Genomic DNA, 72,089 nt, shown 5'->3' on the forward strand with positions numbered 1-72,089 from the left:
TAAACAGGCACCTTTCCATCCACTGAGCCCACATGGAGATAAAATTATACCCCATCATTTAATTTTATCATGAAATTCCTGCACGCTTTGTGTCTTGTGTATATGGCTTGGGAGTTAGAACATGTTGGCACACTTTGACATACAGAATTGTGTTTAAAGGGTTAGTTCACCCAAAAATAAAAATTCTGTCAGTAATTACTCACCCTCATGTTGTTCCAACCATGTAAGTCAGGTCGCCAGGACGCATGCGCGAGAACTGAGCTTAAATACCATCTATGTTAAATACTCCCAAGGAGTGAGCAGTCAGTAACAAGTAGTAGTAGAAGAAGAACGCCGTAAGCTCAGTTCTCGCGCATGCGTCCTGGCGCTCCCGTGAACTCTCGTCAGAGGCCCACATTGAGGAACACTAATAGTTGGATAAAGTCGTTATTTTTGTTGTTTTTCCGCACAAAAAGTATTGTCGTCGCATGATAAACTTAATGTAGTGCCACTGTAGTTACTTGGACTATTTTAACGATGTTTTAATAACTATTCTGGGCCGGTGAGTTTCGGTCACACTGGAAGCCTATGGAGGAGTCAAAATTCTGTCAGATTTCATCAAAAATATCTTAATTTGTGTTCCGAAGATGAACGAAAGACTTACATGGTTGGAACAACATGAGGGTGAGTAATTACTGACAGAATTTTCATTTTTGGGTGAACTAACCCTTTAAAATAGTTACAATCTAACTAAAATTAACACAAACAGTTTAGACAGATCTGGATAAATGTTGTGTCCCTCAGAGAACCCAGAGTTCATTTCAGGGTTAACATACTCAGAGTTTTCCCTTAGCCTCCTTTCTGAAACGCACCTGAGCCAGCTAATAAAGTAATTCAGGCTTTTTTGGAAACTACAGGTATGTGTGTTGGAGCAGGGTTGGAACAAAACTGTGCAGAAGACAAATGCTCTGTGTACCTAAGAACAATCTTTGAAGATCTGCTGACTGAACTTTGGCTGGCCTTTGTACATGGGAACAATTAACATGCTTGAAGGACATGCCGAAGTTGTGCTGTTGAGTCTGCTGCAGTTCTAAAGAACTTTGAGGCAAAACTATGACGGCAAATCAATGCCAATAATAAACGAGCGCACAACTGATGCGGGCGCGCGCGGTAAATGACTTCCGCGAGAGGATAACAGATCTACACGCGAAGAAACGGGAACTCGCGAGCTCATTCAAACCCTGCGCGCGCGCATAACATCATCTCTGCACGCAATACAAGCCCTCGCGCGCGCATGATCATTCCCCACGCGCTCGCGCTTGATCTGCTCTCGCCTGCTGCTTTTGCTCGCTCGAACAATTTTATTTTTGGCAGTCGAGGGGCGGGACTTACTGTTTTAATAACCTCAAATGTCATTGGTTACTTTTCCCCTTTTCCAGAAGTCAGTTGCGATTGGACGCCTGTCCAATGACTCGTAATTCACTTGACTTGAGACATGAGACATCACTTCATTTGTTTTATTTATTGTGGTTTATTGATGTGTAATGTGATTTAATGCATTGTTAATACAGAATAGATTCTTACCAGATACTTTATTAACAGAAAGTCTTATTGCATTGTGTTGTTAAGAGATATTTAGGCTACATACTATGACGCATTTCCATGGTTATTAGCATTGCAAATTGACCCAAATTTGTATACATTTTTACATTTTATATTTATAACACTGTGATTTGTGATATTGGCATTAAAATATCTTAAAGAAATTGGAGAAAAACGGGAATGTAAAGTCATACAAGTGAAACTCGAAAAATTAGAATAAGTTAATGTGCAAAAGTTCATTTATTTCAGCTTACAAGGTGAAACTAATTCAACCTACAAGGTGAAACTAATATATTATATAGACTCATTACATGCAAAGTGAGATATTTCAAGCCTTTATTTGTTATAATTTTGATGATTATGTCTTACAGTTTATGAAAACCTTTTCACAATATTCTAATTTTGAATTTGTTTCTAATTTTGAACTTTTGCACGATGTTCTAACTTTTCGAGTTTCATCTGTATTTGCTGTATATCACCACTACATTACCACTACTCTCATTCACCACTATTTACATTTACCCAACCAAAATTATATTAGTTCTGTGAACCTCAGAAATGTAAAACGTGACCATTAAATAGTTGCAAATATAACAAGGGCTTTGGATGAAAGATACATTACTTGTTTATATCAATATTCAAGAGTTGTTGTGTAAGCTTTTTGTTATCATCTTGTGTATTACTTTTATGTCAATTTTGAGTGGTTTATTATATTTTCTATTAAATGTAAAAGGGATTCTGGCTTCTCAAGATACAGTACAAGGCATAAATAATTACACCCCTCTGAAACCCAAACAAATTCAGAATTTTTTTCTTTATAGGTCTAGGACATTTTTTTTTTTTTTAAAGATATGTTATGTTCAGATGGGGTGTAATCATTTATATGGTGTACTGTACTTGCCTCATACTTTCTCTTATTAGGGTTATTAGTTAGATGGTTAAGATCACTTTATAATATTTTAATATCTAATTTGCTGGGTTTAATTTTGTTCCTCTATATTTTGTAGCAAATTCTGAAAAGGCATATGTAAGCTAATTCATGCTGTGTAGGCTACTGTATCTTAACTTGAGAAGCCAGAACCCCTTTTGCATTTAATAGAAAACATAATTAACCACTTATATTACCTAAAATGTATGTGTCATTAGTCTAGCCTAAATATTTCTTAACGACACAATGCAATAAGACTTTCTGTTAATAAAGTATCTGGTAAGAATCTATTCTGTATTAACAATGCATTAAATCACATTACACATCAATAAACCACAATAAATAAAACAAATGAAGTGATGTCTCATGTCTCAAGTCAAGTGAATTACGAGTCATTGGACAGGCGTCCAATCGCAACTGACTTCTGGAAAAGGGGAAAAGTAACCAATGACATTTGAGGTTATTAAAACAGTAAGTCCCGCCCCTCGACTGCCAAAAATAAAATTGTTCGAGCGAGCAAAAGCAGCAGGCGAGAGCAGATCAAGCGCGAGCGCGTGGGGAATGATCATGCGCGCGCGCGAGGGCTTGTATTGCGTGCAGAGATGATGTTATGCGCGCGCGCAGGGTTTGAATGAGCTCGCGAGTTCCCGTTTCTTCGCGTGTAGATCTGTTATCCTCTCGCGGAAGTCATTTACCGCGCGCGCCCGCATCAGTTGTGCGCTCGTTTTTTATTGGCATTGATTTGCCGTCATACAAAACTGTCAGCAAGATTTTATGAGAGGACTACCCAGAGAGCTTGTGGAAAACTGAGCAATTTCAAAGAGCCTTTTCTCGAAACATTTAAATCATTCTTCACAACTGCAGTAATCTACATAAAAGCAAGGGGCAAGCACACAGACAATCTCAAACACCTGCAATGTCTCCTTTTGAAAAAGCAAATTCAACATGGAGAAATTCAGAAAGCAGCAGCCACACTTCAGGAGAAATGCCCTAATGTGACCGTTAATGAGAATGCACTGTTTGATGAGGTCACTAGCCTGCAAGAGTTCTTAAAGTGGGATCGCTTGAAAAATGTAAGAAACAAAATGAAACAACACTGTCAGAGATGGAGCACAGTGTTCATCTTCTTTCAAGACAATGCCATCCAGCATACTAACCTGTCTAAATTATCATCAGTTGCCATGTGTTTGCCTGGAAGTAATGCACCAGTTTAGGGGGTGTTCTCTCAGATGAATGATACATGGACAGCATCAAGAAATAGATTCACTGTTTATACTATCAAAGCCATGCTTATTGTGAGGACAAATTTTATCCTCCCCTGCCTGGTGTAGACAGAGCAATCCTGAGGAAAATACATTCATCTGAGAAATATGCAGACTAGGTTTCCTTATTAGGGCCCAAGCCCTGAAAGGGCGAAGGCCCTATTGTTTTCGTAAGGATTTTTTTATTTTTTTTTTACTTTCGGACACTTTTGGGGCCCTTAACATGCTCAAAAACTCTTGAAACTTTGCACACAGGTCAGAACTCGCGGCCATCAGGGCCGGGCTGAAGCTGGTAACTGGGCGTGGCAGGGGGGCTTGACAGCGCCCCCTAGAACGGGGTCTGAAAACTTGGTCCATAGATCAAACACGCTTGCCTGAATTAATATGAAAGTTTTACGCCAGCCCAACAGGAAGCCGGCTATTATGGGTTGTTTGAAAAACGTACGCTCTGGAATTTGAAATACTCCTCCAAGAGAATTCATCCAATCGCCACCAAACTCGGTGTGCATGAAGTCAAGACACTGAGGATGATAAATTGTGGACGGATTTTTGATATCTTGAACGGTTTGCCCGTGGCGAGGAAACGAATTTATAGCAAGAAAAGAGAAACAGGAAGTGTATTATAACTTCTGCACACATTAACTGATCTTGATGAAACTTCAGCAGTGTGTTCGTTGTAAGAGGCCGATCACATTGATGTGACTATTGTGAGTCAAAGTTATAGCGCCACCAACTGGCAGCAGGAAGTGTCACTTTCAAAATGCTTTGAAATCACCCTCTTATTTTTACCCGATTTGCTTCAAACTTCATGTGTATAATGTAAACACACGGCAGATGTAGACCTGTGAAAGGATTATTGATTTCTTAGATACTGTTGCCGAGGCAACACATCAAACTTTAATATTCTTTTCGGATGCTTTTGAGACTCTTAGCATGCTTGAAATTGGATGAAACTCGACAGACACATCACATTTATTATCCAGTAGACATGTGAAAAGTTTCAGAAATGGGCGTGGCAGGGGGGCTCAACAGCGCCCCCTTGAACGGGGTCTGAAAACTTGGTCCATATATCAAACACGCTTGCATGAATTAATATGAAACTCGGTACACATATAAATCTCATCGGGCCGAACAACTTTCCCTCGGTCAAGTTTTACGCCAGCCCAACAGGAAGTTGGCTATTATGGGTTGTTTGGAAAACGCTTGCTGTGGAATTTGAAACACTTCTCCTAGAGAATTCATCCAATCGCCACCAAACTCGGTGTGCATGAAGTCAAGACATTGAGGATGCTAAATTTCGGACGGATTTTTGATATCTCGAACGGTTTGGTCGTGGCGAGGAAACAAATTTTCCTCGAGAAAAGAGAAACACAGTGGTATCATTTCTGCATACATTAACAGATCTTGATGAAACTTCAGCAGTGTGTTCGTTGTAAGAGGCCGATCAGATGGATGTAACTATTGTGAGTCAAAGTTATAACGCCACCAACTGGCAGCAGGAAGTGTGTCACTTTCAAAATGCTTTTGAAAAAAGTGTGTGGGGGGGGGGTAGTTTTACCCACAGTTACAAAAATCAGTACGTATATTGGTCTCATCGAGCCGGACAACTTTCTAATTTACAGTCATTAGCTCTGACCAACAGGAAGTCAGATATTTTGGTTTGTATGTGGATTTTTTGGATATTTCAGACTGAGTTTTTAGCTACTCCTCCTAAGTGGTTTATTTTATTCACACCAAACTTTTTCAACATGATGAAAATACATTAAAGATGCTAAATTGTGAACAGATATTAAATATCTCAACGGTTTTGCTATGGCGAGGGATTAAAGTAATGTCAAAAAAGGAAACACTAAAAGCCTCATATCTTCTAAAAATGTAATTGTACGCCATTTATTTCTATATAAAAGTATACAAATATCACAACTAAACCCATTTTATTCTTATTTTAAAAATAATTTTATTCTAATTTTATTCTAAGTTTAAAAACAGTAATAGTAAAAAAAAAAATAATCAAGTCATACATAGGGCTATACTGCCCTCTTGTGTTCAAAATCAGGTAGGCCTATTGTATCTATATGAAAATATACTAGGTATGTGACGGTGAGAATATTTTACCACCGGTTAATCAACGTGTGACACCGCTGGGGGCTTTTGAATCGCTAACTTAAAAACGAAAGTAAAATATGTTCATCCCACACAGACATTGATAATGATGCGGAGCAGAGCAAGCGTTTTCAATGAATTCCTATGGAAGTAGGAATGAAATAAAAAAACGTTGACTCTGTTCTGCTCGTTCCTTGCCAAACCTGCCACCGTTATAAATGCCCATGCAGCCGTGAGCATTTAAGTTTAATTTTAAAATTAGCGCCTTTCGGGGGACGGATTGCTTGAATTTATTTTACAAAAGCACAATGTTGTGTTTTATTGTGAGTGTACACAAATATAAGTTAACACTTTGCAGTTTGAATGTCGTCCTGTATGAACAAAATGACGGAGTATGTTTTTTTTGTGTCCACTGTTCAATCGCGTCCGTGCCACACACACACACACGCGCACACACACGCGCACACACACACACACACGCACACACATTTCAGCATTGTAATCTTGACATCACAGCCTGTTCATTATAGCCTTAATAAAATATAATAATAAAATAGTCAACCTAACATATAAAAATTACACTGCCTTGTTTAAATAGTCAGTAGTACAATTCGTATATATAGCTGCGAGCAGCGATGAAGGGCCAAACCCGGCGGCACCGGGTTGCGGTGCCACCGGCTAGGGTCCGTAATCGTTGCTCGCAGCTATATTCTTACAATTACTTCTTGTTTAGTAGGGCAAAAGTCAACTAGTGAAGTGAACTGATCAAAACATGATACTGAGCATATTGTTGTGCTTTTTTCAAACCTTTCATTGTAAATATGTTTACATGTTCAAGCCATATTGAAGCCTTGATGGCTGCTCTGTCAAGCCTTCGACGTTGGTTAGGAACCTGGGTGTGCTCTTTGATACCAATCTTTCATTTGAAAGTCACGTGTCTAGTATCTGTAAAACTGCGTTTTTTCCATCTTAAAAATATATCTAAATTACGCCATATGCTCTCATTGACAAATGCGGAACAATTAGTCCATGCGTTCATGACCTCAAGGCTAGATTATTGCAATGCTCTACTGGGTGGTTGCCCTGCACTCTTAACCCTCTGGGGTCTGAGGTTTTTTCTGGGCATTGGAGGTGTTCTGACATGCTCTGACATTTGTGCTTATTTCTGTTACTTGTGACATTTTCATGGCTAAAGTCTAATTACACTGTATTCAGCACAAACTCTGCTACAATAATATATCAGCAGCATCTGTGTAAAAGTTTGTAGTTTTGAGATAATGACATTTATGCGTGGTTTGTGAAAATACAAAAAAAAATTCTCACTGAAATAAGGCCATGAAACCCCTACTGATTATTTCTTCACAAGACTTTTGAACTTTTTGACTATTCTATTTAATGTTTTTAAAATAAGTATTTTATGCTCATCAAGCCTGCATTTATTTGATCAAAATCAAATTACAATTTAAAATAATGGTTTTCTAGTTTAACATGCTTTAAAATATAATTTATTTCTGTGACGCAAAATGACTCTGCTAAATGTAAAGATGTAAATGATGCAAAGCTGAATTATGCCTGGATCTGGCTAACTACATCATGCGTTGTGGTCGTGTCTAGGCGCAGGTCCTCCATCTGATCTGGATACGGCCCGGATCCGGCTGACTACATCATGCGTTGTGGTCGTGTCTAGGCGCAGGTCCTCCATCTGATCTGGATACGGCACGGATCCGGCTGACTACATCATGCGTTGTGGTCGTGCCTAGGCGCAGGTCCACCGTCTGATCTGGATACGGCCCGGATCCGGCTGACTACATCATGAGTTGTGGTCATGTCTAGGCGCAGGTCCACCATCTGATCTGGATACGGCCCGGATCCGGCTGACTACATCATGAGTTGTGCTCGTGTCTAGGCGCAGGTCCTCCATCTGATCTGGATACGGCCCGGATCTGGCTGACTACATCATGAGTTGTGGTCGTGTCTAGGCGCAGGTCCTCCATCTGATCTGGATACGGCCCGGATCTGGCTGACTACATCATGAGTTGTGCTCGTGTCTAGGCGCAGGTCCTCCATCTGATCTGGATACGGCCCGGATCCGGCTGACTACAGTAAAGCTTGGAATAAACAGAGAGACTAATATTAGTGCGTGTGTTGTTTTTGTTTCTTTTTATAATATTTGAGAAGAAAGTCTGTCTAGCTTTGCCTAGTTCCACACTGAAAGCATGAAGGCTGTCTTTGTAGATGTTATAATGGACTACAAGTTTTGTCTTCCGCCACATGCGCTCTGCTTTTCTGCATTGTCTTTTCATATTTTGCACAGCTGTTGAGTTTCTCCAAGGTGCTTTTTGTCTGCCACTCTTCTTCCTGACTTTCACAGGAGCAATATCATCCATTACACTTTGTACTTCTGAGTTAAATGACTCAAGGAGGGAATCAACAGAGTCGGCGATATGCTTGGTGTTAAAGATACGGCCTTCATAAATAGTACACTGGTGTTCTCATTTAAGCATCTTCTTGACAGACACAGATCTAGCTTCAATGGCAGGAGAGATCAATAAATCAAAGAAGATACAGAAAAGATCAGACAGCGCTACTATTTTAGAGAAAGCACCACAGATGCTTAGGAGGCTATAGTTCTCGCCCTGGAGCGTCACTCTGGACAGGAGGCAGGAATCAGTTTGAACACTTTACTTAACCCTCTGAGGTCTGAGCTGTTTTCTGGGCCCTGGAGGTTTTCTGACATGCTCTGACATTTCTGGTTATTTCTGTTACTTGTGACATTTTCATGGCTAAAGTCTAATTACACTGTATTCAGCACAAACTCTGCTACAATAATATATCAGCAGCATGTATGTAAAAGTTTGTAGTTTTGAGATAATGACATTTATGCGTGGTTTGTGAAAATACAAAAAAAAATAAGGAATAAGGCCATGAAACCCATACTGATTATTTCTTCACAAGACTTTTGAAAATTGTATGATATAGCCTAGAATATTTGCTGCAAAACTATGTGAAAATCACCCTGACTGCTCATTCAGAGAAGACAATATGTTGATTTAAAATTTTTACGACGTGTTTTGTGTGAATAAGCCTTATGCGAGAGCTCATTAATATGTATGGCTTTTCTCACCTGAGAAAGACAAAGACCCTCCCCTAACAGCCCTATTAGGAGCTATCAAGCCCCTGTCATTCTGAGCAACCTTGCACAATACTTTAAATGAGGAGATTTAAAAAAGAATGGCTTTTAGATTGTTTGGATTTATTTACACAACATAATCCAAATAGACACAACAAATGGCAAAAAAACACTTATTGAAAGACAGAGACCTTTGTGCCATTCCTAAAAACATTGTACATACCTTTCATTTCCAAGGTGTTTGATTTTCACTTTACCATGTTCATGTTCCAGAGACTCATGTGAATGTTGAAGTCGGCAGGACTCAGTGGCATCTGGGCCCTGAAAAATAAGTGAACATACTGATATCAAGAGAAAGGCCTGCACGATTTTGGAAATAAATATTAGATTTTTCTGGTTAAAATTGCTTTTTAAAATTCACAAAATACACACAAACACACATACACACAAATGTTTCAAACAATTCATTATATATAATGAACACCAGTTCTGTTGTGCCTTGTAGGCATAGGCTATGCGCAGTGCTGGGTAAAATAATAATAACAATAGATAGCAGTATAAATCTTCCAAAATATTTCAGTAACAACCAAGCTAGAGAAAAATATATTGATTATTATGTTACTGCAAATGTTTCCATTCGTTATGATGATATGAAATGAGATAATAGTAAAAACATGAAGCCGTTTGGTGTGTTTTGCTTTTCAAATTTTCAAATGATACATTCAAACGTGATCGCGCTGCAAAATCTGATACATTCAAACGCGATCGCGCTCAAATATAAAACATTATGGTTACCATATACATATCTACGTTTGACCAGATATCCACAAACACAGTAGGCCTAACAGTAAACACGGGTCTAAATATTATAATATTCCCCATATATCTAGCAACAGTTCAACTGCAATGTGACATTTATGCAACAATAACAAACATGTAAGAATTTCTTACCTTATCTTTCTTGTCTTCAAATCGCGTTCTTCTTCTTCTGAGGTAGCCTAAATCCAATGTAAGCTCAGCTTTCAAACTCGACGAAAAGTGAAGTGAAGTGTTTTGGTGTTTTGTTGTTGAGGTAACGAGCGCGTTCGCGTTCCATGTGGGGATTTGCATGTGAATGTCTTTTGCGCGAGTGGGCGTGGCCAAATTAACTGTAATGAGGAAGCGTTTGAGAAGCTGGACATCTTGTTGGTTTTATACAAATTACTTAAACAGAGAATATTTTTTTTTTCGTTTTGAATCCGATCATTTAAAAGTACACACTTAAATGTTTATAAAGGTGTATGGCTCATAAATGTGTGACAAGTATTCGCTGAGTTTTGTTTCAGTTTATAGACGTGCTCAAGAAAAAAAAGTTCACCGCGACGGAGAGGCAGAACGCACACCCTGTTTATTTTCTTTATTTTACAAAAGCACAATGTTTTGATTTGATTGTAAGTGGACACATACAAAAGTAGAAATATCACAGATTCTTTTTCTATATTTATTTTTTCTGTATGACCATAAATGACGGAGTAATTTAAGTTTATAGTGCTACAATGTGGAGAAAATCCAGCAAAATGCACCCGCGCGTTTGCCGACCTCAGAGGGTTAATCTTTCTTCGGCAGCACAGACATTCATTAGACAGCAGGTTTGAATGTAGTAGTTGCCCCTCAGAAAAATGTTTCCTGTCTTCCTGTCTTCTGACTGCTCTTTCTAAGTATCAATCTTCCCCACATGAATGATAAGTCGATTTGCAGTCTTATGTTTCATCAGAATTTTATGAAGTTCCCTGTTTACATCAGAAGTTGTTGCTTGTGGAGTCCTGTTCTACATATATTTTCTGTTAATGTAATCTGTATGAAAAGAGAGAGCTGTCAGTCGTTCTCATTACAGCTCATTATCTGCTAATGTGAACACGCCTACTGAGAGCGCGCGCTATTCAAACACAAATGATCTGAGGCAATCCATGCAAACCTGTGAGTGCCCACATCAGGTCGATAAAACACACCAAGTTTAGTCTGATTCATGTACTTTACATCGTCTTGTGACACTGTGAGGAATAATACTATATCAATAATAATCCTGGATAATTTACCTCAGAAGTGCTGGTTTAGTTTCACTTTGAGGAGCAACAGGTCCAGCTGAGGATTATGAATAGTAAGTTTTTTATTCTTAAGGGCTTTGTTCTAATCACAATGTGGAATAGTGTCTGTAAACCGCAAAAAGACTGTTTAAATATGAATCGCATGTCTGTGTGTGAATGAATGAACTGCACAGATGCGCCCTGTTGTTTACTATAGCTGTGATTTGCACTTAGTGCCCCCTAACATTACTTGAACAAGAATGTGCCCCCTTCTCAAATTTTAATTAAATCGAGATATGTGATAGGCCGGCAGCCAGGTCCACTCCTCGGGATGTTTTTTGCTACCTTTTTTTCACTATTATTTCCTATTATCTTATACCTTGGGCCATCACAAGTTGATAACGACCACCCCCAACTCGGCCCCGTTTGGTCTCAGGGGCCAAAAAACACCCTTTTTTGGGAAAAGATTTTGGTGGAATGATGTAATTGTGAATATTAAGGCACTGCAGCTACACAAATGGTCATATAACCCTAATATTTTGCATTGTGTATCCTGACACATAGGGTAAACTAGCAGAAAACGATTATGGGGATTGCTGCCTTTTTGCTGTCAAATATCACCCTCAACATACCCCAAAAGACACAAAAATGTCTGTCCGCCTGACAAATTGTCATCAAAAGTGATCATTTTCAAGCATTTTATTATACATATCACTGCCTCAAATGTACATGAAAAACTTCCCAAGTTCATAAGCTTCAATTTAAGTGCAAGATGACCTTTCTATCTAGAGGATTACAGCTGGTATAACCAAAGATCTCCACTGTACCTAAAATCGGAGAAAACAGAACTTTCAAGCATTACAATTCACCCTTCGCAAAGTCCCGCCCCCCTTAGTTACTGTCGCTATGCCCGACAAGCTACCGGTTCCAGCCATGGCGCTCCCGCTGTCAATTTGTACACTCCCTGGGGAAATTGTAAATAATTTCTGGAAAAATTACTTGATTTCAGACAGAAGCAGACAGAAAGGTCTGCAATTTGCTTTCGAGGGATATATTCAGGACGTGAACGTGACTCGAAATGAAAACAAAATAAATATTAAAGCTATAGCCTACAGGTCACAGGGAAAAAGTGAACCACCGCATCACCTGGCGATTGAGACTGAGGATAATAACATTAAAGAACAACACTGTTCCTGTAAAGCTGGGTATATAACTATCTATTCACTATTAAAATCATTAAAAAGCAAAAGCAGTATACATTTATAACGTTACATTCAGTAAGACATTCTAGCAAAGTGTTAACTACCGTAACATTAGTAGTGTGCTGTAACGACACAACGTGTGGTTAGCTCCACAGGTTTCTGCGCCCATGTCGTTGGTCTTATCTATACCCTGGATCTATGTAAAGCCCAAAATATTAACAGTGTGTCAGCCCAGTCCTCCACAAGCCTGCCACAACAGTGGCATAAACCAAGAGGCAAAAAAATAACACTGCTGCCCGTAACAGCTGTTGTGGTGGCGAAGGCGAAGACGGACCGAAAACGGAAACCCATCTTCTGTCACTACAGCAAAGACAGGTGAGTAGTTTTTTATGCTTTCTAAATACGAATAGAAATACCAAATTTGATAAACTAATAACTTACTGCGGCGTTAGAGTAGCCTACCAGTAATCTGGACTTTTATGATACAAGTAGACATGAATTTTGTATATTGCAGAGCCTTGTCTGAGGTGACAGATGAGGATTTGGAGTTACTCAGAGGACTGACAGGGACACCTATGAGCTACATAGCAAACAGGCCACCAATAGATGTAGCAGTAGGTCAGGAAATGTACCCCCTTGGAAGTGGTTTGAGCTACCAGGTAAAGCAGTGACAGATTAAAACTTGATACAGATTAAGATTAATTTATTATCATTTGCAGGCAGCCACAGTTCATTACAAAATAAAAACATTCACAATGTAACAAAAATTCAAACTAAGAATGAACAATACTTCTACAGCATTTATTAATCTTACTGTTAATTTAAACATTTACTTATAGATTATTCAAAATCAAGATTTGTATTAGTTAATGCACTATGAACTAACATGAAAAACAATGAATAGCTTGCATTTTTATTAACTAACATTAACAAAGACATACAGTAACAAATGTATTGCTAATTGTTTGTTCATGTTAGTTAATACATTATACATAGTATTCATTCTAATAACTTGTGTAACAGGCAGACAGAAATCATGGCCACATGAGTTAACTGCAGCACTTTGCTGTCCCTATGCGGTTTCTTTAGCAGCCTATGCCCGAATAATGTGCTGCTGGAAATTAGACAACATACACACCACAAACCATATCTGGTTTATATTTCCTAACATGGAATTAGGGATCCTACCAGATACGATCTTAAATTTTTTGACTTTGGCTATTGCTCTTTCGACATGCACTCGGTGTTTGGCTATTTTCTTTGTCATCTCAACATCTGGGACTGGCATTTGAAGATTTGACTTTGCAAATGGTGGAATGTTTAGATTAAGGTCAAGCTCCTTCACATCTTTCTCAATGAGAAACCCCTTATCCACCATGAGCCCATCACCTTTCTTAAGGTAGCCACACTGAAGAAGACCTTTCAGTAAATCTTTGATTTTGCACTGTCTGAATAGCTCTTGGTCAGAAATGGATCCCGTGTAAAGTGTAGATGTAAACATAATGGAGCCACGAGGATCACAGACTATCAGAGACTTAAGTGTGTTAGTAGACTTGTAGTTAGAATAAGTCTGACTTTGCACTAACAGTGAGCTGGGTTTCTCAATCTTTATCTCTGTGCAATCAAGAATGGCAAAAGTTGTTGGAAACTCTGATTTGTAGTTGGCTGGCATGTTTTCTGTGATTATGTCCCTGTGTGGCCAAACAGACACATTACCTAGCCTACCATACATGAAGTCAATCCATGAACTAAATAAAGTGCTAACACTTTGCATATCGATTTGAAATTTGAAAGCTAGCTCTTTGAGGTTGAAGTTTTGTCTTAGTCTCATAAGTACAAGTATAAATTGTTGACGTAAAGGCATATGCCGGATGTGCCTGTTCAATTTCTCATATGTTAAGGGGATGTGTGTTTGTGGAACTGTGTCGTTATCTGGTAGTCTGAAAAATGTACACAGTTTGTTAAACTCATCGTAAGTGAACCCAGTGCAGTATCGGAAGTAGTTAGGGACACTGCTGTTATTTATCACCTCGGCTGTTAGTGGGTAAGGAGCAGAGATGTATAGTAACGAAGTAGAACTACTTCACTACTGCACTTAAGTACTAAAAGGCTGTATCTGTACTTTTCTAGAGTATTATTTTTTTCTCCTACTTCCACTTTTACTTAAGTACATATTTTCGGCGAGTGTAATACTTTTACTCCGATACTTTTTTTATGTGCTGCATCGTTACTCGTTACAATTATAAAAATGTTACGAATCATTCCAAACCCACATTATCACTGCCAGAGCGGTAGATGGCTCTGTCACCAGGTTTGATGAAGCTAGCCCAGTGAATCATACGATCAAGAAGACCGCGCATGCTCCCGTTCTGCCTTTCGCTCTGCGCCTGCCTCCAGTGAGAACACTTGAGCTTTGTTCATTTGTTTCGAGATGGAAGAACCAGAACTTCGAGTGATCGTGGCGGTGAGGGTGAGGGTGAGGAAGGAGACCACTCCTGGCCCTACTAGTCCATGTTTTCATTTGTCGGAGTGAAAGACAATTCAAATAGATTGAAGTGCGTAACTGTTAGCTGTCATGAGGACGCCGATGAACTGAATCGTTCGTTACTTGTTTAAATAGTTTAAAGTTAGGCTACTATTATATGTAATGTTATTACCTTGACAAACCTATACATCATTAAAATGATATAAGACTCAAGTTTCAGTATTTGAGCACTATTTTATTCTGAGAAACTTATAGGGACAGTTATGTCTTAATTTATGTCAGTTATATATATCAGGAAAATATAGTCGATACCTTTAATATGAATTATGAGCGTCAGCCGCACCCATTCAGAAAAAGAAAAAAAAAACTCATGTGCGGTCGTCATGAAAGCGCTTGACCAAACAACGTCCCTCAGGGCTTTTAGCTCAAAAATGTGCAGATTTTGATAGATTGATAGATTTCATAGGTTTACGTTAGATTTCTATAGAGAGGAATAATATTTATTTAAATTATTATAACCAAAATGGGTCGATGTAATCATTATGAGCGCTGGATACTCTGATGTAGCCTACTGTGTTTTCAGTCCATACTGGCAGCCAGAGGGCGCCCTATGCACATGTAGTCCATATATGGAACACATGAAGAAGAGCCAGCCCAGAAACTCCCTGACATAAACAAAGCTTCCAGAGATCGCAGTTACATGCTGGTAAATACACAATAAGCTGTAGAGAAAAAGGCACAAGCAGGGAAGAGAAGAGAGGGATGCTTTAGAGGGGAAAGGGACATATTTGATCTGTTTTTCTCAGTGTGTTAAGGTGTTCTTGAACATTCATGTCCTTGTACTGCTGCTTCAGCCAAATTAATTGTGTGTCCTAAACATTTGAAATAATATAAACAATATGATGTTCAAACTTTTGACTCTTTTCTTTAATAACTTCATAACACAATACTTGTACTTTTACTTTCAGTAATTGAGTAGTAAATTTTTAAATAAACTACTTGCAATACTTAAGTACAAAAAATGTTGAATACTTCAGTACTTCTACTTAAGTATTTTGCTTAAAGAGCACTTCAACTTCTACTCAAGTCACTTTTTTGATAGAGCACTTGTACTTTTACTCAAGTCTGGGTCTCTAGTACTTTATACATCTCTGGTAAGGAGACTGACAAGTTTGTATTTTCGCCCTTAGCAAGTCATTTTCTTTTTCTTTTTGAGCAAGAATAGTCTTCAGTCGTTCCAGCTCCTCCTGTTTTTCTTTCATCTGGGGTTGGTCATCTGTGCACTCTGTAAACATAAGAATGAAATGATTAGAACTAGTGTTTTATTAACACAGGACATAAACAAAGTGTAAATAACTAAAAAACATTGCAATATACTTTTTTCTTCTTTCTTGTGTGTGTAGCTCCCATTATTGGACAACACTTTGCCAAGATCCTCCCTATCAAACCCTACTGATGATTTTCCAGTATTCCCTTTACCACCACAGCCAAGCACTTTCTGCACAGTCCTAACAAAAGATCAGATGAAATGCTATAATACCATGATGGTCTCAAGGTCTGAATCTGAGGCACTGGAGAAACAAATCAGACAACAGAGCACCAACAACATCTGGCATTGTGTCCGCTCTCACTGTCTTACTTCATCCTCTTTCAAGAGAGTATACTCCAGGAAAGCAGACTACGAGCAGCTTGCCACCAGCATGCTGAGGAAGAAGACACTGCAAACCTCAGCAATGAAGAGAGGCCTGGAGCTTGAGCCAGTTGCTGCAGCCCAATACACAGGGGTCACAGGAAATCAAGTGTACATGTGTGGCTTTGTCGTCAATCCCAACACCCGCCATTTAGGTACATCTCCTGACAGGAAAGTCCTTCAGCGTGGTTGTGGCAAAAGCTATGGACTTTTAGAAATAAAGTGCCCAGACCATCACTAACAAAAAACAAAACACATACCCATTTCAGTGACCAGAGAGCTCTCCCCTGTAGTGGTATCCTCCATTAATGATGTTGCCATCTCTCCTGTACCCATGTCTTGTAGATCACACCCGACGCTGTTAATATGATATATACACATTTGATATTTCCAAAATAATATGCTTAGCAGGCTATATAACATCTGATGTGATTGTAATTTGTAATGTAATATGTACAAAATTAAAAATATTGCATTATTGTTATTATTTGCTTTTTCTTTATATGAATGACCAAAAAATGAATCGTCACGTCAGTGACCCATATCAGATAATCACCTGATGATTTCAGTATTATCTGGCCTCCTGTCAACTCGTAGTCTTTTCCTTGGTGGCACTGACACTGGTCGCAACTTTGGCGGACGTCTCGCAGGTGTAACGCTACTATGGTCATATGCCAATGCAGGCAGTGGATCAGGGTGAGCGGGTGTCGGCCGGCCGTCAACGAAGTGCTGGAGTTTAATGACAGAAATGGATTTATTCATTCTAAATTACTTCTTAAGTATCTTAAAAGGAAATTCATTCAGTACACAGACAAAGGGCAGACATGTCAGGCAAAACTTCTTTAAGCTCGCTAATGTTTAGCTAAGTTAACTGTTAGCTAACTTACCGTAAGTTAGTTACGTTAAGCTTTTAACAATACATTTCTCCGGTGACGACAAATTGTAAAACAATGTTCACAATAAAACAAACACTGCTACATAGTAAAAGGTTGTAGTGAGTATAATTGAGTTAACGTTACCTTTGAACACACATAGATGTGTTTGGCTGTGGAACGATTTTTCATCTTGTTCAAACTCAGTTGCTGGTGAGGCCGTCCACACAAACGTATCCATTTCATGCACTTCTCCAGGTTACTGACAGGTTTAGGGAACGGGTGAAATTGTACATTGCCCAGCCTTTCTGGGTACCTACTGTCTGCGTTGCAAGTCCCATACGAGCACCGTTTCACCATTTTCAAAGTTAATCGCCGATGCTAGTCTATGTCGGACTTGTTTGTTTGTCGGGCAAAATGGCGTATAGTCATGGGGGCACAAAATATCGGCGCTATGATTGGTCAGATCACCTGTCAATCAAGCTCCCTGCGAAGGGTGAATTCCATATGGGATTAAGCATATTTTTTGCACATGAACAATATTTCTAAAAAGAGTTGACTTGAGACTTGACTTATGTACTGCTATACTATATGAAGTGAATAACATTAAGCCCCTAGGTGGACTGGGGTCAGTGTGTACAATAAAACAATGGTAACCATGTAACACACACAAACACACTTACCAACCAACACCCTAACCCTTCATGTCACATCCTGAAGTTATTCAGCAAAGACAATTTGGAGGTAAGTTGATTATTTTTCTGGTTATAGAAAGATATTGATTCTATTGGGAGATTGGTGTCCTATATTTTTCTACATGTAAGGCACCCACCAATCCTTCTAGATTGATAACATTAGTCACCGTAATATGTCACTGTTATAAAGATTTTATGATGGTTGTCATCAGATCATCAGTCTGTGTTTGAGGGTAGACTTCAATGAAATATGAAACATGGGATCTCAATGCATATTTGTACATTGAATACTACACATGATTTCATTGTTGTAATGAATAAACTGATTTTCAGATGGGTGTAATGCAACAATATATCTAAACCAGTCAACATGTCAAAAAAAAACGACAAAATGATGAAGACTGGACATCTGGCCAGAGTTCTTCAAAGCAGAAGCCTCCACCTCAGCCATCTCTGGAAAACTGCATCCTTCATGGTTACCAGGGGACAGTACATGACAAGTTAATACCTTTGTCTTCTAAGGCTGATCCACTGAGTGCATTTACTGCTATCCATGATACGAAAAAGAAACTTCAAACACAAACGTTTGATTGTAGTGGAATGCAAGATGTATTAAAATCAATTCCTGATGAATTGTCTTCTGATTGTGGGTATCATGAAAACTGTCGATGCATGTTTTTCCGCAGTGCATAGTGCTTTAAGCAAGTGTCAAATAGAAAATGTCTCCATTAGACAGACACATGAGCATATGGATTCTTCAGTTTTGTTCGGCATTTATTGCATATTCTGCAGAAGTAGCGCAGTGAAGCAAGTGTCCGGCAACAGATACAGCTTGATGAAATTCAAACTCAGGGTCTGGGACATATTTTGCTGGGATCTGTGGAATAACCAGTAATTATGAAACGAGCATTATATCCTGACTACCCATGCCAAAGGAGAGTTTGTAGAAGCAAAGGATTAGTATCCCCAGGGGCCCCTGGGCACTGAAGCTCATGCCCCTCCCCCTTCCTCAACGGCTATAACTCGGGCGAGTTGGACCTCGTGGATGGGCTCGTTCGAATGGCCTCGTCCAGCACTACGATCGATTAGAGTTTGGGGAATATTGAGCGAGGGGCTCTCAAGATATACCTTTATCTATGATGTGCTGAATGTGCTGAAAAATGGAAAAACTCAAAAAGAGAAGTTCATCCGTGATCGACGTGATCGAAAAAAGGTCCTTTTCTTTGAACCCATCAAGAGAATCAGAATCAGAAGATTTATTGTCATTGTACAAAAATGAACAACGAAATTTCTTTGCAGCAGTTCACCCAATAAACATAAAATCTAAAAGAGAATTCTACAAGAGAATAAATAGTAAAACAATACCATAATAAATAGAATAATTTGACACACTAAAAGTTCTAGTTATTTATTGTACACGGTCCGTATGTGAAGGTGTAAGTGTGTGCATGCGTGCAGGGAGGAGCTAGTGGCCGTGTGTATTTAGTATAGTGATGGCTTGTGGAAAGAAGCTGTTCCTGAGTCTATTTGTCCTGGTCCTGATTGACCTGTAGCGCCTGCCAGAGGGCAGCAGGTCAAACAGAGGGTAGGCAGGATGGGAGCAGTCTTTGATGACTGAGGCAGCGGGATGAATAGATGTCCTCCAGGGAGAGAAGGGTGCGCCGATGATCCTCTGTGCAGTGTTGACCACTCTCCGGAGCTTCTTCCGTTCTGCCTCAGTGCAGTGGGAGAACCACAACGTAATGCAGTACATCAAGATGCTCTCAACTGTGGAGCAGTAGAAGGTCACTAGCAGCTCCTTCCTGATGTTCTTCTTCCTGAGCACTCTCAGGAAGTGCAGGCGTTGCTGTGCCTTTTTGATGACAGCTGTGGTGTTTGCTGTCCAAGAGAGGTCGACAGAGATCATCGTGCCCAGTAAGGTGAAGGTGTGAACCCTCTCCATGCAGTCTCCGTTGATGTAGAGGGGGCTCAGATCTGCCCTGTGCTTTCTGAAGGCCATAATGATCTCCTTGGTCTTTGCTGTGTTCAGAACCAGGTTATTAGCCACGCACAACGTGGACAGTTCCAAAACCTCTTCTCTACATGCTGACTCATCTCCCTCTGAGATCAGCCCCACCACCGCTGTGTCATCAGCAAACTTCAGTAAGGTGTTGCTGGTGTGAATGTGTCTGCAGTCGGCGGTGTAGAGGATGTAGAGCAGTGGGCTCAGCACACACCCTTGGGGGGAGCCCGTGCTCAATGTTCGAATGGAGGAGTGATTAGGCCCAAGTTTTACTGACTGGGGTCTGTGAGTGGGAAAGTCTTTGATCCAGGAGCAGGTGAGTGGGTGGAGTCCCAGATCAGACAGTTTGCTGACCAGGATGTCGGAAATGATTGTGTTGAAGGCTGAGCTATAGTCAATGAAGCTGTGCTAATGTTAGCATCAGGTGGTATGTACACAGCTGTGGTTAACACTACTGTTTGCTCTCTGGGCAAAAAAAATGGACGCCATTTAACAGAAAAAGACTCAAGGTGTGGTGAACAGTGTTCATGTATGACTAAGTTATCTCTAGACCGTCTGTCATGCACATAAATACACAGACCACCACCTCTGTTCTTATCAGAGACTTTGTTTCGGTCATGGTGGAACATAATGTGCCCAGCTAGCTGCACGGTTGCGTCAGGAATCCGCGGGTGAAGCCAGGTCTCTGATATTATTGAAATGCAGCAGTCGCGGACGTAGCGATTTCCTTCGGTGAGTAGATTCAACTTGTCCATTTTGTTGGCCAGGGATCTTGTGTTGGTGAGGAACCGCCATCATCACGATCACACGAGGAACAGATTCAAGACAATGTCGTCTACCACACCTAAAACCCACACCTTCATTTGAGGGCCGGATTATCAAATCGAAAAGTTGAGGTGGGCGCTGGGTTGGTTTGGGGGTTTAGCTTATTTATTGAAACATAACAAATATATTTACTATATTTATTTATTACTACATAGTATTCAATATAAATATTGCACATTTCTGTCCAACCCATGGTAAATTACTACAGTACATTCATGGTAAATGTTTAAGGGTGATTAGGGGATTTAAAGTCTTCCAATTTTGTTCAAGCCAGAATGTTTCTCCTGCTTTCCTCATCAGTCTTGTTGGGAATGTTGAGGCTGTTTCATCCGATTTAATACTAGCTTAAATCGTCGATTGATTTGTGGTTTGTAACAGAGAGGTTTCTGTCGAACTGAAACGCTTCCCACTGGTTGTTGCAACGCTGTTTAATAATAGTGTCCGGGAGTAAACGCAACTCCGTGCAGGGCCGTGTTGAAACAACTAGTGAAACAACTGAAAACAGCGCTATTTGTTGTTACTGCAGGCCTCCTGACCGAGAAACCGCTTCAGATGAGTCAGTGACGGAGCGGTCCGAATGAATCCGAATAGTTTTACACCGTTATGAAAGCGCGTTTAGAAAGAATAGAACCAACAGAAGGATTCATTCACAAATGATTAGTAGAGCTGGTTCAGTCGACATAAATTCGGGACACATATAATTGCTGAAATATTCGCATGTAAAACGTTTCTCAGGTCAATCGGAGTAAGTATCAAACTAAACTAGCCGCACCGCCAGGAAAAGAGGAGGAGGGAGGTTGGTGCCGTCGGGCCGGATGGAGATGATTGGCGGGCCGTATTTGGCCCATCCATCAGGTGCTGCGAAGCAAAAGCCTAAATAAGCACGCAAAGAAGGACAGCTTGTAATGCAGGTGTGTGAGTTGTCGTCATCTATTTAGGAGTGATTGCAATGTATTCTAAATATAAACTTGTACAGTAGATCAGCGTCATTTCTGGAAAAATCATTCACCGCTTTATTACGAGTTTAAACGAGCGCGAGCATCATTAACGTGCCCAGACGCGACGCTTTGAATTTGCGCGTACAATGAATAACATCGCGTCGGGAGCTGACTAGTAAAAAAGCTACAAAAGTAAAAGACAAGACGTTTGAATTCAAAGTTAAAAAGCTAACACACTACAACATTATTAAATGTTTCAAATAAAGGATCTCATATCTATGGGTCTATCTTATAAATTCTGCTTATGATTAGATTATATCCTGACATCATACTTACACCAATAATATCAGTTTATTTTTTTTTTCCTGTTCAGTAGCGATCGTGTCTTTCTCTTCCACTTGATTTGTGTATAGCATATTTAAAGGGTACATAACATGCACAGTTTCACCTAATCTCATGTTAATCTTGAGTACCTATAGAGTAATAGTGCATCCTTAATATCTCCAAAAAGTGTTTAGTTTTATTATATTTATAAAAGAAAAAAATACAGCTTTCCGATTCTCTCCGGGAAAAGCCGAGGTCCTGGAGGCAGAGCTATAGAGTCAAGCGGTAGCGCTGATTTCCAGCAAAAGACAGAAATCTGATCCAGTTGTACTTACATGACTGGGGTCTTTTATGACTGGGACCGCTCCACGTTTTAATAGCAAACGATTTGCAAATCCAGCGTCGACCTGGGCCTTGTTAATAAAACATTCGTCACTGAAATGACCAGAACACACAACCGCACTTCCTACACTCCGCTGCTGCCCCGGAAAAACAAACTGCATCCACTGTTCCTGTAACACTGGGTTCTTTGGAAAGCTGAACACGGTAAGCTTTCCCTCACATCCAAATACACACTTTTTTGGAGACATTCTTGAACAAATCCTATGCAGCGCTGCCGATGATTTCCTGTTGAAGTGCGTTGATGTGCGCGGTCTCGCTCTCCTCTAGTCGACGTGTGCGCGGGCGCGCTTTTCCGAGAGAAATACTCATATAAGGAGTTCCACTCTGATCTACGTCATTAGATTCACGATCGAAAAAAAACAGCCGAAACTTGCACCAACCCGGAAGTAAGATTTTCGGCACAGAAATTCTCCGTTATTCGTCCAAAATATATTTTTTAAACTTTGCCCATGTTTAGCATGAGAATCCATCTCTTTAACAGTGTAAACAACTCTGAATACATGAAACACCATTGTACCCCCCCTTTAAGGTAACAATGCAATACATAATATCATATTACTGATATTAATAATATGACAATGACAATATCTGCAGTCAATATTGATTAAATGGGAGGGAAAAATCCTGCCCATAACGCAGCTATGAAAAAAATGATAAAAGCACTTATGTTCATCTACCAATGGTATCCTGGAACTGTGTATAAATTGAATAAAACAGCAAAATAACAACAACAACAATAACATCTTCATTAAACAAAAAAGAGATTACCTTAGATAAAGTTTGATTAATATGTAGGCTACATACAGTACCGGTAAAAAGTCTGGACCCATTACTATTTTTAATGTTTTTGAAAGAAGTTTCTTATTATGCTCTACAAGCCTGCATTTATTTGATCAAAAATACAGAAAAAAACAGGAATATTCAGCAAGGATGTGTTAAATATATAAAAAGTGATAGTGAAGACTTTTTTTTAAACAACTTTTTAATAATAAAAAAAAATCTTGAAAAAAAAAAGTATCACAGGTTATAAAATAAATATTAAGCACCATTTCTAACATTTGATAATAAATCAGAATATTATAAAGTTTTCTGAAGGATCACATGACACTAAATTCAGCTTTGCACCACAGAAATATATTTTAAAGTATAGTAAAATAGAAATTCATTATTTTAAATTTTAATAATATTTCACTATATTATTTTTCTGTATTTTTGATCAAATAAATCCAGGCTTGATGAGCATAAGAGACTTCTTTCAAAAACATTAAAAATAGTAATGTGTCCAAACTTATGTACTGTGTAAGTAAAAATATACTAAATTTAAAATCAAATGTTGTATAAATAAAGAGGTTAGGAATCATATTTGTTTCAAGTGTTTTTTTATTGGGGGTGGGGGGCCTCCAACATGAATTTTGCCTAGGGCCTCCTAATGTCTAGAACCGGCCCTGACTGGAGCTTCATGATATGATGGAAGACATCATCCCGAAGCCCTGTCATTTTCATAGAGGCTGGTCAAGCTTTCAAGATAGGATGCAATGATGGAGTTATGTCAAAGAACTTCTACCAGAGATCTGTTCAAAACATGAAGAAACAGATGTGAGGGTGATCATTTACATGCAGTATATCCAAACCATAATGCCTCACATCAGAACAGTTAGAGTGAGAGCAAAAGACTCTTTTTCTTCATCCTCCAATTATTCTTATTTCTTTTTATTATTCTAATTTCTTCCATGTAAAGCACTTTGAATTGCCATTGCGTATGAAATGTGCTATATAAATAAACTTGCCTTGCCTCCTGTATTATGCCAAGTCATCAGCTGTCAACATCATCTTTGACATGGGAGATAGACTAATCAACATCAACCAGCTGGCTGAAGATTACTCACAGGAACACATTTCAGCTCTTCTGGCCTTGCATGCGTTCACTGGTGCTGACTGCACTTCAGCATTCAAAGGCAAAGGGAAGGTCCGTCCGATGAAGATTCTTAATCAGAATTCAAAGTTTATTCAGATCTTTGCTGAAGTGGGGGACTCTTGGGAGCTCGATGAACAGATTCTTATCATCGAATCAAGAAAGTTGATGAGGCAAGAGAGATTAACGTCAAGGAGATGTGTGGCTCAAGCCTTGAGCTTCGACAGGGTCTCTCCGTTGATCTCTCAAACTTCCCACCTTGCAAGAGGGTCCTCTTACAGCACATGAAGAGTAAACTTTCAAGTATGCATCTGGAAGAGGGCTCATGAGCACTACCCGGAAATCCCAAGCCCTCTCGACCATGGATTTCACATAAACACAGAACCACTATGGTCTGAGGGCGACGTCATCCCCAAAGCCCTTGTTGATGTCTTGGCAGAAAATGAAACAGATGAAGATGACTTGACTGATTAAATCCATATGAATATAGGTGAAGATGAGGAAAATGATGATTGAGAGTTTATATTCTACACTAATACAATGCACTAACATGACCAGTCGTCGAAGTACAGCATGGATATGCAGCAAAAAGATCTAAAGAACCAAAGAAATATTTTCTATTTTATGTTTGAGCTGCATTTAAAATTTTTTTTTACCTGTACAGAAGGTTACTAACGTTTACTCTTTGGTTATACCAGCTGTAATCCTCTAGATAGAAAGGTGCAAAATGCAAAATGTTAGGGTTATATGACCATTTGTGTAGCTGCAGTGCCTTAATATTCACAATTACATCATTCCACCAAAAGCTTTTCCCAAAAAAGGTGTTTTTTGGCCCCTGAGACCAAACGGGGCCGAGTTGGGGGTGGTCGTTATCAACTTGTGATGGCCCAAGGTATAAGATAATAGGAAATAATAGTGAAAAAAAGGTAGTAAAAAACATCCCGAGGAGTGGACCTGGCTGCCGGCCTATCACAAATTATCAATTTTAACAAGTTTCACATCTAATCCTTTTTCAAAATGTCAATACATTTCAAGATGTGATATTACGATGTTACAAAGCTGTTTCAAAATATTGTTTTCCCCTGAAAGAACTTTCTCTTCATCTTTTATTCCTGGACAAAAGAGATTTCTTCATTGTTTATCCAAAGGCACATGTTATTAGCGACATCATGACTGTTGTGGTTAATGTTTTTTTTTCCCCTGGCCAAATTAATTATTCAGAAGCTTTGCTAATGGTGTTTGTTTGTTTGTTTTTTGCCAGTGGGCAGTGGGAATTTATAAAGTCCAGCTGTCTCCATATGTCCTAATATTAATAAATATATGTCAGGGAATATGTTTGCTTGCACCATTGCTTCTCCATACACTTTGGATGCTGAATGCAAAATTAGTGATTTTTCCCAGAAGGCTTAGTTGTGTTAATATGGGCCTAGGAAAAGGCTACACGCATGTCTTGTGCTTTGGTTACAGTAGATGCTTCCTGTGAAGACAACAGCCGTGTATTTCTCTGCTCATGTTGTATCTTACTGTGCGAGATGAAACAGTCCCTCTTGTCATAGCTCTGAGACACTTCCTTCCTGCCCTTTTATTAGCAAATAAACTCTCATCACGAAAGCTTAAAGTGAAGGCCTGATCATTTCAGTGAAGCGAATTATAAGTTGGACAGAATTATTCTGTCTCCTGACATTTCTCTGGTTCCACTGGTGTCAGCATCACATCTGTGAATGATTCAGAGGACTCTTCACCACTTTTAATGTTAAAAAAATTACTTCTAATCAATTGTTTTTGTTAAACGGTTTGTCAAAATCCGCCTTTAACTTGCCCCAGAAAAGTTTTGTTTATTTTTATTTTCTAACTTTCTGAGGAATGTACTCCAGTTTGATAATAAAATCTTATTTCCCTAATTAATATGTACATGCTTCTTTGGTAATTGATCAACCAGACTTGCTGGACATTATATCTTCAAGAACCTCAAATATATCGATGTCAAGGAGAACGGTGTCATGTTTCGGAGGGGTGTACTGTGGTGGTGAGCACAACATCTTGTACATTTTTGCACCAGGTTGAAGGTGACTTGCGGTTAAGACTCAACATTATGAACAGTTATTTTGGGGGGAAACGCTCTGACAGTGCTGAGCTGATGTCTAAATTTAAAAGCTATCAGTCTAACTCATCAGCCGTGTTGACAAAAACCTTGTTTCCTGACCTGAAAGCGTGGTTCGCACAAGCAACTCTCATGTAAACCTTGGCCACAAAGAAGTTTTGATTCAGATGAAATGTCAGAGCATTGCTGTTCACTAGAATCGCTTCCTTCTTTGAAAGATAATGAGATAACACAGCAGATATCTCGGCCTACATCTCGCTGTATTGATCTGTTTTTCACTAGAAGTGCACTTAGGCCCATTTCAAAATGTGTGCAGGACTGATTGTCATCAGAGCAAACACAAAACAAGTGTCATTGATTAGAGAAAAATACAGCACTAGAAAACTCAAAACATTTCACAATAAATATGTTTGTTAACTTTGAAATGAATTAGCAAAACTGTGGATATAGACAAATAAAGACAAAGAGTATTTGTGATGCTGTGTTTGTCAAAAGGTACATGTCCATACATGTATGAATTTGACATCAAATATGCACTAAAAAGTTGCTTAATCATTGCAAGTTATAGATGAACAGCTCAAGGCATGCTTGAAGTAGAAAAGTGCACTGCTCTCCTGTGATGCAGACATGAAGATGGCTGAACGTCTCAAGCCATTCAAGCACAGAAATATGGCACAGAAAAACTCAAGCACAGAAATATGGCTCTGATGATCTCAGCTCTTGCCAAACACCCACCGCTGTCTGAAGGTTCCTCAGAATCGGGTCAGCACACTTCTTGCTTTCCGGCTTGGCTGCTGTTCCATCGGCAGCTTCGGCTCTGGCAGACATTGTGCAGAACATGATCCTTCAGGTAACTGGAGATGGCATGAGGGCAAGCATCACTTGCAAACATACCATTGCTCATACTTCCCAGCAAACATTTGGACGTTTAATGACCGATGAAAAGACGTCCCTCCGACACTTCCCATCATGGTTGAAAAATAGTTCCAAAATGAAAGTTCAACGTCATCTGGCCGTGAATTCCACGTCTTTTTTGCACATCCCTGGATGTCTAAATGGGTTTATTTTTTCAGTTCTTCTGGGTGTTCATAAGATGTGTTGCTGCCAAATTTAGGTGTATATATAAGCCTGCATATAAATAATCACACCCATATTGTGTAACATTGTAAAGGCTATTTTTACACATCTGAACTTGACAAAGGTTCTAAAAAGGTCCAAATCGGTCCGGTCAGACCTGGGGCCTCATTTATAAACGTTGCATACGCACAAAAGAAGGCGTACGCTGCTCTCTACGCAATAATTGGTATTTATAAAAAGAAAACTTGACGGGAAAATGTGCGGTCCTTCACGCAAACTCTGACCCAGGCGTACGCACAAAAACGGGTGAAATGAGAAATGGCGACACCGTCGGCAGAAGGAAGAAACACGTGAAAGTGTGTGAAACTGTAGACCGTTGTGTAAAAGAAATGGCAATACTGCCTCTAATAAATAACATGAAGACTTCACAAAGCAAGTCTTATTAACAGCCTACACGAACACCCGTTTGATCGATCTGCAGTGTAAAACAAACAAAATCAAACGAAGATTAGAACAGAAATGCAAATTAACACATATTTGCAAAAAGAGAAGTGAAATATGTTATGCAATAATATTGGCATGTTATGCAATTCATCCTCATAACACATCTGTAGCTTGTCAGATGCAATCAAATGGATGGTAATAAAATGCCATGATACCATCACAGTGTGTAATGACGCACAATGGTTGATCTTGCGCTCTTAGTTGAGTGAAGTTACGTTTCTTGGTTTTCCTCTCTGTGTTTGCCATGATTTCGCAATCGATGAATATTAATTCTGGGCGTTTCACGGACTATTTATGGGCAACTATGGGCGTGACATGAAGCCGCAAAAGCTGCGCTACATTTAGAATTGATTGTGATTTATTAAGGGAAGACAGCTTAGGATGTGCGTGCGCACGGTTTTATAAATCCGAATATTTCTGTGCGTACGCACGTCCTATGTTTCATCCGTACGCCACTTCTGACTCAAATCCTACGCAAAGTTTTATAAATGAGGCCCCTGGACGTCTATAAAACAGTTTAAACACGTGTACATCAACACATTATTTGTGGACTAAAGTAAAAAATATTTAAAAATTTTGCACAACATTTTATTGTGAATATTACATTTGAAATGTCTTCCAGTTGTTAAACAGCCACTATTCAGAAAAGATAATAACAGTAGATTCTGTGGTAATGGCATTTTCTCTAACAGTTTTACATTAAGGTTAAACAGCCATTGATCAAACTAGAATATAGCAAAAGTACAGGAACAGTCAACATTCTGCTTTTAGTCTTTCTATAATATTGCATCATTGATGAACAGAAGTCAGAGCTGTGGCAGTACTAGCTCTCAGTCACTAACAGGCTCACAGTACTGTTAAACAGGCCAAGTCTATGACATTTGGTCATGGCTTTAATCCGGTGCTCCATCATTGCTGCATCAGTGTCCGAGTCCGTCGTGAGCATTTGGGCTCCACCTCTTCACAGCATCTGACGGAAGAGAATATGGCTTTGAAAAAAAAAAGAAAAAAGGGGGAAAAAAGGCTAATTTTGAGGTAAATGTCATGTACTTTTTTGTTGTTGAAAATGTCAGAAAATAACCATGTTATTTTACAGAATAATAATCTTATGCCAATAAAAGATGTTCTGCATTAAATGTGTTCGAATAGTGCAAAAAAAAGTTGCCCTCTTCAATACTGTGGTGCTCTTAAAAGTCACAATCGTCTGCATGGATGTAAGCGATGTGTTGCAGTAGCACAAATGATCGAGGTAAGGGTAGTTTACTTGACAAAGGGTCCGACTGAAGAAAGAAGAGAGTAATCCTGTGTAATTTCTTTCACAGAATCATGTCAAATGCCTTAATGGCGAATTTCAATATGAGGGGTGGTGGCCAACATGAAAAGAAGCCATTCAAAGCCACACCTGTAATTCAAGGTGATTCTGGCCTTATGACATTAAAAAAAATCTCTTGTTCCTTGTCTAATATTAATGTAAGTTTTATTGTTAACTTTTTATTTAAAAGACCACCTGTCTTTAGACCACCTGTCTAAAGACCCCTGGGATATTTGGGGATATTTAATTTAATTAATCAATCAACGATACTATTGATCAGCATTACCAAACGTAGACGTTCCACTAGAAACAAACATTGATGTATTGTTCTAATTTATTACTGTGAAGCTGCTTTGATACAACCTGTGTTGTGAAAAGCGCTATATAAATAAACTTGACTTGACTTGACCTGTCTTTATCCGAAATCTCCTTTACACAGTTACACAGTTACACACCAAGTTAAGGGTCTTTCTTAACCCCTTACCTCTCACCCCCAATTTTGGCAAGGGCTGCATACATGACATACCCAAAATAAAAAGGTTGGGTAACACTTTATAATAACTGCACGCTATTTATCATCAGTTAAGTATTACTAAACAGTTAATTCATCATTTATAAAGCATTAATAGGCATTAATAAGCAGTTTATAAGTACAGCTATAAATGCTTTATTTTTTATTTATAAGCATATCTATAATGTGTTTAATAATTGTATATTCATACTTTGTTAATGATCAATTTATCATTTCTAAATGAAGTATAGCATTATTTAGAAACCAGTTACATTATTTACCATTATTTACTAACTAGGTGTTGTCATTGATTTATAAGATCACTTAGAAAGTGTAAGTAAATGTAGTAGATTCAGGTAGTTATAAAGCATTTAGTAGTGGTCAGTTAACTATTTTCGTGAGCTCATCTAAAGTGAGGACTAGTTATGCCTTGTAAATCATTTATAAAGGAGATTTAAAGACTCAGTTATCTTCTAAACAGAAAAAGGAAACAAACACACAGCGATAGAGAACATAGAAATATTAACAGCCTTTAAATCTCCTTTATAAATGTTTTACAAGGCATAACTAGTCCTCACTTTAGATGAGCTCACGAAAATAGTTAACTGACCACTACTAAATGCTTTATAACTACCTGAATTAACCATGAATTACAGTGGAAATACATGTTAATACAGCATTTATTAACACACTAAGTAATTATTACTATATGTCTGAATAATAATATGTATTTAAACAGTTTATTAATCATTTACTTACACTTTCTAAATTATCTTATGAACCACTGACAACTCCTAAATAATTGGTTTGTAAATAATGCAATACATCATTTAGAAATGATACATTGTTCATTAATAAATAATGAAGACGCAATTATTAAACACATTATAGATATGCTTATAAATCAAGAACCAAGCATTTATAACTGTATTTATAAACTGCTTATTAATGTATATTAATGCTTTATAAATGACAAATTAACTGTTTGCTAATGCTTAACTAATGATTAATAGCGTGTAGTTATTATAAAGTGTTACCAAAGGTTGCTGCTCATAAGTCATTCTGAATAGACACATAACCAACATATATTTAGAAAGCCAACCCTTGAGAGTTTACAGTTCAAGACTCAAAATTAACCAGACTGTTATTAATACATTTTAGAAATGGCCTGGCTTGTGCATCTCAGATGATGGCATTCACTGTAACTGTGTGAACCAAATTAATGAAATGCCATTTTGACAGAGTTGCTGCAACTCCTCCAAGAAATCTTGTAAATACTCCTCAACATTGTCAGGCTTGCTGGACCCATAGTACAGTGCTACAATAAATGCCTGACAGTCTGGAATTTGACCAAGAATGGGCCAGAAGCATGTTTTACTCTATTTAAACAGTGGCACGCCATCCACATTAAAGCACAGTTCAACTTGTCCTGGCAGTGTCTCATTTGAAAGGTGTTCTAGAACAGTGGTTCCCAACCTTTTTCCTTGGAGCCCCCCCCCCCCCCCATGTACATATTTAACAATCCGTGACCCCCCCCCCCCAAATATATATGATTTTGTTTTACTTTGAGCAATTCTAGAGTAGGGCTGTGTATTGGCAAGAATCTGGCGATACGATACGTATCACGATACATGGGTCACGATTCAATACATTGCAATATATTTCGATACTGTGCATAAGGCGATATATTGGGATTTTTTTAAAGTAAAATATATTAAAAATATTTAAAAAAAGACATGATGTGCATAAAAGTCAAAGAAGTTTACTTTAGGTAAACAATTCAGTACACAGAAAATCAAACTGCCAGTTTGGGCTTGTGGTTCACAGGTTCTTAGTGAGCAAAATTTTATATGCTCAAGTAGGCCATAATAAAAGAAAATAGGTACATAGCCCCTGTCACAATACAAAACAACAACGTGAACTGGACGAAAATGAATGAAAGTGGATGAAAGTGAACAAAATGAATGTGTCATATTGAAATCAAGTTTTATGTGATAAAAGATTTTAAAAGAACTGGACGCGCGAATGAGGCGAACCGCGCCGCGCTAAACGCCTCGTGCCGCAGGACCTCCAGACGCGCGTAAACGCGTCTTTGCATTGACTTAACATTGAAATCACTCGCGCCAGACGCTCTATTCGCGCGTTTGGTGTGAACGATGCACGCGATTACATTTAGAAATAGACAAGCTTTGTTTCCAAATGCACCAAGCAAAGATATCCTTTCAGTTGTATAAACTTTTATAAAACCAGCCAATATAATCACAATAAACACATCCAAAATGAAATATTTAACATATAGGCTATATAACAACTGCACAACGTCTAATTTGTAAACAAAATGATTTCCGCATTAAATCCAGCATAAACTCCGGCACAATTTGCATATGTTTAAACTCTCAAGACAGACGTCACATCCCGAACCTCACAGCAATTGGCTGCCGACTGCGTTTTTCGCTTGATATTTGTAAAGGAACTGCCCAACTTTTTGACGCTCTCAGTCGCTCTCAAAGCTTTCTCCGGTCCGCTGTCAATCATAAAATGTCCAGTGGACACGCACCGTGCTGGCGAGGACACTAGTGGTGCGTGTCAGCATAGCTATCTAGTGGTAGGGATTTAAACAACATAAACGTGAACCACTGTCTTACGGTCTTACCATGAATATTTTTGGACGTAAAAAAAAAAAAAATCGATATTGCGTTTTTGAAAATCGATACAGTATTGCAAAATAAAATATCGCGATACTCAAGTGTATCGATTTTTTCTTACACCCCTATTCTAGAGCTATAATTCACTCTTCTGAGCATATAAAACAAAACAGCTCCTTGGAAAAAATTAAATGTAATATTGTAGTAGTTATAAACAAAGGTTTATTTTATTTCAGATTAACATTTGAGGGCAGCAATTGTATTCATAATGTAAAAATAAAACCGACGTAATGTTACTTGAAGGCATTATAGCCTACTATTCCTGCCAAACTTCCATGGTTGCAGTTAGTGTTACTACAGTAAATCCATGGTGAATGTTGCAGATCTGTGGACACTGGATATTTCATTCATGTCACAATGTTTCTCCTGGTTTCCACGTCAGCGCTGTTTGATCTGTTAATAACGGAGAAATGTGAATGTTTCTCACTAGATCTCGCAGCGATGTTATTACTTCAGTGGCGAATTCAAATGCTTTATTTACCTGGATCTCTTATTAGCGCTGTGTAGTTACAGTGTCGCATGATCACGATCGGCTCGCGCTGCACTGGTCCAAACTGATAAACGGTCCTTCAATCACACAATAACAAGCAGTTTCATTCCGCTTGCATTACGTTTGCCATTTGATGTTGGGCAATGTTGTGGTCTCGCCGGCATCTCTTACATTGAGTGTGCTTGCCACGCGCAACGCGCCTATACATTTGAATAAGGGTGTCACGATTCTCCAAATCCTCGATTCGATTACATTTTCGATTCTAAAGTCACGGTTCGATTCGATTCTCAATTTAAAAAAATTTTTTTTTGAAAGCACAAGCTATGCCATTTTTAGACTTTTATGCAATATAATAATATCTGACCTTTGTTCGCAATGTACCACACACTACATTGTCAAATTTAAAACGTTTATTAACAACAATGTAACAATAACTTATATCTTCAGTCAATTGGAAACTTAAACAATATAATCTATTACCTATTATAGTCCTGGGGCTCCCTGAACACCTCAGGGCAGTCACAGGCGAATAGCACGGCGTTTTAAATTGGGTTCCCACAGCGTTTGCAACGCAGTACGAGAGAACGTTCTCGTAAGGGAACGTACTTGGTTACTCGCGTAACCTCGGTTCCCTTAGAGATAAGGGAACGAGTACTGCTTTGCCTTGCCGTGCTATTTTGCTCATATCAGGTACTTCGCTTCAGTCGATTTAAACCTAAAGTCCTTTGGCGAGTTTTCTCTGAATTTATACACTTCAGCCGCGTCCAAATTGGCGCGCTCGAGGTTGGCAGGGCGCCAAGCGCTCTGATTGAACCGCACGCCACTGCTAACTCGCCATAGGTTCGTGCAGTTGCCGCAGCACAGACAATCAGCTCGCTCAGACGAGATATGATGCTCTCGCTGTGCAGCAGCAATGCGTTTTAAAATAAAGGCTTCAATATTCTCGAGAAAAGGAGTTTTACCTATTACAGGCAAGCCGAGGTGACGTGACATATGGGGCGTGGGCGTGGCAGCATCGACGATTCCATTTTTTGATTCGATAATCGAGATTGAGCATTAATTGACACCCTTACATTTGAAATAACGAAATTGTAATTGAAATTCACCTCAAAACATATCCGCGCCCCCCCTGAGAACTCTGGCCCCAGGTTGGGAAACAATGTTCTAGAAGGTAACGCTCAATACTGTAATAAATACTGTCCATTGCATTTATTTTTAACTGGCACTCCTTGTGGAGTATCAAGAAGGCTTCTAGCGTCTTTCGGGAGTCTGTGGCCATGACGTCTGAGCACATGAAGAAGCTCATTTAGTGCCTTGTAGCAGTAGCCCAACTAGCCAAGTCCTGTTTAAGTAGAATCAGTGTCATAATTGTATTCTTCTTCAGTATCACTTTTAACCCCCTGAGGTCAGCTATCGGCTCGTTTTTTTCCTTATCAGTGAAAAAAATAATAATAATAAAAATATTACTTTTCCCAGCATCACTGAACACATATCTCTAGCTGCAGGGGGTAGCAATGTTTCACCAATGATATGGGGTTTGCCTGCCTTCGCTATACGTAGCGCGACACGATAAGATGCTTCTGTCGCCTTCATGTTAATAGTGCCAAACGACTTTATTATACTTCTTTGTGACTGCTAATCATCACGTTTCATCTAAAAAAACTCAACTGGCTTGTTCACTAAATTTGTGTGCTTAGTTTCAATGTGACGCTGAAGTTTGCATGGTCTCATGCTATCATTTGCTAGCACCTCTTTGCAGACCACACACTGCGGCAGAGGTGCAGCCTCGGACCCCGACCAAGTGAAACCTAACTTTTCCTACGTTTTTTGCTGGGTCCTGTCTCCTCCCTTGATGCTGACTTCTGTTGACTTGGGACAAGGAAACGACGCATTTTAAAGATAATACTCGCACACACAATTACCGATATCAATAGAGCTGAATAGCCTAGTTATTTTATCTTTGCGTGTTGCGCCCGCGCCACCCCTGTGGCTCTTTGGCGCCCCCCAGGGGAGGCGCGCCTCACCTATTGAAAACCGCTGCACTAAGGCATCAACACTTGCCCTTCGTCGTCTCTACTTCCTTTGGTACTCAGAGGAAATGTTTAGCAAATCTAAAATTACAAAATATTTTTAAAGCAGTTACCAAAAACATCCATGTTTAATTCATTTACAGACACTCGCACATGTGACATGGCTCTCATGAACTCACATCAGAGCCCCACACAGAAGAACATGAAGAGTTGAATAAAGTCGTTATTTTGCATTTTTTTGCGCACAAAAAGTATTGTCGTTGCTTGATAAACTTAAGGTTGAGCCACTGTAGTCACTGGACTATTTTAACAATGTCTTTACTCATTTTTCTGGGCCGGCAGATGCAATTATCTAGCAGCCTATGGAGGATTGATAAAAAAAAAAAGATCTTAATTTGTTTTCCGAAGATGAATGAAGGTCTTCAGGATAATTAATTATTATTATTAATAGTTAATAGTAATAATAATTATTATTATTATTATAATGCCTGATAATAAAGCACTGAGCTAACTAACTTTAATTATTATCATTCATAATGTATTCAAATAATTCAAAAGCAAAATGAGTGGAAAAAAATGGATATTAGGGACTGAAAATATCCAGTAAGCATCCTCTGCAACTACCCACTGTTTACAATGGTAATTTAATCTTTTTTATTTTTAAATAAGTGTGAGTTTTCCTACAATTTTATAACACTGACGACCTTAGTAACCGTGAGTTTCGCAAGGGCAAGAACCACTCACGCTTTTTAAAAATCAGGTTGAGACTTTTTGAGAAAGCCCACAAGCAACGCAGACACAAAATATTAATTCACTATCATTCATTTAGGGAATTTCCATCATTCACACACTTTATTTAATGTTCATCTTGACGTTGCCGGTCTGTGACACAGCTACATTTATACTTGTTTTTCTCTTCACAACAGAATTTCCTTCTAACATCTCTCTTTTTGCCCTAAACCATTAATATTAATTCACTCGGTCTGAAGCTCTCAGTCCACTTAGAGACCTACTTAGTGAACAATAGTGTTCAATAATGCTACAGTTCTGGAGTCGATAAAGTGTGTGCTTTGACCAGTGGCTATATAACCAAACAGAATGTAGGAAACAATTGTCAGAATGAGAGTCGTAGATCTGATTGCAAGTAAGCAGTTTATTGTGAAAGACAGGACAGTGAAAAGAACAGTCATCAGGCTGGCAGACTCAATGCAGAGACAGGAATCAAACACAGCGTGTAACTCAGACCGGACAGCTGGTTGAAGAAAACTCTAGAACGATCTCCGAGCCGCTTGGAAGCACAGACGAGATGCAGGAAAGACTTGGAACTCAGACACAGGAAGTGGGTGAGAGAACAAAACAAGAGTGACGAACCGACACCAAGCATATCTCACTCCATCTAGATATCGGCGGCTGAAGGACTGATTGAGTGATCAGCTGGTTACTAGGCAACAAACAACACCACACACACAGACCCAACACCTTCAGACACACCATACAGATCCGCAAGATGAACACACAGATCTATGAACCGTGACAACCAGGCCAGCTGACAGTCGTGCCTGGGCCCGGGACGAGATCATCTTAGATGGGGCCCCCCCGCGCCCAGATCTCGCCTTTTCCCTTGCTTTATCTTTTTTATCTACCGGCAAAAACTGATATGTCTTATCCCCTGGAAGCACTGTGTGACTTTTGAGGAGATCAAATGTTGGATGGCAAATAATTTCTTACAATTAAATGAAAGTAAGAGCGAAATTTTGACTTTAGGCCCCTCTAGCTTCTCATCTACTTCTAATTCTGGTTCGATCCCTGTCAGTGCTCGACCTCATGTAAGGAATCTCGGATTTACATTTGATTCGGCACTAAACTTTGATAAACAAGTCAGCTCAGTGGTAAAAGGCAGTTTCTTTCACTTGAGATCGATTGCAAAGGTAAAACATTTCTTGTCTCAGAAAGATTTAGAGATTGTAATCCACGCCTTCATTACATCACGGCTGGACTACTGTAATTCCCTGTACTGTGGTCTGCCTCAAACTACAATCTCTCGCCTGCAAATTGTTCAAAATGCTGCAGCGAGACTTCTGACCGGTACAAAAAAGAGAGATCACATTTCACCTATCCTAGAAACTTTACATTGGCTTCCGGTGAAGTTCAGAATCGATTTTAAAATAGCAGTTTTTGTGTACAAGGCGCTATCCGGTGTTGCACCAAAATACCTATCTGACCTTCTTACTTTGTACACTCCCCAAAGAACTCTCAGGTCTTGTAATCAGCTTCTTTTAACTGTCCCGCGCTTTCGCTGCAAAACCAAGGGTGGTCGGGCCTTCTCTGCTGCGGCACCTAAACTCTGGAACAGTTTGCCCTTCGCTGTGAGGTCTGCCCCGTCATTATCCAGTTTTAAATCGGCTCTTAAAACGTATTTATTCTCTCTGGCTTTTAATTAAGTCTCTTTTGATTGATTTTATATGATCTATTAAGTGGATTATATTGGGTGTAATCGTGTCTATAATTGTATTTTGTCTTGTCTATTCTAATGCTTTTTATTTGCACACTGTAGCTCTGTACAGCACTTTGGCGCAACTCTGTTGTTTTTAAATGTGCTATAGAAATAAAATTTGACTTGACTTGACTTGACTTGCTCTCCCTCTCCTCTGCATTAGGCCTAACTATGTTAACAAATACAACTTTTGATTTCAATAATGTAGGCTATTAGTAGCCTGAATATTAAGATTAATATTAACAATGCCATAGAAGTGCAGTTTATTAATAGTATGTTAAATAATGTAGTTAACTAGAGTTTAATAAATGGAAGATTATTGTAAAGTTTTTTTATACACCAATTCAGTGTTGGACAGATCAGTTGTTTTAACCCTTCATTAAAGTGAATGGTTCAAAGGAGTCATTCGTATTATGCGTATCGGACATTAGCAGACGTTTAGCCTATGGCAGGCATTGTGTGATTATCTCGGCAGTTTAGGACATCGCACAAGATTTGTGTCAACGCAGAAAACATTTCATCACTGGATAGGTTGAAATGTTAGCCCAATACATACGAGCGAGTCGTTCGAATGGCGGAAGCCATGTTGCGCCTCCATCTTGAAATTACATTAGCCTAAGAGGGATATACCTGGAAATTCAAGCTTCACCTTTTGTGCTTTTACACTCAGTGGCGCAGTGACGAATGCGAGGGGAGATTACTCGCGACTGCCGGCAGATTTGAAATACGCCTTCGGAATGGGAGGGGCTAGAAAGTAATATCAGAGACAATTTATATAAGAGACATGCCACTTCCTCAATCCTCAATAGAACTATATAAGGAAAACCCGTAACGGCAAAGATGGCGGTTGTATGAACATGTCCCGCCCCTCCCGCTGGAAAGCCAATCATCTGCTTTGAACAGTCAAGCCGCGAAACATTTAAACCTATCGTCTGGTTCCCCTGACGCATGCGCACAGGTGAGGTTTTGCGACAGCGGAGACGATTTGGGGACAGCGAGTTGTTGTGTGTGCAAGATCAGTGACAGGGCGCATATTTAACTGAAAGAACCATATGGAAAGGACAAGCAGAGAGGGAGAGCCCCGGCCGAGCGCGCGCTCTCTCTCTCTCTCTCTCTCTCTCTCTCTCTCTCTCTCTTTCCGAAGCCAGGCAAAAGTGTAAACAAGAGTCACCGTCTCCAAATTAAGCGCTGTCTTGCTCTCTCTCCCGCACGCATATTAATCAAAATAAAACGACATGATGGTAAAAGGTCGGAAGACCAAAGTTTCATGTTGGAGCATTAAATAAACGAAAAAACCTATCCAGTGATGTAATGTTTTCTGTGTTGACACTAACCTTGTGGGATGTCCATGTCCTAACTGCTGGGATAATCACACAACCGTATGACACGTCCAATTCGCGAACTAATGATTCATTTGAACCGATTCATTTTAATGAATAGTTAAAACAACTGATCTATACAATACATTGTTATTACTGATAAAGTGCAAACCTGCTTATATTTAAATAAAGGAGAACAATATTGACATTGAATATGCACAACACCGGCATTCTGGATTGAGACGTAAATGAAGTTGGTGTCGTGAACCCTTGCGCATGCGTAGTAAAAGTATAACCTGTGGGGGAAAAGGCGTTTTAAACCTTATTGTGGGGCAAAGTCATCAAACTTTTTCAGCGATTTTTATTATATTTTACTGCTGTTTCTATACATGCAGTTTTTATGTCCCGGTGACCAGTGAAAGTGCAGTTCTGACTCTCTGCCCATTCATTTAGATAGGAGCCTGGTCTTGTTAGTCCGAAATAGCTGCCCGGAGGCGTTGCCAAGATGGTGGCCGAGTGGCACGACTTGCCTAAAAGGACTTTGGTAAAATACAGTTGGTAGTCATAAACAATTTCACCGCTAGATGGGAGTAAATCCTACACAGTGTAGCTTTAAAACTCCCTATTGAAAAAAACCCCACACTCACTCACTCACAGACTCACTCACTTGGTTTTGCCTTAGCCCTGGACATTATCTTAGTTTGGACTGCTCATCTGTGTTTCGACCCTTTCCTTTGTGTATGTCTGTGGATTAACCCATTAAACTGTGCTTAGATCCTCAGCCTTTGAGTTTCAGAGCAGTTTCATTACACTTGTGCAATTCTTCCTGTTATTTACTGTGAGCAGCAAATGAAGCATCCGCACTCACGGAAGCCAGCTCGCTTCTGTGTGAAGATAAGGTGTAAAACAAATAAGAGGTTTTGACAAGGACAATTATCAAATAACACTAAATTATGAAGCGCTAAAAAATGTAACAAATGACTATTATAAATGATTATTATTAATGCCATGTGCTCATGTGGCTGTGGGGCGTTTCGTTTCTCATCTCGATCGGCTGCCGGAGCGCTCCTGCATCTCAAAATGGTTTTATGAAATGAATGTAAACGGTCAGTTATGTCTTAAGGAATTAAACAGCAGGACAAACCATATTTTATATTTCAAAGGAGATCTGTGCATTAGTGTGAACGCAGCTCATCGGATCTCCCACTATTATGTCATCAATAATAATCAAACAACAGTAAGGATGAGAAAGAGGAAAATCACTCACAGCTCTTGAATGGGAAACGTTTAGATAGCCTACTCTAAAATACTGAAAGCACTCTGTTTATTGCTTGTACCCAGACCCAGTCGCTCAGTTCTCCTCTGGCCAGCAAACCAACACAGTGTTATTATGATTCAGTCTGCATCACGGCAGAATTCAGATCGGGATCGGCAGCAAATATTCATCCAGTTCCTTTTGCTTGAAGATAGGATACATCACGCCAGCATTTAAAGCTTGTCTGGTTCTCGTGGGCTTTGCTGAGGATCTGTGTCGAGGTATATACACTGCTCAAAAAAATAAAGGGAACGCTTAAACAACACAATGCAACTCCAAGTCAATCACACTTCTGTGAAATCAGACTGTCCACTTAGGAAGCAACACTGATTGACAATTAATTCCAAATGCTGTTGTGCGAATGGAATAGACAACAGGTGGAAATTATAGGCAATTAGCAAGACACCCCCAATAAAGGAGTGGTTCTGCAGGTGGTGACCACAGACCACTTCTCAGTTCCTATGCTTCCTGGCTGATGTTTTGGTCACTTTTGAATGCTGGCGGTGCTTTCACTCTAGTGGTAGCATGAGACGGAGTCTACAACCCACACAAGTGGCTCAGGTAGTGCAGCTCATCCAGGATGGCACATCAATGCGAGCTGTGGCTAGAAGGTTTGCTGTGTCTGTCAGCGTAGTGTCCAGAGCATGGAAGCGCTACCAGGAGACAGGCCAATACATCAGGAGACGTGGAGGAGTCCGTAGGAGGGCAACAACCCAGCAGCAGGACCGCTACCTCCGCCTTTGTGCAAGGAGGAGCACTGCCAGAGCCCTGCAAAATGACCTCCAGCAGGCCACAAATGTGCATGTGTCTGCTCAAACGGTCAGAAACAGACTCCATGAGGGTGGTATGAGGGCCCGACGCCCACAGGTGGGGGTTGTGCTTACAGCCCAACACCGTGCAGGACGTTTGGCATTTGCCAGAGAACACCAAGATTGGCAAAATCGCCACTGGGGCCCTGTGCTCTTCACAGATGTTGCAGGCAGCAGAACGTTCTCCACAGCGTCTCCAGACTCTGTCACGTCTGTCACATGTGCTCAGTGTGAACCTGCTTTCATCTGTGAAGAGCACAGGGCGCCAGTGGCGAATTTGCCAATCTTGGTGTTCTCTGGCAAATGCCAAACGTCCTGCACGGTGTTGGGCTGTAAGCACAACCCCCACCTGTGGACGTCGGGCCCTCATACCACCCTCATGGAGTCTGTTTCTGACCGTTTGAGCAGACACATGCACATTTGTGGCCTGCTGGAGGTCATTTTGCAGGGCTCTGGCAGTGCTCCTCCTTGCACAAAGGCGGAGGTAGCGGTCCTGCTGCTGGGTTGTTGCCCTCCTACGGCCTCCTCCACGTCTCCTGATGTATTGGCCTGTCTCCTGGTAGCGCCTCCATGCTCTGGACACTACGCTGACAGACACAGCAAACCTTCTAGCCACAGCTCGCATTGATGTGCCATCCTGGATGAGCTGCACTACCTGAGCCACTTGTGTGGGTTGTAGACTCCGTCTCATGCTACCACTAGAGTGAAAGCACCGCCAGCATTCAAAAGTGACCAAAACATCAGCCAGGAAGCATAGGAACTGAGAAGTGGTCTGTGGTCACCACCTGCAGAACCACTCCTTTATTGGGGGTGTCTTGCTAATTGCCTATAATTTCCACCTGTTGTCTATTCCATTTGCACAACAGCATTTGAAATTGATTGTCAATCAGTGTTGCTTCCTAAGTGGACAGTTTGATTTCACAGAAGTGTGATTGACTTGGAGTTGCATTGTGTTGTTTAAGCGTTCCCTTTATTTTTTTGAGCAGTGTATATATTAAAGATCCTCAAGTCTGTGTTGTCTAGTCACAGTTGTGGCCATAGGCATGTTTATGTATCCTTTTATCATATGAGCTATAGCAGCCTTCTAAATGTCAACAATATCTTGTAAACATTGTAAACATGTACTGTAGCAAATATTCTAGTTCTATTTGTGTTTTAACACGTTTTGCTTGCTTCCTTTCATAGAGAGTTGACACAGACAACATGTTTCAGAGTGCCAAACAGGAATCAAATGCCTCCAGACTTTTGACAATGCACACCACCCATGTTGATATAGCAGTGTCAAGCCACTTTCACACATGACACCTGTTAAATTACAGTCAAAATAAAATATTTACCTTTTGCAATAAAGAGCTTTCTGTCTTTATTCATATTAATCCCATTCACGTTTCACCACCAACATGACATAAAAACATGAACCAGTGAGAACGCTGATGGCGCACATGCGTATTACGAGTTCAGTCTATAGGTGTGTGTGTTTGAATATATGTGCGCAGGCGTGTAGTCCTTCCCTACTAATCAACCCTCAACATACTACTTGTCTGGCCTTAAAATTTATAATACTGAATTTTTAGCGCTTCCGCGTAGCCACACAAACCGGAATTATCCCGACAACGCTTTATCTGTAGAGAGGTAAAGTGAGGGAAGGAGGCCTTCACAGGGAAGAGCCTAGTTGACACTTCAGGATTGCGCTGTCGTCGCGTCCAGGCGCAGGTCCTTCATCAGATCTGGAGTGTGTGTGTGTGTGTGTGAGTGTATGTGGCGCAGGTACTTCATCAGATCTGGATACGGCGGACTGCAGTAAACCTCGGGATAAACAGAGAGACTAATATTAGTGTAGATGCCATTCTTCTCATGATGTAACGAGTACATCAGGATTTATGGGAAGTGTTCCCGGTTCCGGCTGACCTAATCTATGCAGCCTAACACTGAATTATAGAAGTCTATTATGTATTATGTGTATGCTAGGTCAAAGAGATGTGTCTTTAGTCTAGCTTTGAACTGACAGAGTGTGTCTGCTTCCCGGACAATGGTAGGAAGACTGTTCCAGAGTTTTGGTGCTAAATAGGAGAAGGATCTACCGCCAGCAGTCGATTTTGATATTCTAGGTATTAGTAACTGGCCGGAATTTTGAGATCACAATAGACGTGAATTTTTATTTTTGTATGATATCATTGTTGTGTGATTGGTGTTAAAATCTGTTTTTTTTTGTTGTTGTTTTGTTTTAGTTTAAGTATTTGTTCTTAATGTATTATTTCAATATGTCCTCAGGCTCCCTATTATAAGCTTTGGATAGCTTCTCTGTGAGACCTGATTCACACATGACTATATGTGCCATTTGGTCTCTGCCATTTGTCTTGAGATTATGTGTGGGTGAACTAATAATAAAAAGATAAAATATAAAAAAATATAATAATAATAATAATAATAATATGGTCATACTTCCTGGTTCTTGTAAGAACTCAAGCTGCTGCGTTTTGGACTAGCTGTAGTTTGTTTATTAACCCTCTGAGGTCGGCAAACGCGCCGGCGCGTTTTGCCGGATTTTCTTCACATTGTAGCACTATAAACTTAAATTACTCCATCATTTATGGTCATACAGAAAAAATAAATATAAAAAAAGAATCTGTGATATTTCTACTTTTGTATGTGTCCACTTACAATCAAATCAAAACATTGTGCTTTTGTAAAATAAAGAAAATAAACAGGGTGTGCGTTCTGCCTCTCCGTCGCTGTGAACTTTTTTTTCTTGAGCACGTCTATAAACTGAAACAAAACTCAGCGAATACTTGTCACACATTTATGAGCCATACACCTTTATAAACATTTAAGTGTGTACTTTTAAATGATCGGATTCAAACTGAAAACAAATATTCTCTGTTTAAGTAATTTGTATATAAAACCAACAAGATGTCCAGCTTCTCAAACGCTTCCTAATTATTTTTAATTTGAACACGCCCACTCGCGCAAAAGAGATTCACATGCATTCTCCACATGGAACGCGAACGCGCTCATTACCTCAAAAACAAAACAGCAAAACACTTCACAAGTCTCTGCTTTTCGTTGAGTTTGAAAGACGCGCCGTGAGCTTACATTGGATTTAGGCTACCTCAGAAGAAGAACGCGATTTGAAGACAAGAAAGATGTAAGGTAAGAAATTCTTACATATTAGTTTGTTATTGTTGCATAAATTTCACATTGCAGTTGAACTGTTGCTAGATATATGGTGAATATTATAATATTTAGACCCGTGTTTACTGTTACTGTGTTTGTGGATATCTGCTCAAATGTAGATATGTATATGGTAACCATAATGTTTTATATTTGAGCGCGTTTGAAAAGCACCAAACGGCTTCATGTTTTTACTATTATCTCATTTCATATCATCATAACGAATGGAAACATTTGAAGTAACATGATAATCAATATATTTTTCTCTAGCTTAGTTGTTACTGAAATATTTTGGAAGATTTATAGGCTGCTATAGGTTATTGTTATTATTATTTTATGCAGCACTGCGCATAGCCTATGCCTACAAGGCACAACAAACCTGGTGTTCATTATATTATATATTGTTGGAAACATTTATGTGTGTGTGTATGTGTGTATTCTGTGAATTTTAAAAAGCAATTTTAACCAGAAAAATCTAAAATTGATTCCCAAAATCGTGCAGGCCTTTCTCTTGATATCAGTATGTTCACTTTTTTTTTTTTCAGGGCCCAGATGCCACTGAGTCCTGCCGACTTCAACATTCACATGAGTCTCTGGAACATGAACATGGTAAAGTGAAAATCCAAAACCTTGGAAATTAAAGGTATGTACAATGTTTTTAGGAATGACACAAAGGTCTCTGTCTTTGGATAATTGTTTTCAATGAGTGCTTTTTTGTCATTTGTTGTGTATCTTTGGATTATGTTGTGTTGTGGTCAGATAAATCCCATCACATAGAGCCTCTTTCACCTAGCTATCATCATATAGAGACTGTGTCTGTTCCCCGAATTTGGAAATCCAAAAAACGTTTAAACGCTTACTTCAAAAGCACTCGTTGTTAACGATATGATTTCAGATAATAACCTAGATGTGCTGTGTTTGACAGAAACCTGGCTAAAACCAAACGATTACATTACTTTAAATGAATCAACCCCGCAAGATTACTGTTATAAACATGAGCCTCGTCTGAAACGCAAAGGGGGTGGTGTTGCTGTAATCTATAGTAATAGTTTCAAAACCACTAAGAAATCAAGTTTTAAATATAATTCTTTTGAAGCATTGGTGCTTAATGTAAAAATATATAGTGTAAACGATAAATCACGTTTGAGATTTGTGCTGGCTACTGTATACAGGCCACCAGGGCACCATACAGACTTTATCAAAGAATTTGCGGACTTTCTATCAGAATTAATATTGACTGCAGATAAAGTACTAATTGTTGGTGATTTTAATATACACATCGATAATGAAAAAGATGCATTGGGATTGGCATTTAAAGACATTGTAAATTCAATTGGAGTTAGACAACACGTGTCAGGACCTACTCATCGTCGTAATCATACTCTAGATCTAATATTATCACACGGAATAGATGTGGATGCCGTTGAAATTCTGCAGCAGAGCGATGACATCTCAGATCATTATTTAGTCTCGTGTAATTTGCATTTAGCCAAGGCTGCAAAGCCGACTCCGTGTTTCAAATATGTGAGACCTATCACTTCTGCTACTAAAGATTGCTTTATTAATAATCTTCCTAATCAGTTTCATCATCTCAGCATCTCAGATAGCTTAGAAGAACTAGATATTACTACAGAAACGTTTAACTCTCTCTTTTCCAGCACTTTAGACACAGTTGCTCCGTTGCGCTTAAAGAAGATTAAAGAAAATAGTCCAACGCCGTGGTACAACGAGCACACTCGGGCCCTTAAGAGAGCAGCCAGAAAAATGGAGCGCAACTGGAAGAAAACAAAACTAGAGGTATTTCGCATTTCATGGAAAGAGAGCTCAATTACTTACAGAGAGGCTTTAAAAGCTGCTAGATCTGCTTATTTTTCAACCCTATTAGAAGAAAATAAACATAATCCTAGGTATTTATTTGAAACGGTGGCTAAACTAACGAAAAATAAAGCTTCAAGCACCGAAGTTTCCAAGCAACACAGCAGTAATGACTTTATGAACTTCTTCACTTATAAGATTGATAATATCAGGGACAAAATTATAACTATGCAACCGTCTACTACAGTATCGCATCAGGCAGTGCATTGTAGTCTCCCTGAGGAAAAATTTGATTCATTCGTTGCTATAGGAGAGGAAGAATTTACTAAACTCATTAAATCATCTAAATCTACAACATGTATGTTAGACCCTATACCGACTAAGCTACTGAAAGAAATACTTCCAGAGGTCATAGATCCTCTTCTTAATATCATTAATTCGTCTTTGTCTCTAGGATACGTACCAAAAAACTTTAAGCTGGCTTTGATTAAACCGCTTGTTAAAAAAACGCAACTTGATCCTTCAGAATTAGTCAATTACAGGCCGATCTCGAATCTACCTTTTCTGTCAAAGATATTAGAAAAGGCAGTATCCTCACAACTGTGTTCCTTTCTTGAAAGAAATGATATCTGCGAGGATTTCCAGTCCGGATTTAGACCGTACCATAGTACCGAAACAGCTCTCGTTAGAGTCACAAATGATTTGCTCTTATCATCCGATCGTGGTTGTATCTCTCTATTAGTGTTACTCGATCTTAGCGCTGCATTTGACACCATCGACCACAACGTTCTTTTAAATAGATTAGAACATTATGTTGGCATTACGGGAAATGCACTAGCATGGTTTAAATCATACTTATCTGACCGTTATCAGTTTGTAGCAGTAAATGATGAGATGTCTCATCGATCACAAGTTCAGTATGGCGTACCACAAGGCTCAGTACTAGGACCGCTGCTGTTCACTCTGTACATGCTACCCTTAGGAGATATCATTAGGAAACATGGCATTAGCTTTCACTGTTATGCCGATGATACTCAGCTCTATATTTCTTCAAAACCTAACGAAACTTATCAATTCACAAAATTAACGGAATGCATAGCGGATATAAAAAATTGGATGACTTGTAATTTCCTACTTCTAAATTCTGAAAAAACAGAGTTTCTAATTATTGGACAAAAAACTTCCTCACGTAATAACCTAGAATACTGTCTAACACTTGATGGCTGCTCTGTTAAGTCTTCGTCGTCGGTTAGGAACCTGGGTGTGCTCTTTGATACCAATCTTTCATTTGAAAGTCACGTGTCTAGTATCTGTAAAACTGCATTTTTCCATCTTAAAAATATATCTAAATTACGTCATATGCTCTCATTGACAAATGCGGAACAATTAGTTCATGCGTTCATGACCTCAAGGCTAGATTATTGTAATGCTCTACTAGGTGGTTGCCCTGCACGCTTAATAAACAAACTACAGCTGGTTCAAAACGCAGCAGCTCGAGTTCTTACCAGAACCAGGAAGTATGACCATATTAGCCCAGTTCTGTCAAAACTGCATTGGCTCCCTATTAAACATCGCATAAATTTTAAAATATTGCTGATTACTTACAAAGCACTGAATGGTTTAGCTCCGCAGTACTTGAGCGAGCTCTTAACGCATTATAGTCCGTCACGTCTATTACGATCTCAAAATTCCGGCCAGTTGATTATACCTAGAATATCAAAATCGACTGCTGGCGGTAGATCCTTTTCCTATTTAGCACCAAAACTCTGGAACAGTCTTCCTACCATTGTCCGGGAAGCAGACACACTCTGTCAGTTCAAAGCCAGATTAAAGACACATCTCTTTGACCTCGCTTTCACATAATACATTATAGACTTTTATAATTTAATGTTATGCTGCATAGACTAGGTCAGCCGGAACCGGGAACACTTCCCAAAAATCCTGATGTACTCGTTACATCATGAGAAGAATGGCATCTACGCTAATTTTAGTGTCTGTGTTTATCCCAAGGTTTTTCCTGCAGCCTGCCGGATCCAGGCCGTATCCAGATCTGACGAAGGACCTTCACCTGGACCGATGACAACGCAGTGCTGAAGTGCCAACTAGTCTCTCCCTATGGAGGATCCCACTACCACTCTACAGATAAGGCGTTGTTGGGAAAATTCGTCTTGCGGTCCTACCCCAAAGCAACAAATAAAATTCCTTATCAAAATTTATAAGGAAAAACAAGTATTTTGTTTAGGCTTGGCTTGTAGGGATTTCCAAACCTGCGTATATTCAAACGCACATAACTATAGAACCCATTCTAAATGCGCATGTGACCGCCATCAGCGTTTCTCACAGGTTCGCGTTTAAAGTCTGTGTAGAGAGAATGGTGTCGTCTTAGCGGCCCCTAATTTAATAACAAATGATCATTGCGACGGAACCAAATCAATTAAAACTAACTTTAGATGGAAATAACTTAACTCTGCTGTAAAGCCGAAACAATCTCTGTTACCTTAAATTATACGCTTATCTCTGTAAAGCTGCTTTGAGACAATCTACATTGTTAAAAGCGCTATATAAATGAAGATGACTTGACTTGACTTGACTTGTTGTAAATAAATCCCAAAAAATCTAAAATCCATTATTTTTAAATCTCCTCATTCTTTGTGCAAGGTTGCTCAGAATGACAGGGCCTGATAGCTCCTAATAGGGCTGTTAGGGGAGGGTCTTTGTCTTTCTCAGGTGTGAAAATCTTACATATTAATGAGCTCCCGCATAAAGCTTTTTCACACAAAACACGTCGTAACAAATTTAAATCAATATATATTGTCTTATCTGAATGAGCAGTCAGGGTGATTTTCACATAGTTTTAGCGCAAATATTCTATGCTACATCATGCAAATTTCAAAAGTCTTGTGAAGAAATAATCAGTATGGGTTTCATTGCCTTATTTCAGTGAGAATTTTTTTTTTGTATTTTCACAAACCACGCATAAATGTCATTATCTCAAAACAACAAACATTTACACACATGCTGCTGATATATTATTGTAGCAGAGTTTGTGCTGAATACAGTGTAATCAGACTTTAGCCATGAAAATGTCACAAGTAACAGAAATAACCAGAAATGTCAGAGCATGTCAGAACACCTCCAGGGCCCAGAAAACAGCTCAGACCCCAGAGGGTTAAGGGAGAATCCAAATGCTTGCAGACATAGTAGCATGGCTTCATATCTTCTCTTGATAGTTGCTTACAAGTTCTTTATCTCATTTTGCATTTGATCAGATAAGCTGTGTGTGATAATCTACTGTAAAATAAATAAGTGTATCCAGCTTGTACTTAACCCTCAGAGGTCGGAGATCACGGCAGCGTGATCTGCTCGCTTTTTTCCTTATGAGTTGAATTGAGACCCGAAATACTCTTTTGACTTTGATTTTACAAAACAAGTTTCATACATCAATCGATTCTGTTAAATGTGTATTATTTTTGTGTATACTCACAATAAAAACAAAGTGCTGTGCTTTTTGCCAAATAAAGAAAAATAAACACGAAGCGAGTTCTGCCTTCTCTCTGCCAGTGTAGTCCATTCTGAAACGTGTCCGAAAATGAACTGTAGCTCAGCGAATACTCAGTCAAACAGGCATACAGTCACACAGGCATGAAGCTTGAATTCTCTTCTTTTTAATGAAGTAATTTATATAAAAAACAAATATTCTCATCTTGTGAAATCTGTATTAAAAGAGAGCGATTCCAGTCGAGCTAATTACAGCTGATTCAGATGTAATGTGACTCCGCCCACGGAGAGCGTGCGCTATTCAAACGCAAATGGCTGAGGCAATCCACGCAATCCTGTGAACGCCCCCATATCAGCTCGAGAAAAAACACAAGTTTATTCAGATCATTACTTGTTTACACCGTCTTGCAGCGCTGTGAGGAATAATAATAATGGAAAATGTCCCTCAGAAGTGCGGGTATATCGAGGAGCGAGCTGAGGAATACTAGTAAGTTTTTTCCCTTCTCACGTGAATTTCTTCACGTGGGTTTCTGTTTATGAATGAATGAACGGCAGAGATGCGCTGTTTACCACAGCTGGCAAAGACAGTTTAAATTGAAATCGCGTGTGTGAATGAATGATGATGTTTCAGCAAGCTGTATTGCTATGCTGAGATGAGTAAAAATCGACTGAAATATGTTGAAATAAAATGTAGGCTATTTGTATAAGCAACGTATTAAACTGCAAATTAACAATATGCCCTAATATTTCATGAAAACAACGTTACAGTCAAGCAAAATCTTAAATGGTCAATATAAGTCTTCTTCTAAATATATCTTTTGTTCTTGCATTGTGGCTCAGTCAGTGTCACACCTGAATGAATGGCTAATTATGCAGAGTCATTATGCAGAGTGGGTGGGACATTGTTGAAAACCACTCCTCGTTCACACCCCCCTCGCATATTGGCTTTCCAAGCAAAACCTGTTTTACATCAATTTAAATCAATGTATGGTTTTATGTGAACGATAAAGCAAGACTATTTTCACATAATTTTGAAGAAAAAACACTAGGCGAGGACATCCATTATTCAAAAGTCTTATTGACACATATTTACTATGTGTTTTGTGGCCTTATTTCAGAAATTTTAGTTTTTTCAATAACCATGCATAAACATTATTCTCTCAAAAATGAAAACATGTACATACACGTGGCTCACATATTATGGTAGCCCTGTTTGTGCTTTATAGAGTGAATTTACACCTTTGCCATTAATATGTTTATAAGCAACTGAAAAAAGCACAAATGTCAGGGCATGTCAGAACATCTCAAGGGCCCAGAAAACAGCTCAGACCCCAGAGGGTTAAGTGTACTTCATGTGTCAATACAGTATGTAAAGTGGGAGAGTGTACAGTACACTGAGGAAAGCACGCGCCGAAACGCGTCTGTGCAAATAAAAATAAAAACATATTTAAGCATAGTGCGGCCTCTCTCCCACTTTATGTATTATAATTATCTAGGCCAGCACTCTTAAAATTGACAAGTGTACACATTGAGTGAAGCCTGCTCCTATCCACATTTATTCAATACAGTATGTACCTTATCAATCTGTATCTTAGTTTGAATAAACTAACCAGTACACAGCTGTCGTAAAGCAGGAGGAGAGACACAGAGATGAACCGAACAGGATTTTATTCACAGATAGGTTTAAATCTTTAGGATTGTCAAACCGGTAAGTGACGCACATAAGCAGTTCAATAGACAGTCACACTTAACTGAAGAGTCTTTTCTTTCTTGCAGGAAGGTTTGATGAACACACAGTCTGATCTGAATGAGTGGACTGAAGGACCTGGTGCGGATGCCATGGGGGTTGAATCTGTGACAACAGCTCAAATACATGTAGTAGCTGCCTAATTACATGGAGTAGAACGCAGAAAATACCCAGCTTACCCTTTCTGTCCACCTGCGTCAACACTTTTACACAAATTAATGAGATATGAGCAGATTTTTACAATTCAAAAAAATAATTGAAAAGTTTCAAGTGATTAACAAATAACGGACCCCTGTTCTCTTCTTAAAATCTGAGGGGGTGAGTAAACTTTGCATAGAAGTAGTAGGGCCATGACTGGGCTGAATGATTTCAGAAGTTGGAAGATACAAAAACAGTGAAGCAGATTCACTCTCCCTGTTGTGCCCATTTAGTTCACATAATGCAGGGTTGCACTAACTCCCTCAATAAGCATCAATAATATAGAAAGTGGCCTGTCCTTAACAAAATGGCCATTAAATAACCATTAAAATAATATAAACTGCCTCATAAAATTGTGACAGTCATATGGTTATTTGATTTAACATCGAAAACAAAGATGTACTGAAGCCGTTTTGGAAATCTTAATTTAAAACATCTTTGGCATTCACTAAGTGAGGCCTAACCTGTCCTAAATGCTTATCATGAGCAAAAAGTCTTTGAATAGCATACATGGCATACATTATTATTAATATTATTTTATTATTATTCATTATTATTATTCTATTTATAATTAGAATACGTCTTATTTTATATTGTACTTGTTGATACCGTTTCATGCAAGTCATTTGGCATGAATTGAAAAATAAATGTGTTTAAAGTGAGAGTAGTTACCAATAAAAAACAACATAACATTGAGATCATTGAGCTCTGTAAATGTAATATTGAGGATGATGATGGGAAGAACTATTAGCTGTCATTAACTGAACCCACCCAGCATAGTTAATCAGAGGAAATGAAACTGAGTGAAACTGATGTGGTCATCTTAGTCTCCTAAATGAACACTTTTAATGGCCATTAGGAGAAATTATGCTCTTTTTTTTAGTCCAGTATTACATAATCTTGTTCAAATCTCTTAAATGGTGGGGTTGTGAAAGAAAATCAATAATTTCTGGCAGGTCACGTTAGTTATGCTCACATCAGCTGATCCACGTCTGCCTATCACAGCATCCCAATATACGGTCCATCAGTATTAACAGAAGCTTTATTATATTTACATTTACAATGAAATACCTAATATGCCTCTCTGTGATGGAACCACGAGACGCCGCTCGTTGACCGATCGTAGGCTTCTGGTAGACGTCGCTCGTTGACCGATCCCATGCTTGTGGTAGACGTCGCTCGTTGACCGATCGTAGGCTTCTGGTAGACGTCGCTCGTTGACCGATCGCAGGCTTCTGGTAGATGTCGATCGTTGACCGATCGTAGGCTTCTGGTAGACGTCGCTCGTTGACCGATCGCAGGCTTCTGGTAGACGTCGCTCGTTGACCGATCGCAGGCTTCTGGTAGATGTCGATCGTTGACCGATCGTAGGCTTCTGGCAGACGTCGCTCGTTGACCGATCGCAGGCTTCTGGTAGACGTCGATCGTTGACCGATAGCAGGCTTCTGGTAGACGTCGCTCGCTGACCGATCGCAGGCTTCTGGTAGACGTCGCTCGTTGACCGATCGTAGGCTTCTGGTAGACGTCGCTCGTTGACCGATCGCAGGCTTCTGGTAGACGTCGCTCGTTGACCGATCCCAGGCTTCTGGTAGACGTCGCTCGTTGACCGATCCCAGGCTTCTGGTAGACGTCGCTCGTTGACCGATCCCAGGCTTCTGGTAGACGTCGCTCGTTGACCGATCGTAGGCTTCTGGTAGACGTCGCTCGTTGACCGATCCCAGGCTTCTGGTAGACGTCGCTCGTTGACCGATCCCAGGCTTCTGGTAGACGTCGCTCGTTGACCGATCGTAGGCTTCTGGCAGACGGCGCTCGTTGACCAATCGTAGGCTTCTGGTAGACGGCGCTCGTTGACCGATCGTAGACTTCTGGTAGACGTCGCTCGTTGACCGATCGTAGGCTTCTGGTAGACGTCGCTCGTTGACCGATCGTAGGCTTCTGGTAGACGTCGCTCGTTGACCGATCGCAAGCTTCTGGTAGACGCCGCTCGTTGACCGATCGCAGGCTTCTGGTAGATGTCGCTCGTTGACCGATCCCAGGCTTCTGGTAGACGTCGCTCGTTGACCGATCGTAGGCTTCTGGTAGACGTCGCTCGTTGACCGATCCCAGGCTTCTGGTAGACGTCGCTCGTTGACCGATCGTAGGCTTCTGGTAGACGGCGCTCGTTGACCAATCGTAGGCTTCTGGTAGACGGCGCTCGTTGACCGATCGTAGACTTCTGGTAGACGTCGCTCGTTGACCGATCGTAGGCTTCTGGTAGACGTCGCTCGTTGACCGATCGTAGGCTTCTGGTAGACGTCGCTCGTTGACCGATCGCAAGCTTCTGGTAGACGCCGCTCGTTGACCGATCGCAGGCTTCTGGTAGATGTCGATCGTTGACCGATCGTAGGCTTCTGGCAGACGTCGCTCGTTGACCGATCGCAGGCTTCTGGTAGACATCGATCGTTGACCGATAGCAGGCTTCTGGTAGACGTCGCTCGCTGACCGATCGCAGGCTTCTGGTAGACGTCGCTCGTTGACCGATCGTAGGCTTCTGGTAGACGTTGCTCGTTGACCGATCGCAGGCTTCCGGTAGACGTCGCTCGTTGACCGATCGCAGGCTTCTGGTAGATGTCGATCGTTGACCGATCGTAGGCTTCTGGTAGACGTCGCTCGTTGACCGATCGCAGGCTTCTGGTAGACGTCGCTCGTTGACCGATCGCAGGCTTCTGGTAGATGTCGATCGTTGACCGATCGTAGGCTTCTGGCAGACGTCGCTTGTTGACCGATCGCAGGCTTCTGGCAGACATCGATCGTTGACCGATAGCAGGCTTCTGGTAGACGTCGCTCGCTGACCGATCGCAGGCTTCTGGTAGACGTCGCTCGTTGACCGATCGTAGGCTTCTGGTAGACGTCGCTCGTTGACCGATCGTAGGCTTCTGGTAGACGTCGCTCGTTGACCGATCGCAGGCTTCTGGTAGATGTCGATCGTTGACCGATCGTAGGCTTCTGGTAGACGTCGCTCGTTGACCGATCGCAGGCTTCTGGTAGACGTCGCTCGTTGACCGATCGCAGGCTTCTGGTAGATGTCGATCGTTGACCGATCGTAGGCTTCTGGCAGACGTCGCTCGTTGACCGATCGCAGGCTTCTGGTAGACATCGATCGTTGACCGATAGCAGGCTTCTGGTAGACGTCGCTCGCTGACCGATCGCAGGCTTCTGGTAGACGTCGCTCGTTGACCGATCGTAGGCTTCTGGTAGACGTCGCTCGTTGACCGATCGTAGGCTTCTGGTAGACGTCGCTCGTTGACCGATCACAAGCTTCTGGTAGACGCCGCTCGTTGACCGATCGCAGGCTTCTGGTAGATGTCGATCGTTGACCGATCGTAGGCTTCTGGCAGACGTCGCTCGTTGACCGATCGCAGGCTTCTGGTAGACATCGATCGTTGACCGATAGCAGGCTTCTGGTAGACGTCGCTCGCTGACCGATCGCAGGCTTCTGGTAGACGTCGCTCGTTGACCGATCGTAGGCTTCTGGTAGACGTTGCTCGTTGACCGATCGCAGGCTTCCGGTAGACGTCGCTCGTTGACCGATCGCAGGCTTCTGGTAGATGTCGATCGTTGACCGATCGTAGGCTTCTGGTAGACGTCGCTCGTTGACCGATCGCAGGCTTCTGGTAGACGTCGCTCGTTGACCGATCGCAGGCTTCTGGTAGATGTCGATCGTTGACCGATCGTAGGCTTCTGGCAGACGTCGCTCGTTGACCGATCGCAGGCTTCTGGTAGACATCGATCGTTGACCGATAGCAGGCTTCTGGTAGACGTCGCTCGCTGACCGATCGCAGGCTTCTGGTAGACGTCGCTCGTTGACCGATCGTAGGCTTCTGGTAGACGTCGCTCGTTGACCGATCGCAGGCTTCTGGTAGACGGCGCTAGTTGACCGATCGTAGGCTTCTGGTAGACGTCGCTCGTTGACCGATCGTAGGCTTCTGGTAGACGTCGCTCGTTGACCGATCGTAGGCTTCTGGTAGACGTCGCTCGTTGACCGATCGTAGGCTTCTGGTAGACGTCGCTCGTTGACCGATCGCAGGCTTCTGGTAGACGTCGCTCGTTGACCGATCGTAGGCTTCTGGTAGACGTCGCTCGTTGACCGGTCGCAGGCTTCTGGTAGACGTCGCTAGTTGACCGATCGCAGGCTTCTGGTAGACGTCGCTCGCTGACCGATCGTAGGCTTCTGGTAGACGTCGCTCGTTGACCGATCGCAGGCTTCTGGTAGACGGCGCTCGCTGACCGATCGCAGGCTTCTGGTAGACGTCGCTCGTTGACCGATCGTAGGCTTCTGGTAGACGTTGCTCGTTGACCGATCGCAGGCTTCCGGTAGACGTCGCTCGTTGACCGATCGCAGGCTTCTGGTAGATGTCGATCGTTGACCGATCGTAGGCTTCTGGTAGACGTCGCTCGTTGACCGATCGCAGGCTTCTGGTAGACGTCGCTCGTTGACCGATCGCAGGCTTCTGGTAGATGTCGATCGTTGACCGATCGTAGGCTTCTGGCAGACGTCGCTCGTTGACCGATCGCAGGCTTCTGGTAGACATCGATCGTTGACCGATAGCAGGCTTCTGGTAGACGTCGCTCGCTGACCGATCGCAGGCTTCTGGTAGACGTCGCTCGTTGACCGATCGTAGGCTTCTGGTAGACGTCGCTCGTTGACCGATCGCAGGCTTCTGGTAGACGGCGCTTGTTGACCGATCGTAGGCTTCTGGTAGACGTCGCTCGTTGACCGATCGTAGGCTTCTGGTAGACGTCGCTCGTTGACCGATCGTAGGCTTCTGGTAGACGTCGCTCGTTGACCGATCGCAGGCTTCTGGTAGACGTCGCTCGTTGACCGATCGTAGGCTTCTGGTAGACGTCGTTCGTTGACCGGTCGCAGGCTTCTGGTAGACGTCGCTAGTTGACCGATCGCAGGCTTCTGGTAGACGTCGCTCGCTGACCGATCGTAGGCTTCTGGTAGACGTCGCTCGCTGACCGATCGCAGGCTTCTGGTAGACGTCGCTCGTTGACCGATCGTAGGCTTCTGGTAGACGTCGCTCGTTGACCGATCGTAGGCTTCTGGTAGACGTCGCTCGTCGACCGATCGCAGGCTTCTGGTAGACGTCGCTCGTTGACCGATCGCAGGCTTCTGGTAGACGTCGCTCGCTGACCGATCGTAGGCTTCTGGTAGACGTCGCTCGTTGACCGATCGTAGGCTTCTGGTAGACGTCGCCTCGTTGACCGATCGTAGGCTTCTGGTAGACGTCGCCTCGTTGACCGATCGTAGGCTTCTGGTAGACGTCGCTCGTTGACCGATCGTAGGCTTCTGGCAGACGTCGCTCGTTGACCGGGTACTGAAATCTTTTGGAAGATTTATACTGTTATAGGTTATTATTATTTTATCCAGCACTGCGCATAGCTTATGCCTACAAGGCACAACAGAACTGGTGTTCACTGTTCATTATATCTTGTTGGAAACATTTGTGTGTGTGTGTGTGTGTGTGTGTGTGTGTGTGTATTCTGTGAATTTTAAAAAGCTATTTTAACCAGAAAAATCTAAAATTTATTCCCAAAATCGTGCAGGCCTTTCTCTTGATATCAGTATGTTCACTTTTTTTTTCAGGGCCCAGATGCCACTGAGTCCTGCCGACTTCAACATTCACATGAGTCTCTGTACATGAACATGGTAAAGTGAAAATCAAACACCTTGGAAATTAAAGGTATGTACAATGTTTTTAGGAATGGCACAAAGGTCTCTGTCTTTGGATCATTGTTTTCAATAAGAGCTTTTTGGCACTTGTTGTGTATCTTTGGACGATGCTTTGTTGTAAATAAATCCAAACAATTTAAAAGCCATTATTTTTTAAATCTCCTCATTCTTTGTGCAAGGTTGCTCAGAATGACAGGGCTTTGTCTTTCTCAGGTGAGAAAAGCTTACATGTTAATGAGCTCTCGCATAAGGCTTATTCACACAAAACACGTTGTAAAATTTTTAAATCAATATATTGTCTTATCTGAATGAGCAGTCAGGGTGATTTTCACATTGTTTTGCAGCAAATATTCTAGGCTATATCATACAATTTTCAAAAGTCTTGTGAAGAAATAATCAGTATGGGTTTCATTGCCCTATTTCAGTGAGAATTTTTTTTTTTGTATTTTCACAAACCATGCATAAATGTCATTATGTCAAAACTACAAACTTTTACATACATGCTGTTGATATATTATTGTAGCAGAGTTTGTGCTGTGAATACAGTGTAATTAGACTTTAGCCATGAAAATGAAACAAGAAACAGAAATAACCAGAAATGTCAGAAAACCTCCAGGGCCCAGAAAACAGCTCAGACCTCAGAGGGTTAAGCTGCACCCCCACTTTTGGAAAATCCCCAGAAATGACCCAAACTGAAACAGATACAGTTCATGAACCCTTTGCACTAAAAGCACAAGTATGATCTCATTTGAAAGCTGACATCTGGCAGTTTATTGTAAATGTAGAATTAATTATTGTCATAATGAAAAAAATTGTTATAAATAGCTTCAAAGTTTTGTAAAGTTATTAGAAATTATTTTTTATGAAACATCCTTATGAAAATAAAATTGAAGTTGGCCCTGGAGCAATCTAGAAATGCACTACAGCTAAAGCCACATGTCTAAACATTTTATGTTTAAAATCTTAAGATAATAAGTCCAAAACTCTGTATTTAGTTAAATGTTTTTCAAGACCATGTCAATGACTTTATTTTGATTTGACGCTAAAATGCAACTGATGTTTATTGTCATCTTCTAACCATCTATCCAGTATATTGTCTTTATTGTTTTGTGGTGCAAACGAGCCCCATTCAGTCTCAGTCTCCCCCTGCACACATTCACACCTCTCCAGCCTGGTTATGGCTCTAAATATGCATTTCTTTTGTCTGCATTATAGCTACTAACGACTGGCTATTCACAGGCTATTCATAGGGTTTCAGTCCCTCACATTTTAAACTGTATCAAATGCATTTCTTGAATAAAGAAACTTTCAGTAAGCATTCAAAAAATCATAAAAGTACACATTTCTTGGTTGCAGGTGCACCTAGGGCTAGCTAGCATGTTAGCTTAGCACACCATCAATACACGACAATTTATGAGATTAAAACCATGTTTGTGCTCCAAACTTACTTCATAACGCAAGACGAGTGTTTTAAATAATCTTCTGTGATCTAATTTGGCTTCAGATAAAAAAATCAGACAGAAAATATACCATTGTATGGTATTCTGCACAATGACAGTCTATATAGATTAGCATTACATTATAAATATAATCTATTATTATGAAAATACCTGGCATGGCTTGAAGAACACAGGTAACTCAAATATCATTGCAAACATGTTTATTGTCTTCAAAACGTCTGTATCTTCATGTTACAGCGCGATCTCTTGTTAGCTTTGTGTGTGTCAGTGACGTCCTGGAATGTCACATGATCATGGCTCTTCTTCATGTTCCATATATGGACAATTATTGTGCATATAGCGCCCTCAGGCTATTGGTATGAATTGATAACACAGTATCAGAGTATCAACGCGCTCATAATGATTACATAAACGCATTTGGGTATAAATTCAATAAATATTATTCCCGTCTATAAAAATCTGATGTAAATCTATGAGAATATATCAATATTTCTCCAAATCTGCACATTTTTGAGCTAAAGCCCTGAGGGACGTTGTTTTGTGTATCGCTGTCATGACGACAGCACGGGAGTTTTTTATGAATGAAAGCGGCTGACGCGCATAATTCATATCAAAGGTATCGACTCATTTTTTCATTTCATAACTCCTGACAGAAATTAAGAAATAACTGTCGCTATAAGTTTCTCAGAATACAATAGTGGTCAAATACTGAAACTTGAGTATTATATCTTTTTAATGATGTATAGTTTGTCAAGGTATAACATTAAATCTGATAGTAACTTTGAACTATATATATAAAAAAACGCTTCAGTGCGCCCGCGCTCTGGCAATGGTTAACAGGTTTTAAGCAAACTTGTAAGGTCATTAAAAACAAAAACATCCACATCACTTTAAGACCCTGATTACTGTGGACAACACCGGTGCACTACTTCATTTTCCCCTGTAATCATATAATAATCTAGATAAAACATAACATAACATAAAAGACATTTACAAATACATATACATAACTTCAAAACATTTTATCTTTGATGGAAAGTGTGTGACTCCTTCTCTCTGCTGCCATCTTGTGACTCCTAACTAGGTTAGGATACCTCTCCAGCACTCTTAAATAATTTAGGAGCTAAGACCTAGTCTTTACACTTAGAATCAGCATCAATTCTATGCATTTATTTATGTGAAAATTCTTGGCATTAATAATATATATATTAGTAGATCTCATTAAGTGACAGATTAAACCCAATGTACTCTTGAAATTGATTTCTGAACATCGTAATGTAATTTTGTCCAAAATCATTTAGAGTACACATATATTGTACATATATTTGGCATTGTATAGCAACCTCCTAACCCCCACAGCCCACACACCTGTCCCACCCCACTTTCTAAAACAAAATTACTCCACTGGTTGGAGTGTGTGTTCGGTTGCTCAAGTTTTATTCCATTTTCAAACTGTACGTTGGTTAAGATTGAAATGGCCAGAATTTATTCACACCTCTACTATTGAATCCAACGTATCATCAGCGCTCGGATTCGCTTCCATGGTGCTGTCAAGTACGACTCGCAGTCTGTGAGTTAAACTAGAGGCAATTGGCTATTTGAAAAGGGGGAGGAGCCATTCGATATGTCCCGCCTTAGCTTTCTGTTTCAGTGGATATTACGTCAACGCATCAAACAAAGCTGCGAAGGCCTTTAAAATAAGTAAATGATATTATTATACTAATTAAAGCCAAGGGGTGGTATAATACCCCTTTTAAAAATATGTAAAATAAGTCTCTGTGTGTCACTTTTTGAGAGTCAGTAAAAACAAGTCATTTTGTGTGTATCTCTTTAAATGCAAATGAGCTGCTGCTCCCGGCACAGAGGGAAAAGCTTCAGGAGCTAGTGTGTGTGTGTGTGTGTGTGTGTGTGTGTGCACGCGCGCGCGCGTGTGTGTGTTAGCAGCTCCGATTACCTCGTGCAGACAAGCACTAAAATGTCAGAAACTGTTCTGCCTTTTATGTTCAAACCAGAGTCAGACAATGATGGAGAGTCTCAAGAAGAATGGACAACATGTAGAAGCAACAGGACATTTCTGAATGGTTAGTTATGATTTTATGTTGCTGATGTGGAGTTAACTATCTTCAAGTCACTGATTAGCATATTCTGTCATGATAATCTATAAATCGCTTGTGTGGGAACTGTTGTAAGATGCCTACAGAGTGACGTGACATTGCATTTGTGTTTCATACTGTATTGCATGTGAAAAGACGGATACGACAGCTTGCACTGCAAAAACTCAAAATCTTGCCAAGTATATTTTTCTAATTTCTAGTCAAAATATCTAATCACACTTAATATAAGACAAAAGTGAGATAAAGGAGCTTGTTTTTAGACAGTGCATCTTGAATATCTTGTTAACCCCCTGAGGTCGGCTGTCGCGCCGGCGCGATAGGCTCGTTTTTTTCCGTATGAGTGCAAAAATAAAATAAAAAAATATATAAATTTTTATCTTATATGCTTGTGTTATACATCAATCGATCCTGTTTAGTGTGTATTTTTTTTGAGTATGCTCATAATAAAAACAAAGTGTTGTGCTTTTTGCCAAATAAAGAAAAATAAACATGATGCGAGTTCTGTCTTCTCTCCGTCAGTGAAGTCCATTCTGAAACGCGTCCGAAAATGAACTGTAACTCAGCGAATACTCAGTCAAACAGGCATACAGACACACAGGCATGAAGCTTGAATTCTCTTCTTTTAAATGAAGTATTTTTTATAAAAAACAAATATTCACAGTTTATATAATATGTAAAGAGAGAGATGTCAGTCGTTCTCATCTCAGCTAATTAAGTTGTAATGTGACTCCGCCTACGGAGACCGCGCTATTCAAACGCAAATGTGAGGCGATCCATGCAAACCTGTGAAACGCCCACATCCGCTGGATAAGGCTGGTGAAACACTGGATGCGTGGCGTAAGCGTCTCAGCTGCGTGGCGTGTCCGTTTTTATTTCGGCTCCCATGTTAACAGTTTAGAGTTTACACACTGCCTGTGTGAGACGCGCGTCTCAGGGGCCGCACGAGCCGCGTGGAAAACGTGTGCATGCTAGAAATAGAACCGACGCCTATTTTTCACGCGACGCAAGCGTCTTGGAAGCGTTTCCATGCAAAATTTAATAGGAAAATCTGTTTATTTGTCATTTTGACACGAATACATATTAATAAATGTCCTTTTGATGTTTAAAAGTGTCTAGGTTTTGACATAAATACAAATATAAATGTAATTTTACTAAATATGATCAATTTTCAAATACTGCTGTATTGAATGAACAGCTTTTAGCAAACTCTATTGCTATACTGAGATGAGGAATATATACTGTATGTGTTTTGTCAAAAATAAAGTCATCAACTAACTAATGAATCCTTTACTTTGAAATACGTATGATAAAATGTATACTTTAGTTTTGAAAGACGTTGACTAGTTTTGAAAAGATTATAAAGTATGTATGTGCATGCATATATATATGTGTGTGTGTATGAAGAGTTCAGATGCAAAAGCCTCTAAATGCCATCTGAAATTTTCTTCTTGATCATTTTTATGAAGCTTGTATATTTAAGTTAGCTATAGGTGACACACCTGAATGAATGGCTCATTAAGTATGCAGGGAAATTGTCTCATCAGGCGTGAACTACTAAATAAGCATGATCGTTTACGCCCCATCCGCATATTGGCTTTCCAAACTAAAAGTGTTTCACAAAACTTAAATCAATGTATCGTTTTATGTGAATGATTAGGCAGGATGATTTTCACATCATTTTTAAGAAAAAACGTAGGCGATGACATCCATTAGTCAAAAGTCTTATTGCCACATATTTAGTATGTGTTTTGTGGCCTTATTTCAGAAACTTTAGTTTTTAGTTTTTTCTCTCTTTCTTAGTTCTCTTACGAGAGTTCTCTCGTACTGCGTTTGAATAAACGCTGCGGGAAAAGTCTCTTTTCACGAAATACTGAAGCAAAATTATCCTTAATTTTCATATTTGTAAAACGCATTGCAGCAGTGCACAGCCATGGCGAGACGGCTCGCTCACTCATTGGCTGTTCTGCGGCAACTGCATGAGCCTATCGAGCGAGGGCTGATGCAATATCAGACCAATGAGAGCGCTTCGCGCGCTCCTCGTCACATCCCGCCGAAACGGGTGTGGCCATCCCCTATAAAAGGAGCTCGAGTAGGCTGATTCAACTGATTTTCATCTCTTCAGCGAAGCTCACGCATCGCTGGATCACGGAGAAGCAAGCGTCGTCGAGGCAAGCTTTTCAGCGGGACGAGCCCTTGAAGCCGCTGGCCTTCGCCGCCTCTACTGCCGTACCTGCTGCGCTTTCCGGCGCTTCATATCCTTTACCTGCTCTGTTCTGTGTGTGTGTGTGCAGTGTTCCCCGAACACTCACCCCTAAAAGAGCCGCGTCTTTATCAAGATGCCATCCTGTGGCTCGTGCCGAGCCCCGCTCACCGAGGGAGACCGCCACGTTATTTGCGTCTCCTGCCTGGGCGAAGATCACGCAGCGCTCGCGCTCGCTGAAGGCGGCTGCCCTCACTGCGAGCTTTTGCCGATGGTGACTCTGCGGACTCGCCTGGCACATTTCTCCGAGCCTGCGCCCCCCGCCGCGGTGCCGCGCCGCAAGAAGCGCCGCTCGCAGCGGGCCCCGGAACCCACCTCTTCCCGACAAAGCTCGCCGGCTCGCCCGCCAGCTTCGCCGGCTTCCCCCGGAGCACTTCCCGATGCTCAGCGCCCGCAGTCTGCCGCCGCTTCATCTGAGGAAGTTGTTTCTGAAGCCGAGTCGGTCGATAAGGATTCCTGCTCTCTGCTAGCTTCAGGCAGTGAGGACTGGGCGAGCTCTGCGGATCTCACGCCTCCTGCCCGAAAGCCGTCGGCTAGAGCTAGCATCGAGAGGGAGCTCATGCGAGTACTCGCGTTGGCCGCGGCGAGCCTCGGCCTCGAGTGGTCTGCACCGGAACTCCCCTCGCGCACCCGGCTTGATGGTAGCTTCCTCCCTGGTGAGCGTTCTTCTCCTGTGTCTAAGCCCGCTCCGTTTCTTCCTGAGCTTCATGAAGAAGTGGCGAAGGCCTGGAACGCTCCCTTTTCTGCACGAACACGTTCGTCTGTATCCCCAGCATTTTCCTCCCTGGATAATGCTCAGGATCGAGGCTACCTCACTCTGCCGCCGGTGGAACAGGCGATAGCAGCCCACCTTTGCCCGCCCTCTGCTGGACGGCGGACTAAGCCAGTGCTGCCGTCGAAAGCCTGCCGCATGACGTCGTCGCTGCTCGCGCGGATCTTCTCCGCCGCTGGGCAGGCGGCATCGGCCCTGCACACCATGGCCACGCTTCAGGTGTTCCAAGGCGATCTCCTCCGCAAACTGGACGAGATAGGACCTGAAGCTATCTGCATCACGGACCTGAGAAGCGCGTCGGATCTTTCCCTCCGCGCTACCAAGGCTGCAGCACAAGCCATGGGACGCTGTATGGCTTCCGCTACCGTAGCCGAGAGGCATTTGTGGCTGACGCTCACGGAGATGGCTGATGCAGAGCGCAACGCGTTCCTCGACGCCCCGCTATCCTCCGCTGGCCTCTTTGGATCTTCTCTCTCCGAGTTCGTGGAGAGATTTTCCGAAGCCCAGAAAGCGTCACAGGCATTCAAGCACTTCCTGCCGAAGCGCTCCAGTTCCGCAGCGGGCCGTGAGAAACAGGCCCCTCGGAGCTCACAGCCTCAGCCTCCGGCCGCCCCCTCTCAGCGACAGCAGCGCAGCTCACGCCCTCGCTCTCGCTCTACCAGCCGCCGCCCCACTCACCGCGGGCCGCGACCAAGGGTTGTGTTGAAGCCGGAAGCCCCAAAGAAGTCCTAGCACGCCTAGGAAAGCGCAGGTGTGTAAGCCCCGTTGCGACCGGGCCCTCACCAAAGCGCACCGCTGTCTCAGTCCCAGGAATTGCGACTGCTTCAGCGTTCTCAGCAGAGCACAAGCCCGCACAGCTGCCCGCTTGCCTGCACACAAAAGCCGTTTTTACGGCTACCCAGATAAATCCCGAAAAGAGTGTATTTTCTGGTGTCCCGGCCAAGGCCGATGGTGCTATAAATGTAGTGTTGATGCCCACTTCCCTGTGCCCATCCCTACACACAAGCACAGCCCTGCACACAGGGCCCGTACTCATAAGATCGACGCAGTTCGATCGCGCCACAAACATAGTCAAAGTGCCCACTTCCCAGTGCCCACAAACGCTATGTCTGGCAAGCCACAGGCTCCCTGTAAAAACGGGACCTGTGAGCACCCGCTCTGTTCAAGCAGACAGCGCGGCCAAAGCAGTAAACGTGCCCGGTCCCCGCCCACGTTCACTTGTAGGCTGCATGAGTCCCATGAGACCTTCTCAGACCTCCCTCGTTCAGATAAACACTGTAGCGGGGTCGAGGATGAGCGTGTTGCCCGCTGTATTACGCGCGCTCCCCGCCTCAAATGTCACAGGCGTAACGCCTATGCTAGCGCGCCCCGAAGCGCCGCCGTCGCACAGCGAACAGAGCGCGCTTCGCATCCAACCCCTAGCCGGCCATGCAGACGCATGGGCCGCGCTTCCAGGGGTTTCGGACTGGGTGCTAGACATTATAAAGAGAGGCTTCTCGCTACAGTTTTGTCGGCGCCCTCCACGCTTCACAGCGCGCGTCGAAACTACGGTGAATTCAGAAGTAGCACACCTACTTCGCGCCGAAATATCAAAACTGTTGAGCAAAGGGGCGATACAACATGTATCCCAAGCTCAAAGCGAAGGGGGGCTATACAGCAGATACTTCCTAGTCCCCAAAAAGGACGGTGGTATCAGACCCATACTAGATCTAAGACGACTAAACAGAGCTTTAGTGAAACGCAGTTTCAAAATGCTCACAACCAGCAAAATCCTCGCGCACATTCGCCGAGAAGACTGGTTTATGTCGATAGATCTAAAGGACGCGTATTTCCAAATACAGATAGCGTCACGCCACAGGCGATTCTTGAGATTCGCCTTCGAGGGTCGGGCATACCAGTATACAGTCCTGCCATTCGGCTTGTCCCTGGCACCCCGTACATTTACAAAGTGCATGGACGCAGCACTCGCCCCCCTCAGACTCAGGGGCATGCGAGTGCTGAACTATTTGGACGACTGGCTGATCATAGCTCAATCATGATCTCAGCTCGTGGAGCACAGAACCATGTTACTCGATCACCTCGAGAATCTTGGTATCACGATCAATTGGACGAAGAGCTCCTTGAACCCCAGCCAAACTATTTCGTTTCTGGGCATCGTTCTGGACTCTCGTTCTATGACGGCGCGGCTGTCGCAACAGCGCGCGCTGCGCATACAGCACGCAGCGAGGTCCTTCCGCTGCGGTGCGATTATCCCGCTCAAACGTTTTCAGAGGATGCTGGGCCTCATGGCCTCAGCATCATCAGTTCTCCAGCTGGGCCTGCTTCGCATGCGCCCTCTGCAGTTCTGGTTGAAAGCGCGAGTGCCACGCGGAGCGTGGGCACTCAGCCGATTGCGCCTCAAAGTCGATCAAGACTGCGCAGCAGCCCTGAGACCATGGGCGGCGGGCGATTGGTACCGTTCAGGTGTAAGCCTGGGGACTTCCTCGAGAGTGAAAGTGGTGTCTACGGACGCATCCACCTCGGGATGGGGAGCGCTGCTCGAGGGCAGGCCGTTCTTTGGCCTCTGGTCAGAACGAGAAAAGCTCCATCATATCAACTGCCTGGAAATGCTAGCAGTTCACAACGCGCTGACGCGCTTTTGTCCCCACATCAAGGACCAACACGTCGTAGTCCGCTCGGACAACACGGCCGTGGTGTCCTACATAAATCGCCAAGGCGGCCTCGGTTCCAGTTCCCTTTACAGGCTGGCCGAGCGCCTCCTAATATGGGCTCAGCGCAACCTGAGCTCGCTGAGAGCGGTGCATGTGCCCGGGACACTCAACCTGGGTCCAGACAGGCTGTCCAGGAACAATGTTCCCACGGGCGAATGGTCTCTACACCCACAAACAGTCCGGCTGTTGTGGCAGAGATTCGGCAGAGCGGAGGTGGACCTATTCGCGTCCCCAGAAAACGCTCATTGCCCCGTGTTCTTTTCAAAGAACGACAGCGCGCTGTCCCACAAGTGGCCGCACTGCCCGCTATACGCGTTTCCCCCAGTCTCCCTCCTACCTCAGGTGCTGGAGCGAGTCAGGGAAGTGAAATGCCCAGTACTGCTTATAGCACCGTTCTGGGACAACCAAGCCTGGTTTCCAGTCCTGATGCAGTTAGCAGACTCCGCTCCATGGCCAGTGCCATTGAGGAGAGATCTCCTCTCGCAGGCCAGGGGCTCGATTTGGCACCCACACCCAGAGCTGTGGTCCCTTCATGCGTGGACGTTCAACGGTTACCCGTTAGCCTCACGGATGGAGTGCTGAACACCATCACTCAGGCTAGAGCGCCTTCCACCAGGCGGCTTTATGCCTCGAAGTGGTCGGTTTTCTCCAGCTGGTGTACAGCTCGGGGCCTGTCACCCCTCGATTGTGAGGTGACGGAGGTTCTCTCCTTCCTACAAGAGCTGTTGGATAAGGGCAGATCCCCTTCCACGCTCAAAGTCTATGTGGCGGCTATCGCAGCGTGCTCGACAGCAACGCCAGGCCAGTCACTGGGTAGGAACGATTTAGTCATCCGCTTCCTCAGGGGAGCTAGGAGGCTGAATCCCCCCAGACCTCCCTCAGTCCCGGTGTGGGACCTTTCTACGGTCTTGGCAGCCATGAAAGGCCCCCCCTTTGAGCCTATCCAATCTGTTAGCCTCAAACATCTGTCTTTCAAAACGGTGTTTTTGATGGCCCTCGCTTCGGTGAAGCGCATAGGCGATCTGCACGCGCTCTCTGTGAGTCCAACGTGCTTGGAGTTTGGGCCCAATGACTCCAAAGTCATACTCAAACCTAAGCACGGCTACGTGCCGAAATCCCTCAACACTCCGTTTAGGGCTCAGGTTATTTCCCTGTCTGCCCTGCCGGGGTCAAACGAGGAAGGGGACTCGAGCTGTCTTTGCCCCGTTAGGGCGTTAAGAGCTTATGTGTCCCGCTCCGCTGCCTTCAGACAGACGGAGCAGCTCTTTGTCTCGTTCAGTGGACGTTCCAAGGGAACGGCTGTTTCGAAACAGAGCCTGTCCAGATGGGTGGTTGACGCCATAACAATGGCTTATACTACCAAGGGCCTTCAGTGCCCGTTGGGCATTAGAGCGCATTCCACGAGAGGCGTTGCCTCATCGTGGGCCTGGTCTAGCGGGATTTCCTTACAGGAAATATGTACGGCGGCGGGCTGGGCCTCACCGTCTACATTCATAAGGTTCTACAACCTAGAAGTTCCCGCCTTGCAGGCCAGGTTGTTTTCGGTTTAGCCGTATCAGCTGTCTACCACGACACTGATTTCGCAGGCGCACAACGCCACCGAATACTTCACCGCACTTGCAAGCCAAGTGTTTTCGGCGTATTCGAGTCAGCTGTCTAAACACGGCACTGATATCGCAGACGCACAGCGCCGCCGAAGTTCTCTGGGCAGAATTGTGTAAGACCCATGTTTTCCCACATTAGCCAGGCTCCCTCCTGCCTATGTGATGTTATATCGCGTCTAGAACGCACCTATTTGGGCGAAAGTGTGTAAGTCCCACATTTCCCACATTAGCCAGGCTCTCCCTGCCTATGTGACGTTGTATCGCGCTTAAGGGCGCATCCATTGGGCGAAATTACGTAAGACCCACATCTCCCACATCAGCCAGGTTTTTCCCCTGCCTATGTGGCGCTGTTTCGCGCCTAAGGGCGCATATATCTGGGCAAAAATTTGCGTAAGACCCACATTTCCCACATTAGCCAGGCCATCCCCTGCCTATGTGATGTCATACCGCGTCTTAGGACGCAGCTATCTGAGGGTGGTTGTCCCCCCCCCCCCCCTCCAGACTCTCCGAGTCTACCGGGTGATTATGCACTGTATACCTGGACTAGCTTCCAGTGGTCGGTGTTTTCTCATCCCAGCACGCACGGCGTCTTACAAGTGGTTCCCGCAGCGTTTATTCAAACGCAGTACGAGAGAACTCTCGTAAGAGAACGTACTCGGTTACTAACGTAACCTCGGTTCTCTCTAGAAGAGGGAACGAGTACTGCGTTCCCTGCCGTGCGCGCGGTTCGCTCTGGTTCGCTTCGGCGATGAAAACCAGTTGAATCAGCCTACTCGAGCTCCTTTTATAGGGGATGGCCACACCCGTTTCGGCGGGATGTGACGAGGAGCGCGCGAAGCGCTCTCATTGGTCTGATATTGCATCAGCCCTCGCTCGATAGGCTCATGCAGTTGCCGCAGAACAGCCAATGAGTGAGCGAGCCGTCTCGCCATGGCTGTGCACTGCTGCAATGCGTTTTACAAATATGAAAATTAAGGATAATTTTGCTTCAGTATTTCGTGAAAAGAGACTTTTCCCGCAGCGTTTATTCAAACGCAGTACTCGTTCCCTCTTCTAGAGAGAACCGAGGTTACGTTAGTAACCGAGTACGTTTTTAACATTATTCTCTCAAAAATACAAACATGTACATGCAAGTTGTTCACATATTATGGTAGCCCTGTTTGTGCTGAATAGAGTGAATTTACACCTTTGCCATTAATATGTTTATAAGCAACTGAAAAAAGCAGAAATGTCAGGGCATGTCAGAACATCTCAAGGACCCCAAAAACAGCCCAGACCCCAGAGGGTTAAGTGAAACTGTCTTGAAAATATCTTGTTTTGAGTCATATCTCAGATGAAACAAGCTTTTTTGACATGTCATAAGGTTTTTAAGCTGCTGTGTTATTTGTAAAAGACGAATCGTCTTTTTTCAAGAAATAGACTTGAAGTGAGAACAAATCTGCTTTATTGAAAACTGCAGGTCAACATGCCCAACTCACAATGCAGAGTACAGTGAGTACGTATAATATTTACGTATTGACAGCAAAAAAACGTAATTTATTTATGTATAAACAACTTTACCGACGTAAATTTGTACGTATTCCTATTTAACTTATGCATATTAAAATCGTGGCATTAATGTTTTGACTCTATTGCATTCAATTGTCTTATCAATTAAATTTTCAGTCGCATTTATTAATAGTTTAATGTTACTCATAAATAATAACATTCCACTCTGTCCGTGCCTTCTGCTGCAAACTCGTTTAGGAGGATTAGCCTACATGGTGTTAAACAAGAATACACTTTAAAACCTTAAAAATACCTTCTTTAATCATTTAACCATTTTGTAATATTTGGTTTATTTACCGTGAGACACAAAAGGTGTTTTCTCCAATAGACCCATAATACACTAAAACACAACATAAATTCACAAAAGACATAAATTTTATTAGCTTGGTGTAATCCAAATCTTTAGAATCCATGCGTTGTTTGCGAGAAACAGATCCAAATTCAGCCCTTTATCCAGTGATCTTCATCATTTCTCAGCAGTGACCGTAAATGTCAAATCCCAGCATCCCGCGCTCGTGGTGAATTCAAATTCAAAAATTGCGCCCGAAGCGTTACAACGTGTTTTACGGCAGTGATATCAAACGCTCATTGGCTCTCGCATGCTTCGTCACAGATTGCGACATGCCGTGTTTAAGTTGGTGTATTTGAAATGGAGAAGCGTGCGCGCCTTCACAGAGCGAACAGCGAACCGAAACCGATTAACGTTTTCATGGATTAATAACTTAAATTCTGCTCTGTAACGTTACCTCATACACAACTATTATATACTGCCAGAGAGGACTGCGACACATCGTCATGTGAAAGACTTTTGGTACCGGTTTTGACATTTTCTCACTAAATAAATTATTGTGCTTAAACATTTATGTCTGTAATTGTAGCCTAACGTTACGTAGTTTCAAGAAATGGTTAGGTTCAGGGGTAGGGATAGGATTAGTGGCTCAAACTATCTTTTAATGCTATATTGTTAATAGAACTGCCATTTCCCTACACGTCCATTACGTTTTATCCTTTTAATATTGTCTATAAAATGGGTATGTTTGGGTGTGGGAGTAACGTTAGGGTTAAGGGATCTTACATTTCTAATCTATAAAATGTTCTACTATGTTTTCATATTGCAGTTCCATAAATACTGTGAGCCAAAATGTTGAGAAAAATGAAGCTGTTTCCCTTTTATGCAGTACTCTGGGACTTTTTGCTGTTTAAATAAAAAAAAAATGGTTAAATGCAAGTCTATTTTTCACTTTTTCTGTCTGGTAAACAGTAATTAATGTCTTGAATCTAGTAGGTAAAATGTCTTGAATCTAGAACAGTATTACTTTTGTTGAGCTTACAATAAGGTAAATACACTTGAGATGATGACAGGATGGTAAATTATGGCTTATTATGGCAAAAGAGCACTGCCTAATACTGTCACGGTTACCGTTGGTTTCTGCACTACATTACCCAAGATTCCCTCTAGCACACCTGCACTCACTCTCAGGATCATTGATCACAAGCACCTGTTCCCAATCAGTCCAGTCATTATCCAGCACATAAAACCCATCTCACAACAGCACTCCGGCGTCAAGCCTCGAATAGGACAGACCACTTACCCGCTTGTCTCCTGGTTCTCATAGCCCGTTCCAAGTTCACGAAGAGAAGTATACCTATCTGAAGATTGTGAATCTCTGTGTCTCTGTTGATCTTCTTCCAGATCTGCTGAGTGATTCCTGGTCTGATCTCCTGGCTCCTGTGTATCCTCTGAGACTCTGTTCCCATCTGTTTTGTCCATATCTGTGAGGAAAAAGACCAAGTATTACTGACTTTTGTCCACTGCAATACAACGTATTGTGCTGTGGGTTTTCTCACCTGCTCACTTCCACTACATCGTGTGATCGTCGCCAACTTTGCCACTGTTTCACCGAATTACTCAACTTGCACTTTATTCTTGTAAATAAACACTGTGTTTGGATTCACTTACCTCTGTCTCCTGGTCTGTATCCTGACAAATACGAGTCAGGAATGCTAACTTCAAGACATTTTGTCTTAGTGGTGGAAATTTTGATTCTTTCCAGAGACTAGTTCATTTTCAGTTCGTTCACCAAAATGATTCGTTCAGACTCGTTCACTGATTCGTTCAGTGACAATTTGTTCATAAATACTGCAGCAGGTGGCGAAAAAGAGTGTATTTTATGATATGTTTTAACGAACGTATTTACTTGTTAAAAAAAACTGATTTGGCTTTGTTAAAATTTGTGCCTTATTTACTAAATTAATAAAATAAGTCTAAATAAGAGGTTCAGATGACCAAAACAAGGTTTTCTTGCATAATTAACATTTTAATTGTTTGGTCAGACATACACATTCATAAATCTGGGATTATATTGAACGTTGAGTTATGTTATGTAGGCTATG

The sequence above is a fragment of the Scardinius erythrophthalmus genome (assembly GCF_964197995.2).
Source record: "Scardinius erythrophthalmus genome assembly, chromosome: 13".
Lineage (NCBI taxonomy): Eukaryota > Metazoa > Chordata > Actinopteri > Cypriniformes > Leuciscidae > Scardinius > Scardinius erythrophthalmus.